Below are 72089 nucleotides of genomic sequence, written 5' to 3'. Positions count from 1 at the left end.
GGTGCTGAGTGTACATTAATGAGGAATAAAATGAACCTTTTTGATTTAAGCAAATGGCTGCAATGAAACATAAAGTGAAAAAATATAAAGGGGGTCTGAATACTTTCCGTGTTTTGTGCTCCAGACTCACATATTGTATGTCATTATACAGGACTACTGTACACTGAAAAAACAAACTTTTTGGTGTAGTAATATTTATTAGATTAACGCTCATAATTTCTACATAATAATATTAACATTTATTGAGAACTAGATTTTCCTAAGTAAAATACACTGAAAAAAAATCCTTTCAATTTATGTAATTTTAATGTGTACATCGGTCCCACATAATCCGATTGTGTAAAACCAACATGATTTTCCTCATTTAATTTTTATGTGTCAGACCAAAACATTTTAATTGTTTTAAGTAGTTTAATATAAATATGTTGACTCAAAGTGCTATTTCTCTTTACTATAACACATTTATTTTGTAATGTTTAAGTAATTTTATTACGTAAGGGGACTAGATTTTCATCTGTAATTCCAACATGCTTTTTTAATGCTTATATTATGGGATTATGTAACTCTAAAGCAATTTCATTATGTCTCTGGCACCAGAATAATCACCCATAATTATCCAAATGTTATTTATTTCTTTTTTAAATACAAAATACATTTGCATTGGCATAAAAAGCAAAGAGTTTTGAACAAATGTTTAGTGATATTGAGGCAAACCACTGATTTCAGATCATCAATTCATTTAAATCACTACACATTAATTCAATAACAGTCAATAACTATTACAACAATCAGCACATGCAGTACATACATAAAGGGGCAATTTCCCAGACAGGTTGTAGATTAATCCATGACTAGGCCCTAGTTATATTAGGATATTTTTTACAAAAAAAGTTCACAAACAAACCTACCTTACAAAAACAACACTGGAGTACATCTTGAGACAAAACAATGGCACTGATATATGTCAAGATATGTCAGTGCAATATGTTTTCAAATTAAGGCAATAAAGCCCCATCTGTGAAACTGACCCAAATGTTTAAAATAGTTACTATCACAGTAGATTTAGAAGTGCTAAAACACAAACACTGCATTCCAAAGAGACATGCAAAACAGTAAGTACTATTATTTTTTAAATGGATTTACAAACTGGAAAATATCAATCCTTCAGAAAGTCAGAGCTACAGCATTTGTATAAACTGTTAATCAAAGATTCAACAAAAACAAAATACAACAACCATTTCCAAAATCAACTCTTGTTAAAGGTATAGCGGAAGATTTTCCCGAATTATTTAAAAGAACCGCCCGAAAAAAATGCACACGAAACTCTCTACCTCCTCCCGAGAGGGAACGCCTGTTAAACGCGTGCACGAGACAGAGAGAGAGAGAGAGAGAGAGAGAGAGCATGCAGGAGCCTAGTTCTTCTATTCGCTCTGTTTACAAGTTGCTGTCGGCATGTGTACCGTGTCTGTGCGGTTCGTGACTCGTGCCAGGGCTAGCATTGCTAATCATAACTTACATCAACTTTACTAGCAGTGATTTTAAATGGATTTCTCCAAATAGCATGACAAAATGTACCTTTCCTGTAGAAATTTCGTGTGGGAAACCCAACCTGTCCTATTAGCTCACGCCAGCGTGTGAAATAGTCTCCCATAAACACTCTGGTCTTGTTTCTTTCTTTATAGTCCTTTCTCTTCTTGTCATACAATTCGTAGACACTTTTTCTCTTGCGACCCTCAGACAATTTGAAAAAAAAAACACAGCGAGAACGCGAGCTTCAATGAATGGTTGAAACCGTAGCACAACACACATACACGTGAAAGTGCGCATGTGCAGAAAGCGAACCGAGAGGCGAGCACGTACGACGGTTATACGTCAACATATAATTAGAATGATTGACATCTGGGATGACCAATAACAGAGGTGATCCACCCGGAAAACGAAAATCTTCCACTATACCTTTAATGTTTTAATAAGAGAAAACACTTAAAACAGATAAACAAAGTCCAAAATGAGCAGCACAGTCTTTCTGATCCTTTCACTGAAAGAAACTGTTCGTTAAAGTTACTCTCAATGCAGTTCCATTAAAATCTTTTGGATTTCCTCAAAAATAAAGCGGAGACCAGGATAGCTCAGGTTTAAGGCATACATCAGCTCAAACAACATGGCACGATGTTGCAACACCTTCATGCCTTCCAGGACTATACAAAGATCCTCTTCATCACAAGAAGCATGTTGTTTGAGAGCACAAATCCCAACATTGGTGTCTTCAAATGACCTCACTGATGCTGACTTCATCCATGCCCTGTACAAAACAGACCAATTTAGTTAAAGAAACAGAAAAAAGTTACTGTTACAATAAAAGTGTCATTGGAAATTAGTACAATGCAATCGAATATAAATGTAAGTATACAGACCCATGTGCATTGCCACATCATGTTACAAATACATGGGTTACAAAGAAAGGCAGCTGCACTGTCCACTGCTCCGGGTGTGTGTGCGCGTTTACTACACGGGAATGAGTTAAATAAAGAGGCCACATTTCGAGTGTGTGCTACCACACCTGACAATCACAGCAAAAGTGAATTATCTCATTTTCTCACTCTCATGTTGTTACAGACCTGTATAAATGTCTTTGTTCTGGTGAACACGAAGGAAGACATTTCTTTTGAGGAATGTTTGCAACCAAACTGTTCATGAGCCCCATTCACTTCCATAGTATTATATTTCCCCACTATGGAAGTGAATGGGGCTTATGATTGGTTTGGGTACAAACATTCCTCAAAATATCTTCCTTAGTGTTCATCAGAACAAAGACATTTATAAAGGTTTGTAACAACATGATAGGGAGTAAGTGATGAGAATTTTTATTTTTGGGTGAACTACCCCTTTAAATCTTCCCAGGTGTTTTAATGACCCGTGTGCCAAAAGATGTTATAACTAAAACATACTACATTTTCTGTACTTCCAACAATGTTTACACATTTTTATGTCTATGAATCTATATTACTTACTTCTGTCATTTGATCATTGATTGTTCCAAGTCTTTTTGCTAGCTGTCCTCCTTTCTGATAGAAGAGTTTCATCAGGTTTTTGGAATGGAGGTCCAGGTGACACACAGGAACATTAGACAGTAGTGATTCTTTTAAATTCAGCATTTATCTGAAAACAGATTAACCAACCATTGTATATTTGAGTACTGCAAGTCAAAGAATAACACATGTATATTAGTTACAAAAATAAGATTTAGCTCCTAACAGCAGTACAACAGTGATAGGAATTACTTACCAATGCTTTTGAGTGTGTGCAAGGATGATGCACATATAAGAGGAAATATTCAGAGGTGAAATCAACACATAACCTCAAATGATGAAGGTCACACATACACAGAGCAATAATGAAATAAGTATTATATCAGTCATACAAAATTTGGACAAAATTAGATCTTAAAACAACAAGGTTCTCTTCTGAAAACGTCAGCTTTAAGGTGTGGCACTTCAAAGCGATTTTTTTCAGTTAATATAACGTTACCAGACGTCACGCGAGACATTTAAAAAAGCTTTTTCTAATTGAATCAAGTGTTGCTCGTGGCATAGCGAAGTCATGAATAACTGACGCGGGTCTGATAATCTGATTAAGCAGACCGTTTGTTTCATACGCAATGTCATTATTAATTTAGTCAATTGATATCATCTGGTAAATTACTTACATGGATAACGTTACTCTGGACAGAATAACTTTTGGTTAGCGTTTTATTTGTCCTGATACATTTCCATAGAACAGCTGAGTAAAAAGTGCCTCAAAAGTCAACTCAAAGCTGACAGTTTTCAACTCGGATAAAACTACCAAACGTGAAATAACGTACAGCTGACATTTTTAAAACGCTGTTTTTCTTTATGAGCCTTACACTTACTGACTGACTGACTGTAACGTTAACTTACTCCACCAACCTCCTCCAAACTAATTTTTACTACAAGTCATTGCAATGGCTACATATTGTAAAAAAAACTGTCTATCTAGTGAAGATGTATCACGTATAAAGTGAACATAAATAAATAATAGAACTTACTTTAATAGCGCGGTGTCCGTCTGAGAGAGTTCTTCTGACTGACTGCTGCTGACTCTTCATTTTGGCGCCCAAAAGAAACAATGTTTATTCTTCTTTTATGGCAGTTAACGTCCTTTTCATTGAGCGTTACTGCCACCTTCTGCTCAGGAGGTGCCATTTTGTGTACAAACTCAATTTTATTGCTTTAAGTATTTAATTCAATCAATTTTAATCAATGTGAGAATAATGTGTTCATTTTACATTCAAACAAAACATTTTCATCCTAATCAATTAAATTATGTTTACACAAGGAATATAAATATTTTGTGTTGCATATACATGTTTATTTTATTTAAATTCAAAGACCCACCAAGTCCATTTTTTCAGTGTAATGATAAATACACAATTAATTCATGTAAAAAATGAACTGTGTGGGAATAGTAAGTCTTATTAGATATTTTCTTGTATTATTTAACTGTTTTATAGTCACTGCACATAGTCCTAAAATAATTAAGTAAATTTTAATCAAAAACTTTAGCAGATTCAAGTAAAAAATCTTAGTTCATTTTACTGAAAAATATTAAATCCATTAAACTAAAAGATCTAAGTAAAATTTACTTACATTTATTTGCACATGTTGTAAGGAATACCCACAATTCTTTGCGCCTGAATATTTTTATTTTTTAAGCTTTGTTACAGAATAAGAACTGATAAGAACTTTAACTACTTAAATATTTGTTAGCAAAATGTCATAAAGGTTTAAGCTCTTATATTATTGATGTTGTTTTGTTGTAAATAGTAATTTTGTGAAGTCACCGTTCAGGTGATCAGTGTTTCTTTACATGAACCCTGTTCAGAACATTGTATTGTAATTCTCTCCACAGTGCTGATAATGCATGTCAGAAACACAGTTTGTGTGCGTTTCTGTTCCGAATCAAGTTTATTCAATGACTGACTTGTTGTCAGTCATGAACTTTGTGTTATAATGCCATTTATAACACTAAAAATAACTAGGTCCATAGGAATATGTTAAAGAAAATAACAAACAGAAAATACGATTTATTTAATATTATTAGGACAGCAATGCTTCAATTTTCAAAAAACCTAATAGACTTTACCTAAACGATTAAAATAAATCTAACTTCTAAATAAATAATTAAGTAACATTTAATTAATTATTTATTATATGTTTTATCGTGCAATTTTAAGTAAATTTTATTTGATTTTAGTAGGTAAGTTTTACTTATAAAAAGCAGTAAATTTTACTTAAAAAAAAGTTTGTGCAAATTGTTACGAGGATTTTTTTAAGTAAATTTTACAAGTTGTTTTTTTCAGTGTATGTTAAAGCTCCAACAAGCACATACAAGTAATCAAAATTACTCCAGTGAGTAAATAAATGTCATATTTAAAAATATAATGTACCCAAAATAGCACCACATTTCGTTGAATATGGGTTACATACTTGACAAATTTGTCACACTTTAACTGAATTACTCTTGTCCTGTGTTACCCCTCTCTTTAAAAAATCTAACATCACTAGACCAGACATCCTTTACTTGTTCTTTTACTTTAACAACTATTTTCTTCCTGTGCAGTTACTTTCAGTAGCACCAACAATGATCCCTGTTACAACTATGAGTCTCTGGATCGTCCCTGGAGAGCAACAACTGAAAGTGGATTGTACGTTTGTGATAATTCTTTCTCATGGAATGGCTGGTACAGATTTTATCATTATGGGATGAACATCCAAATGCCAGAGACCTGTGCCAAAAACATTCAATACAGCTGTAATGCAGGCCTACCTCTGTGGTTGACTGATCCTCATCCTCAGATAGAAGATGGGGTGGTGACCCGTGAGGTCTGTGGGGCAAATTATTGGAGTGGTGATTGTTGTGATGTTAGGTCAAACCCCATCAGAGTAAAAGCCTGTCCAGGAAATTACTATGTGTATGAACTTGTGAATACACAACACTGGGGTTCAGGATACTGCACAGGTGAAACTTTCTCACTTTGTATTATTTTAGATGTTTTCAAACATTCCAGTAATGTCTTTAATTATATCTCTTTAGATGTCAGCACCATAACACAGCCAGTGTCCTCAACAACTCCAGCTATGATTACTGGATCCAGCTTTACCATGAGTAGGTTTCCATAATAAGGTTATTAAAAAGAAGTCTTAAAAATTGCAAATAATTGTAAATATTTGAATTCAACACTTTTAAATATATGGAAGAAATATAATGACAAAAGTTTTTGAATTAAAATAGGCTGTTGAATTGTACTACCTGGAAAAAAATGCATTGTATTAACCGTGCTTGAATTTTAATGCATTGTATTTTTTAGGTTTTACATTTTTAAGGGATGAAATTCAACATGCGTGTATATTTTCTGTATTAAAAATTCAATAGTCCACATTCACCTTTTAGATTTCACTTTAAAATATTCGGTCTGTTTGAAAAAACAACGTAAAATATTCAGCAGGCAGTTTTCAGTACATTTAAATTCGCGTCCAAAAGTTCAAGTCCAAAAATTCAGTCGTACAGATTTCAACATTTAACATCCGGGAGCCGCAGGAAAAGCAGTAGAGTACCGAGTATAATCTTATCTGCTGTTAATCGACCTGACCAGCAGGTGGTGCACATGTTCGCCAAGACTTTGTACTGTACATGTAAGATGATTTATCCACTGCAGCAGTGATGAATGTTGGCTTTTATGTTCAGTTTTAGTAAAACAACTGTAATACACTCATACAGAGAGTGTATTGTTTGGTTATGTTATTGACAGGATACTAAACTCAATGCCATATAAATTAAATAGGGCCTTTCTGCCTGCTATTGGCTTCATTTCTCAAAAGCTAAGTTGATTGTAGATTTTATTGGTGGCAATCTACCATCTTCTTGTGCCTGCGAGAGGCGAACACGGTTTTGTAATTCGTCACCTCAGTTTCTAAACCATACTCAGATTATTAATTTACAAATCGTGCGCGCGGATTAATAAACCATACGCACAATTAAACAATTAGTGCTATCAGATTTGCAATCCGTATTAAAATCATTAAAATCATAAAACCATAAATAATCAATAAACAGTGCACACGCTTTCGCAATGGTTTTGCAAACTGACTCCACTACCGCAGAGGTCCCCAACCACCGGGTCGTGGACAAGTTGCCACCGGTCGCAAGAACATCCTGAAAAAATTTGTATAATAGCTACGTTATAGTTTAATCAGGTGTTTTGTCCTTTAAGAGCCGACTTCAAATAACATATCAATCCACTTCTATACAGGGCCGCGCTCTCTCTTTTTTTTCTGTCTCTCTCTACCAGCGCATCGGCGATCACAATGCTGACATTAGAGTTCAAGCATACAGTACTTCTAAAACACAATCGATCAAAGAATTGCAAAGGTATGACTTTATGAAGAAAATGAAGACGTTCATTTGATATCGCAAATGAAACTAATTGCAGGCTTCTGAAAAACTTAAAAATTACCCTTAAACTCTGAGGGGCGATTTCCCGGACAGGGACCATGTTAATCCAGGACTAGGCCTTAGTTTAATTAGGAAATATAACTAGTTTTAACAAACATGCCTTACTAAAAACATTACCTGTATGCATGTTGAGGCAAAACAAAGGGCCCTGATGTATTTTAAGATATGTCAGTGCAAGTTGTTTTCAGTTTGGACAGCTCTTAAAAATGTTTTAGTCTAGGACTAGTCTAATCCCTGTCCGGGAAACCGCCCCTTAATTAATTATACTTAAACTCTTTTACTGCAGTAATAATATTTTAACAGATAAACTTTTAATGTAGGTTTGAAAGGAACCTAAACAGTCATGTGTCAATCATCAAAAAGCATAAACCCGAGTCCCGTGCCTCCGCGCCCAACCGCAATTCTTCTGGCATATCTCCTCCACTGCACATTGTTTTCCTTCTGTTCTGTTACTTGAACTTGGGGCTCGAGCCAGACCAAGATTCGAGCTGCCTTCGAGAACAGCAAGCCAAGTTCGTTTACCGTTATTTATTAAGACTAAATGGGCAGGCAAACTTGTGAAAAAATGAAAGTAAAGAAACACAATCCGCCAAAATATGGTTTTACACATCTATAGAAAATATATTATAAATAAAGCAATTATTAATGTTCCTAATGCATGGTTGTTTGTTCTTTACTTTGTTACACAAACAGGTTGTAGTTTATAGTTAAAACCCCAAATTTTCTCAATTTACTTATGCCATTTAAAGGCAGGGTCCATGATCTCTGAAAGCCAATGTTGACATTTGAAATCACCTAAACAAACATGCCCCTACCCCAATAGAATCTGGACCCCCTTTTGATAGACCCAGGCAACAATGTCGTTTAGTAGACACGCTACCAGTGTGTTTTGTTAGTCGGCCTGACTCCCTTTTTAAAAGCGTTTTTCAGAAATCATCCTTTAAGATGTATTGCCTTCAGGGGCACCACTAGCAATTTTGGGCCCTATGAAAGAATATGAGATTTGGTCTCCTACCACACCTATTTCGCACTAAACATAAAAGCCAACCTAGCTATTCAAAATCTTTCTCTTTAATTTAATAATACAGACCTATTTAGACAGAGACCTACCATGTCTGTAGCTATAAGATAATTTATTACATGTAAATTTAATAGAGACAGTAATTAAATATTCAGAAAGAATGCAGCACCCCTAAACAAAGATTAAACATAAATAATATGGTGTGTATAACATTAGACAAAGGTCTTAGAAAGAGATGTTTTATATACATTCTAAATCCAAAACATCTTTCAGACATTTTCAATATGTCTATATGAGATCTGTCAGGAAACGTAAAAAAACAAGCAAAAAAAGAAAAAAACAACAACAACGCCTTGTAGATGTAAATGGAGACATCAAATGGATGTGGATATGCCAGTGGATATCTGGCAAAGAAATTAAAATTTACATTGGGTTTTCTGTATAGGTTAAAGTCATATTTTTCCCTGGCTTCACGAAAACCTTTAGTTGCTTTTTTGTCTCAGATTGATTATGGGGAAACTATCTCTACACTATAAATATAACTAAAAAAATAAATAAGAAATTAGGTTTACGGTAGGACATTTACTAAATATCTTCAAGGAACATGATCGTAACTTAATATCCTAATGATTTTTGGCATAAAAGAACATTTTCCAGTGGAGTCACATATGTGCTTTTATTTTATGCTCAATGTTAAAGCTCCAACAAGCACATACATACATAATTATAGTAATCAAAATTACTTTAGTAAGTAAATAAATGTCAAATTTTTTAAGTAATTTAATTGGCAAAATGGAAAGAACATGATAACAAAACAGCACTAAATATGGCAGCACATTAAGAATGAGATATTCTTGTTTCCTGCGTCTTCTTTTTTGATAAATAATTTTTGGCTGATCTATTCCTTTAAATAGATAATCTGCAATAATGTCTGCACTGCTAGTATGCAATGCTGCTGTTTAAGCAATGTTGAAACCATGCAGTATTTTATTTAAGTTCATTAAAATGTTTTTTCAAACCAAAAGTTTTAGTCTATGCCAACTGTAGGTATACTGTTTCTCCTATCATGAAGTGGCTTTCTTTATTGAAATTTTGATTTTTGAATAATTGAAAACTTTATTTTAATCTCAGGTGATCCATGCTCAAACTACAACATACTGGATGACTACCGGAGAAGTACACTCAATTACTGGTTTATGTATGATTTAAAAAATGGACATGATGACACTCGTGTAAAATGGAATGGCTGGTATCGACTCTTTCTCAATGGAACAAGTGCTAAGATGCCCGAATGGTGTGTTAGTTGGATGTCATGTGGAGGTTATAGTTCATTGTGGCTTGGTGGTTCTCATCCTGGATTAGAAGATGGAGTTGTTACTCGTGAAGTCTACGGCTACTTTCCAGACGAGTGCAGTTATTTTACATCAAACCCAATCCAAGTCAAAGCTTGTCCTGGAAATTATTATGTCTACAAACTCACCAGACCAAATCTAGCGATCACAGGCCCTGTATATTGTGCAGGTACATTTATTCTGACTTATAAACATTATGTAAGGAAAAATTGACGAATTGATGAAAATAATGCAAACCCAAGGTGATAATGCAGCAAAATGCGAAGTGGTGTGCTGTTACACTGCGGGTGTTTATTATGTAAGAAATAATTGATGACGGGCCATTTAATTATTAAAAAATAATGCCCACCTTCGCGTTGTGCCGTTACACCGCGGGTGTGCATTATTTTCAAATAACTCAAAGGACCGGAGTCAATTATTCTGCTTACACCACTATTTTTAAGACATTTGACAAGTGTGCAGTTTACAGAAAAATAATCAACACCCATGGAACATTTCTCAGTCAATCAGAATAAAGCATTCAACAGACCCGTGGTATAATTTTGAATAATTCAAAGGACTGGAGTCCATTATTCCGCTTAAACTGTACCACAGACATTGCTCTGGTGGTTATTTCAAGACATTTGACAGGTCAGGTGTGCATTTTACAGAAAAGTAATGCATACCGTGAGTCAGAGTGTATAAGGGTTCATAATGAGTTGTATTGTAGTTATGATTTGTATGACTTATGATGCAAAATTTTACATGCACCCAGCAACACCGGTGGAATGACTGGACTCCGCGTTGTGACCTTACTGAATCAGACACAAAACAGCAGGCTTCAGTTCTTCTCCAAGGGTATTTTTATTATCTGACACACGAAACAGATAAGCAGCCTCTTTAGATGGTATTGCCCTTTTCTTTCTCTTCCAAAAGATAACAGTACAAAAGGGAAGAGGAGGTAGTAGCAGAGGAAGTTAAGTCAACATGTGACTTCACAACTCTTAAAGGGGGAGGGCTCATTTTAATCAGGTAATCATATAAGATAAATAAACAACTTTGTGTGAATTCTTAAATTTAACAGTGTAATTTCTATATCTGTTACACCCCCCCCCCTCGAAACATGATAGAGATTGGCCAAACATCTACACATGTTGTAGGCATAGAAAATGTCCCTGTTACAGTTTGAAACACTCAGAGCATTTGCTTAAACAGAACAATTATGCACAATTACATACAGTAAACAACATCAACATTACCAAAGACAATGCAATGAAAAACACAGACCTAAACATGAATAACAGGAGATCCAGGCTCCATACCAAGTATGGTTTCCAATTGAACCATTGACTCAATTAACCTGCGAACAGGTCTAATTACCCTACCAAACCTTGTAGAAAAGTGATTGGCAGTATCAGGGTGAACCACTTAGTCATGTAAAATATTGGAAACCAGAATAACAACGAATGTGTCATTAAATGCCTCAGAAACAGGTTGATGGGAATAAGATGAGACCCATGAAGCAACAGGATCATCATCACTGTAGTTTATTGTATAGCACACATATACTAATGATAAATAGTGCCTGCCTGGAGGCGGAGGGATTTTCTGGTAGTGGTGTGTTATTCTGTGTTTTGACTGATACAGGTTGTAGCCGGCCCGGCAGTTATTAAAAAAGAGCAAACAGTCTACTTAGTGGCTTCCTTCCTCTCACCTCGATGCACAATATAAATTTATTACAAATCGAAAACACCACATGGTGTCATAAGTGGGTCCATGCACCGATTTTTGTTTGTTTGTTTGTTTTGCCGAAGTTAGGCTAACCGTGAGTTAGCAGGCAGCTGCGCTCGGAAGCGGAAAAGAGATGAAACAATTTAAACTACAGTCCCCACACGTGTTAACAGGCAATATAAGCAAAAACTGGAGAAGATGAGAACAACAAATTCAAATATACAAGATGCAACATGGAAGTGGTGCTGAAGAAAAAGAAGCTAAAGTACAGGTAGCTATTTTACTGCATTTTTATTTTAGCTGGTTTTAGCTGGTTTAAGGTTGCAGTAGCTGGTCTAAGCTGGTCCTCCCAGCCTGGCAAAGCTGGTCAAGCTGGTGGGTCAGCTGGTCTTTTAGCATGAGCAGCTAAGTCCAGCTAGACCAGCTTAAAACGTGACCAAAACACAGCTAGACCAGCTTGCTACACCAGCAATACCAGCTAAACACAAGCTGGGAGACCAGCTAAAACCAGCTCACCACCAGTTTATGCTGGTCTTAGCTTGATTTTTCAATAGGGATTGAGAGAGCGATTGACATCTGCAGAGCAGCGGAGACTGCCAAAGCACAAATGCAATGAGCAATACAACACAAGAAAGAGCAATACATGCAGTGAACAAGACCAAAGACAGCCAACAGTGGATACAAGGAAGAAAACCACAAGTACAAAGTGATAGCAAAAAAATAAAGGGTCAAGTGTGCAGGAAATGTGAAAAGTCACATCAACCAAGGTTTTGCCCAGCATTTGGAGTCTCGTGCTGAAAGTGTGGTAAGCTCAATCACTACACAAAGATATGTGAGTCTACAAAAGCAACACATAAGATGAAAATGCATCATTTGAGCTCAGAAATAGACTCACTTTTCATTAGAACAGTAAACATAGACCAAATAAGCACTAAAAGAGACAATTCCTGGTATGCAGACATAGATGTAGGAAACATGTCTGTTAAGTTTAAGTTATACACAGAAGCAGAAACAAAGGTACTGCAGGCTGTGTACAAAACACTGATGAGAAAAGCCAAGCGTGAAAAACGAATAAACTTGCAACTGAAACCGACAAATACAGTGTTGGTGGCATACTGTGGAGTTAAGCTGAAACCAGAAGGAACAATCTCACTGGAGTGCTCCAATGCTCAAACCAAATCCAACTTTCTGTTTTATGTCAAACCACTCAGACACAGCTATCCTAGGCAAGGATGCATGAGAAGCGTTAGGTCTAATAAAAAGGATGGACATTGCTATGCTCATAGTCAAGTACCCAACTACAAAAGATGACCTGCTAAAGCAACATGCAAGTGTCTTTGAAGGACTTGGTGAGTTCTCAGGAGAACATTTCATCCACATTGATCCTATAGTCACTCCTGTCATACATGGTTGCAGGAAAGTACCACTGGCAGTTATGGATAGACTGATGGACACGCTTGATGACCTGTTAAAAGCTGATGTTATTGAACAAGTGATTGAGCCAACAACATGGGTCAATAGTTTTGTGATCACCGGAAAGAAAGACAAGAAAAAGCTACAGACAGTACAGACCATATACTGTATATTATTATATATATTATTAATGGTTTATGCATTGCCAACAAATCAAGTAAAAAGTATCACTAATAAGTACACTCCAGGAGAAGAAACTCATTATACATGATTCGAAATCAAGTAAATTGTGATGTTACAGTCTCAACAATACACTCGTTTTGCCCTGGACAACGCTAACATATTCCCGTTTATATAACATTTTCAAACACACTATTTTCGCACATTACAGAAATTTAGATCTGGCGGGGGATGTATACTGCTTGTGGACACTATGGTAATTGCTAGAAGCTAGCAGGAAGTCCGCCGTATCTTGGGAAAGTGATAGAGACTCGGAGGTATGTTAGGCTCGTCAGAAAAGACCAGGTCGGTAAGGCCTGTCTTGGTTAGTTTGCCAAAACACTTTTAGTTTGGCAAAACACTATTACTTAGTTAGTTTATGTAGAATTGTAAAATAAAGCAGTTAAATATTTCTCATAACTTTTGAAAAGTATGGTAGCAGTCATTTTAGATATAAAAGTATCCTTATGTGACTAATAGCAGCCTTTGTGGCCATGCTCTTACATCTGAACAGTTGACTTTACATTTCTTATGTATCCCCTCATCATTGTCGCTGGCCTAGTGGGTAGTGCTGTGTGCAGTGGTTAGGGCAGACGTACTGTCAGTAATCTGAGTTCGAATACCGGCGTGTTGTATTTCTGTTTTATTTATGACAAACATGAGCATGGGGCGCAGAGGTGTAAAAAGTACTCAAAAATGTTACTCAAGTGAAAGTACAAGTGCTAAGCGTAAATTTTACTCAATTAAAAGTAAAAGTATCTGTCCATAATCATACTTGAGTAAAAGTAAATAAGTACCACATTAAAATTGTACTTGAGTATTAAAAAGTAAAAGTAACTGGAAGAATGAAAACTAGAGATTCTTGTTTAAGCTTTTAATCTCTAAAAACAAAGTCGATGAACCACATAAAAGGTTTTATCCTATGTTTGTATTTAATTTAATTTAATTATCAAACTATAAGACTACTACATAATTTCAGTATTCAACATGCTACTCAAAGTTGTAAAACCTTGAATTAAACTTAAATTTTAAGCTCTATCAAGCCTCTCACAGGCAGCCAATGCAGGAAGAGGTGTATTAAACCGTGTTCACACTGTCAGTCCAAATCCGATTTTGGTGCATTTCCGATAGGAATCCAATCAAATTTAGAACGTGTGAACGGCCAAAAACCACATGAAATCCTTTTATTTCCTAATCCGTTTCAGGTTACATCCAAAAATCCTTTTCAAATCGCATTTTCGGAAATCCATTTTAGTCTGACCTCCCTGATCACATTTGTGTAGCCTTTCGGTCACGTCATGCTGTCGCGTCATGTTAACACGTCAGACGTTGAGCCAGCGTGAAACAGTGCAGATAATCCCGAAAACGGCAGAACGCTAAAGGACGCAGATATTATATCTAAACAGTTAAGTTACACAATGTGGACAGCGAGTCTGTCAAATTGGATATGCACCAAAATCATATTTGGACTGACAGTGTGAACAAGGTATTAGTCTTGATAGAAAGGCTGCAAATAGCCGGGAACGTGTCACACTTCATGTGTTGTTGGTTTCAAAGAGGCGAAAAAATCTTCATCATTAGATGAACTGCTGGCCAATTCCTTAGTGTGGTCCAAAGGCTCCAGAATACATAACATTTAAATTAATCTGGCCACCAGCACAATTCAATTGTTTTAGTTAAAGCAAGGGAAAATAGAATAGTAATCTCTAAAAAATAAGTACTTTTTCACTGTAAATACAATTCCCGGCTCCACCGGACCAAGTGTCGAGATGTCCTTGAGCAAGACACCTAACCCCATCTGCTCCTGACGAGCTGGATGGCGCCTTGCATGGCTGACACTGCCGTCGGTGTATGAATGAGTGAGTGAATGGGTAAATGTGAGGCAAAGCGCTTTGGATGGTCATAGGTCTGTTAAAAGCCTATATAAATGCAGCCCATTTACTATTTGTTCGTAGCCTTTTATGCACAAGTATTATGCCTAATTTCATTTTTAGCTGAGCTGCTGTTCTGTAACCAAAAACTCAGTTTCCAATCTCAGGGTAAATAAACTCAGAGTTCAAGTTTTAACTCAGAGTTGGATGAAACTCCTTATTAAAACGAGCCCCAGGGCCGGTGTCTGTAACTTAAGAAAACAAACACTGTCTAATTTCCAACAGATATTTTATCAAGACTTATGGCTACCAAATACTTTAATGTTACAAAACAACACGTAAGCATCCAGTAAGCATCCAGTTAGCAACCGGATCCAGTTAGCAACACATAAGCATCCCGCTCCACAACGTCTGTTAGCTTAGCTTAGCATAAAGATAGCGGCTGATAATTTTTTCTTCTGTGTTCGTACATTTTCGTAAGTCCCATCCACTAATCTGCCATAGGTCTGTAGCGTGAGTGAGTCCCACCCATAGCCCCCACTTTGGAAAAATGAGCAATCAGTGTTTTGCTGCATCCGAAACCGCCTACTTCCATACAATATAGTATGCGAAAAGCAGTAGGAAAGCCGAGTAGTATGTCCGAATACATAGTATTCAAAAAACAGTTTGTGAAAAGTACCCAGATGACCTACTACTTCCAGTTAGATTTTGCCGTGTGCATACAATGGACACTTCACTACCCATGATGCCCCGGGGGAGAGGAGTTATCCAAAGAAGCAGATGATGTGTCGTCATATTAGGCTATATTCGCACTAGAATGACATGACGTAATGACGACGTATGTCACGTGATGTAGCAACATGGGGGATGTAGTATGTCCGAATCTTATTCATACTACCTGGATTCATACTATACAGTACCTACTGTTTTAACGGTAAGTACACTGTAAAAAAATATGTGTTAATTTTTTACACATTGTGTGTGTCATGCCATTTAAAGGCGTTATTTCATGTTAAAATAAATGAAAGAGACAACACAAGTTGTGTTAAAAACAGTGATGGGAGTAACACGTTACAAAGTAATTCGGTTACTGTAATTCCACTACTTTTAGCGGTAACGAGCATGAAACGAAGTATTTTTTTTTAAATCAAGTAACGAAGTTACACTGAAATTTAAATGAGTTTGTTACTCGCGTTACTCTATTTTGTGAAAAATGAACACTTGCAGACAAGACATTTCTGATCTAATGTCGCAGGACTGTGGTGGGCGGCACAATGAATAATAACACAGAAGGTGTGTTAGTTTAGGGACAACACATGATTTAAAAAAATACTCTTTACATGCTCATTACCGCTAAAAGTAGTGGAATTATAATAACAGAATTACTTCGTAATGCGTTACTCTCATCACTGTTTTTTACACAACTTGTGTAGTCCCTTTCATTTATTTTACCATGAAATAGCGCGTAAAATGGCATGACACACACAATGTGTAAAAAATGTACACATAATTTTTTACAGTGTAAGTAGGTAATTAATGTATTAACTAACATGATCAAACCATGAGCAATACATTTGTTACAGTATTTAATCATCTTTGTTAATGTTAGTTAATAGAAATAAAGCTGTTGTTTGTTCATGTTAGTTCACGGTGCATTAACTAACGTTAACCAAATTTTAATAAAGTATTAGTAATTGTTGAAATTAACATTAATAAAGATGAATAAATGCTGCATAAGTGCAGTTCATCATTAGTTCATGTTAACTTATGTAGTTAACCAATGTTAACTAATGAACATTATAATAAAGTGTTACCCTTTTTTGTTCTACAAGTAATTTTGTCAGTTTGAGCGCATTCTATATCTACTTAAAAAAAAAGTAAGTTATGCAAATTCAGTAGGCAAAGCATATTTTATACCTGAGAATGTGGGGCTGATTTTGGGTGTGATGTGAGACACACTCCTGTGCACAAGACTTGAATTGCGAACATACCAAAATGTAATTCGCCCGCGACGGTTTAAAACAAGCTTGCATGCTTTCATTTCTTTGTGCGCAGATCTGTTATGGTCTCACAATAACAATTAAGCGCACATGCAGGTATCAGTGATGCGCTCGCTTTTTATTGGCACAGATATGCCATCATAATGCTGTACCTACAGTTTACCTAAACTATACTTTCTAATTTGTTTTGTTAATATGCTGATTATTTAAGTGAAACTAATTTCATGTAGACCTATTCATTTTATTCTGTTTTCTCCATACACAGCGCTGCAGGTGCATTATAAATCCTCATGTTCTGTTATTTTTAATGTTATTTGCGCATGAAACGAAACCCCTGGAAACTTTTATGATATTTTTAGGAGATTAATTGAATTCTGAAACACTGTTACAATCCATAAAAATTTGGCTTAATAATCTGAAATGTCATAGGAAAAGATATCCAAATATTGATTATCAAACTTTAGATGAGTTTAAACATGCTTTTTCGAGTGAGGTCTTTGCAGTTGAGTGCACTGCCAATAGTTTTCTCTATGATAATCATAACTTCTGCCACAAAGTCTTTTTTCTGAATCTCTTTCAGGAAAGTCCTTGGCAGTGGTGTAGTTTTGAATGGAGAAGTGGGTTTACTATTAATTTAATTTTTTTTTTAAATGCCATCCAATAAGGAAGTGGATATTCTGTACTCCGTATAACTGCGTATACCCTACACTACACCACTGGTCCTTGGCACTTGTATTAGTTTTCTGACTCCCAGATCAGACATCTTTCGAGCAGCAAAAGTTGTGAAATCTGTCTGTAATCATTGTTATGTACCATAGCACAGTGGTTTGCAATCCTGTTCCTGGGGACCCACTGCTCTGCATATTTTGTATGTCTCTCTAATGCTGAGTACACACCAACAGAGAATATGGCTGATTTTGCGGCAATTTCCCCCCTTCTGACCATCCTTGCTATGTCCCAATTATCTTGATGGTTCTACAGATTATCTAATCAGATTTTCCCTTGGTGTGAGGTGTGTTAAGAGTGTCCGAACCTGATCGGAAGAATGTCGGAGCCGCCCGATCGCGAATTGTAAATATTTAACATGTTTAATATTTACAATCAGAAATCCTGATGTGTGGGGGGAAAACCCGAGGACAATCACACGCATGCCATATCACGTGAAATGAACAATAATGAACAATATCAATATCCAATCAGAAAGCGAGATGATGGAAGATGAAACGGCGCAGCACAAACTGAAGTTGCTGCAAAGTGAACTTGTACAGACAATGTTCCCCCCGTCTCCATAACTTCACCCAAACCATTTTCTTTTCATCCCTTGGATTTTCTGTGAAAATCATTCCAAACACTATCATTGAAATTTCTTCCTGCATATTGTCCACCATGCTTATTCTGAAGTCTCATGAGATTTTGCGAGTTTTCCTGTGTTTACAGTCAAGACTGTGTGGCGTGCTGTCTTTGACACATCATGGCACACCATAGCCTGGGTGCCAGCCCATCTTAGCCCCGCCCACAAGATTTTGTAAACGGGAAGATGGGTCTGGGGTTTCTGCGTTGAGGAGCTACTATTTTAGGACAAATGCTGGTCGAACCAATCAAATTGTCAGGGCGGGCTTTATACGATGATGGACAGATAATCAACAGTAACGTAATGAACCACGTCACCAAAGAGCGCGTGTGTTGAATGGCTGCCGCTGTAGAGTTCAGATGTGTGGATTCTGACATTGAGTCTGTACTAAAAGATATCGACAGAGCATTGATTTTAAAAGAGGAACAGAGAAACGCGAGCAGGGCATTTGTTGATGTCCTATTCGGCAAAAGTTGGTCGCAACTGAAATGGCTAACGTTATCACGGCGATGCAACTCAGCGTGCACGACGAGATGGATATAATTAGCGGTCGTTGCCAGCTTCTTTTCGGAAGCCCGGAATCGTGGTTGCTGAATAAGTCAAGGGACATGCTAGGCTCCAATATTTTCAAGCAAACGTAATGGGTATCGTCGTGGATGAAGTTCACCTAACGTACAAATGGTAAGAGATAGTCTTACTCTATGACTTAGTAAATACTTCATGTTGTGATATAAACGAAATGTTGTAAACATAATAGGTGTTGATGTACATTCGCTAACTCGGTATAATCCAGTGGGGAACCTTCAGGGCCTTCTACGCCTTCAGAGAAGGCCTAAACAAATTAATAAAAATATTTTTTATAATTGTAATAATACTAATAAATAATAAAGTATTCAATAAAAATATGTTTTTACATTTTTAAATTTCTATTTAATTTAATTTAATACAATACATGTAATATATTTTCTCTCATCTATGTTCTAACGTTAAGCTTACTGTCAGGTTCATATCCAATCAGAATCGTCTGTCTCTATTAAGGCCCGGTAAGCTGGCTCATTCATTGGTTAGGACTTCAAGAATCCCAAGGAAGGCCAAGCTATGTGTTTTGGTGTGGAGAGTGACGGGCAAATCGACCAATCACGCTTTGATTTCAAGTGGGCGGGTAAAAAACAAAACATTGTAAGCCTTCATGAAGTCCTAATCATGCAACAAACTGGATGCGAGCTGCCGTAAAACACCAAAGAAGAAGAAGTCCTAATCATAGACCGTCTAATGGCCCGAATCTCTGCGGTGAGAGTGGTTGAGGTAAATGGCGGAAAACGTGATTGATGATGTGGTTAGCTTAATAGGGCTGAGGTAAAAACTAAATTACTTAAGCGGGTACTAGTGAAGAGCACAGCCGAGAGAAGCGCGTGCAGCTGCGCTGCGCACATCAGACGTGAACACGAGAAAAATAATGGGTTTAATTATACTTTCACTTCCTGACAGTTTCACTTAAGGATAGTAATGACTGACAGGTGACGCCGAATTACATACAATATAATTACCTAACTAAATCTCAGAGAATGCAAAAACATTCACCGGGGCTCGGGCTAGGGATTTTGCGAGCCCGCAAAATATAACAGTTATAAGCCACAAGGAGGTGCACTGAGAACGCAGGGTGCTATATTTCCCCTTATGAAAAAAGATTAACAAGCTATCCTACAGCTAAATATATATTTACAAAAAATAAATTAAAGAACACAATTTAGGCTTGTTAAATGCAAATTTACAGAGCAGCAGAGTCTGTATGTGTGTTTATCAGTTAAAGTATTTTTAAACTTTAAAACTGCATTTAAAGGCAAACGATGCCTATTCTGTAATTTAACTTTGCGTGCTCAGAATTTGTACACGTTCACTGTATGATTTATCGAAATACGAATAGCCTAGTATTATATTCTGAATTTTTAAATTTATGAAAAACAAACTACTCTCAATTTATTTTGGTGTTTTTCCCCCATGCTCACTTGTCTCCGTTTTCCTGTTTTTAAGAATTAAGGCGGTGTAGTAAGTAGAACCAATCCATTAAAATTGTGACTTTCATTTATTGCGCCATGCGTAATTGCGCATGGAGAGGCATTTTCACTTCATTGCATATTTTGAAGGCCCAGCTGAAGTACTCACGGTTCGCCACTGGTATAAACACAATGTTAGTGTCATTGTAGCGAAATAACTACCAGTTCGGTCAGGCTGCAAAGACGTAATTTCAACATACGTTACACACTCGGTTGCTCTGATTGGTCGTAGATCTATCCAATTGAGTGCAGAGGCATTTTTCGGTTGAGACACGCCTCATAATTATAGCTCAATGGAGCGGTATCAGACTCAAATTCTGACTAGAATTGAGTATGGCAACGTCAGGCTAGGCACACCACACACAATAGGTGCAAAACGGTTAAATCAAGCATTTTTTATCCTATGTTTGTGGTCTATCACATTTTGAAAATCTTATAAGGTGTAAAAAATCTTTTGGTGTGTACCCAGCATAACCTGACACACTTTGTATAGTTCACGGAGCTCTCACCTATAATGAGCTAATGATTAGTGTTAGATAAGGAATACATAAAAAATGTGCAGAGCAGTGGGTCCCCAAGAATAGGATTGAAAAGGCAAGGCAAGGCAAGGCAAGGCAAGTTTATTTGTATAGCACATTTCATACACAGAGGTCATTCAAAGTGCTTTACATAGAAATGAGAAAACAATATATAAAAAGAGAAAAAAGAAAATGTAAAAATAATAGATACACAATAAAATCACAATAAAAACAAAGATACATGAAAATTTAGAATAACAATTAAAGAAAATAAATGTGATTTTAATAAAAACACTTTAAAATGTTAAAAAGAATAAAACAGAAGTAAAAGTGACTTGAGTTAAAAGTGCAGTCAGTGTGAAGCAGCACAGTGCTCATTCAGTAAATGCACAGTTAAACAGATGTGTTTTTAATCTAGATTTAAAAGTGTTTACTGTTGAAGCACATCTGATCTCTTCTGGAAGCTGATTCCAGCAAGAGGTGGCATAATAACTAAATGCTGACGCACCTTGTTTTGAGTGAACCCTTGGTATTTCTAACTGACCTGATCCTAATGATCTGAGTAATCTGTTAGGTTTATATTCATTTAGCATATCTGTCATGTATTTGGGTCCTAAGCCATGAAGTGATTTATAAACGAGTAACAATACTTTAAAATCTATTCTAAATGTAACAGGAAGCCAGTGTAAGGACCTGAGGACTGGAGTAATGTGCTCAGATTTTTTGGTTCTGGTCAGAATTCTGGCAGCAGTGTTTTGTATGAGCTGTAGCTGTCTAATGGTCTTTTTGGGGATCCCCGTAAGGATTTGGGAGGTCTATAAATAATTGTAAACAGAATGCGTGGTGTACCTTTTAAAGCAATACACAAATATTCAAAAGACTGGTAATCACCAAGTAACACTTGCTTGCATTGAAAGGCATCTTTGAATAAAGCAGCTATTCCTCCACCCCTTCTAATAGCTCTACTGACACTTATAAAGGTAAAGTTGGGTGGGGCTGATTCATTGAGGACTGTAGCACTGCAGCTGTCATCTAACCAAGTTTCATTTAGAAACATAAAGTAAATGCCATAGCATAACATAAGGTCTTGCTAAGGTCTTGGGGCAGTTGTTGCCTTTACCAATCATGAGATGTTTGTATACTTGTGTTCAGAGGTAGGTAAGCCTCTTTATAACCTATCAAAATGCACTCAACCCCCTGATTCTCATTTTTACAGGAAAGAGGCAGAACTACTGTAGTAAAATCAGCTGCTGCCTTGCCTTGATGTACTGCTTTTTTGTAGTGTGTTCAATCATGTGTGCCATGACATTTCAGTTTATTAGACATAACTTTTGACTTTTTATTTATATCAATGTTTGGTTAAAATTTCACATCAATTGCTGCACTGAGACTGTGTTTGATTATGAGTTTAATTAATGCTGACGTGTTCAATACTTATTTCCCCCAATTGACTCTTTTTTTATGTCTATATTATAGTTCCATTCAGCACTCCAAGTGTTGACCCCTGTGAACACTACACCAGTCTGGATGAACCCTGGAGAGCTACTAATTATTCTGTACATAACTATAACAATTACAACTATGACAAATGTGTTCGTAATGTTAATGGCTGGTACAGACTTTTCCTCAATGGTCAGAATGCTCAGATGTCAGAATCATGTGTCGCTCAGGATATGTGTGGCACTTATTTCCCACTGTGGCTCAATGGAGCTCATCCAAAGCTGGAAGATGGAGTGGTCAGACAACATGTTTGTATGTCTGGATGGGACGGCTGCTGTGGTTGGAAATTTCATCCCATACAAGTAAAAGCCTGTCCAGGAAATTACTATGTTTATGAATTTGTCAGACCAATATTCTGTTCTGCTTACTGTGCAGGTAGAAAATTTACTCATCTGCATGTAACTATTTAGCTTTTTTATAATATGACATTAATACAAACATGATCCTGATCACAGAAGTCCCAGGCAACACCACACTGCCTCCAGCAATACAGACGACAGCAGAGACTCTGCCCGGAAAAACAATTACTCCACCGATCACAATCACTGGTAAAGTAACCTACTTCCTCTATAATTTATATAATTTAGTGTTTAAGAAAAATGTTCAAGATTTTTTGCTTACCCCATTGGCAGATTATTATTTTTTTTGCTCGTTTTATTCACAAACTGAACTAATTGTTTATATTTTTGGTCTAAAAACGCCTTATTTTTTGGGTCGTTTGCTCATCAAGAAAAAGCATCTTAATTTAAATATAATGTGTAATAAGAATATATATCTATAATATTGTATAATTGTGGTTTTTAAAATCAGACATGTGAGTTCCAGTGTGACCAGTGGGTGTCAGTGTTTGCTTCAATTTGATGCCGGCTCTGAGGTATCTGAGGTATCTTTTGACCGATGGTCAAAAATTTGATTTTATTTGTTTGGGGTTGATCAAACCAGCAGTCTTTGGTCTCATGAATCTATTATTTGTTTCTTTTATTCATATTTAGTATTTTTGTTGCTATTTTTTTGGCGAATGTAAGTCAATTTCCATTACTATATATGAAACTGATTTTCAATTTAATCTTAACATTTCTGGACTTTGTACTTGTCAGTACTACATAAAACAGAATAATTATTTGTTATTATATTATTATAGTTATTATATGTTATTATATTATTATAGTTTTTTAATAAATCAAAGAGATCTTTCTGTGTACTACTTATAAATATCAGTGGGAAAATAAATTATCAACTGTCCCAGAGAGCCAGTATCCTTACCTGAAGTTCCAAACAGAGTTTTTGCATCCTTTTAAGGTGAGGAGAGACGTGTAAACATATGCTGAAAATTATTGTTTTCATGGCTTTATTCGCCAAGTGTTATCCACACAATGTTGTTGCGGTACTCCCTTGGAAGTTTACATTTAAGAGCTCTGATCTTCGAAGGGCATAGGGATAATCACTTCCGATTGGGATTCACAGACTGATTCACAAGCTGGGGAACTTATTGAGATACATGAAAAGTTTATAAAAACAGCGTGTGTGTGTGTGTTTGTGTGTGTTTGTGTGTGTGTGTGTGTGTGTGTGTGTGTGTGTGTGTGTGTGTGTGTGTGTGTGTGTGTGTGTGTGTGTGTGTGTGACCATGCGCTCTGTAAGCAGCTTTTCCAGTCAGACATACACTACAGTATATAGCCAAGTTTTGGGACACCCCTCCAAATCATTGAATTCCGGTGTTCCAGTCACTTTTATGGTGTTTTCATGTGCCTTTTACAAACATTTGTGAAATAATAGGTTGTTCTCAAAAGCTCAGTGAATTCAAGCGTGGTACAGTGATAGGTTGCGATAAGAAGTTTTGTGAAATTTCCTCACTACTAAATATTCCATGTTCAACTGTAATATTATAATAGTAATATTATGACAAAATGAAAGCAATTGGAATCAACAGCAACTCAGCCACGAAGTGGTAAGCCGTTCTCGAATATTAACTCATACATTAATTTATTGCCACTTGAATGAGTAAATACATTTATTATATTGACCATTCACACACATGTTCTCTAAGCTTTATTTGTACACACAATATTAATATTCATCTGAATTTCCCTCTTTGAGAATTTGAATCATGGTCGAAACAGTAAGGGAAGTATATGTGTTTCATTCGAGGCTTCATTTCCCATCACTAATTTACAGAGGTCAAATCCTGCTTTATAGTCCTTTCTGATACAGGTCATGTTGAACACATGGATATGAACAATATGATAATTCCCACAAAATGTGATTGAGCAGAAATCTCAAAGTTTCTCAACCAGGACCAACCCTGCATTCCAGTTCGTTTTTTTATGACCTGCTCTCGTTCACTCAGATGTACGTCATTGCTTACGCTGTATGAGTGCCCACTACTGCTGAAACACTTGAAGTAAGTTCAAATGGATCGCCCTAAGCCCTTGATCACATGGAAAGTGGAGACCGCCCCCTCCATGTGCAAAGTGCGAGTTGCTGAAGTGACATCACAATCGTGATGCATTGTGGGATATGGAGCTGCCTGAAGTGTACATATGAAGTAGACTCGCTCCCTCAGTCAAAATCGAGGAAGCGAGGGTCTGTCCATACAAACTTCCCTCGTCCACTTGACAAAGTGGAATGCACTTTAAAATGGCAACAGGGATTCCCCCGAGGGGAAGTGTTTAGGGAAGTTCATGAGTGCGTGTCTAAAACTGGAGTGGAACGCACCCCAAGTGTATGTATGGAGTCATAAGCCATGCTTACTCATCCATTACAGATCTGACTTGCTCAACTCTACCCACATTTAAACGTGGGAGTATAACCCACTGTTGCCCCCTCATTCTGAGTGGTAAAATTACAACAAAAACAATGTGACAGCTTTGTGACTGTTACAACTGACTGTTTTGTAAAGTTTGGGGTGCGCCTTACCGTATGGGTGATCAAAGTAGAAGTGTGGAAATAAATAAAATATAGTTGCTATTGGTTACTTGGAGGAAGATGTGGCTAAATGGTTAGAAAATTGGACTTATAATCTTTTCCTAATGCAGATGTCATGAGAAATTGAGACCTTTTTGAAATCAGGTCCCTTAAGGACTTTGACCGGTAGCTGATCAAAAGTTATCTTTATATCTTGCATCCATGCAAGAAAATAACATGAACTCCAAAGCAGACAAGGCATAAACACCATCATTGGAAAACACCACAAACATCTTGTGTCGAGACACGGAAGTTTATTTGGCACGTGCATTATGGGATTAAATAAGTGCACTCGATAATGATCACTACAGTTTCAGACATAACTACAAAGGACTGTCCCCTCAAATATTGCACTATTTAGGGGTATAGTGAAATTTTGATCCCATTTTATACACAGAATAGCTAATGACAAACAAGAGGGAGGTGCGTGATGTAGGGTAAGAAACAATGGTAGCCATAGTGACAAGGTGAAACAAGACATGACAAGGCAAAAAACAAACTCAGCACTGGTGTGTCTGAGTTTGGGACTTTTAACCATAACTCTCAATGTCATTTACCTCTAAACCCAAACACATAACATTAAAGACTTTTGTTTTGTAAAGATTTTATGTTTGGGACCCAATGTATATTAAATCAGGGGACACAAAATTTGTCATGTGTCTATGTGTTAACACCACAATCTATTTTATCTGTTTTCTTCTTAGCTGAGAGAGATCCCTGTTCTAAGCTCAACTGTACTGAAGATGAATGGTGTGGAGAGATGTACGGTGTTTATTGCTGTTTCTGCAAAGACTACCAAATCAGATCTGATCCTGACTCTTTTGGTTTAAAATCATTCCTTTACAATTTCTAAAATAATTATCAGTCATGTGACCTTATACGTCATCTGCTCTTTTTCCAGTTGACTGCCTCCATCTTGAGTACCCACTGAGTACTGGCTAGTTTGCTACGATTTACAGCATATTTTCACCCACATATCTTACTTTCTTGTTTTTAGTTTGGATATTCTATGCATTATATTCTTATAGCCATAAATATGATGCATTTACATATCATGTCATAAAAAATGAGCATGTAAAATTCGTGTCTTAGGGCTCAGTCACACCAAAAGCGCTTTAAACGCTTGCAAACGCAAGGCGCGACGCACTGCCTTTTTTAAAAAAGAGCAGTGCAGCGCGGCTTTTCATATTGCTAAGCAACCACCGAGTCAGCTGTCTTGTCAATCAAATATTGAAGCGTGAGCGCTCTTTTGCTGTTAACTGTCATATTAGCAGAAACTTTAAAAATAGGGCGCTTGCTCTGACCTTGTTTGAGGATAAGAGGAGCACAAACACGCAGGAGAGAGTGAGCGAGTGGAGTCCGGTTCTTCAAAGCAACTGTAAACTTCCCTCGCCACAACGTAAGGCCCGCCTCTCCCCTCATTCGATTGGACAATGGAAGACGCGAATGACGTCAGGCGCTCCTCCGCTCTCAGCGCTCCTTCAAAAACGCGTGCGCGGCAGGCGGCAGAAAACCGCAAGGCGCTCGACGCGCATAAACAGCGCGCAAACGCGCCCTGCCCATAGAATATCATTCAAAAAAGGCGCCTGCAACTGCCATAAACGCTTTTGGTGTGACTGAGCCCTTAGTCATCTCCACTGTTATTTGTATAATCAAAAACAGCTAACATGAAGCAAAAACTATAAATATATGATGAACATAACAATACAAACTTACTTTCTGAGTGCAACTCCAACATCTGGTGCAACTCTGCGACGCAATTTCATGTTTACACAGTCGGGTATTTTTGCACCTCGATTGTGCTCCTTATCACCTTTTCCAAAACACTCTCAACACAAAGTCATCTGCAGTCAATGCTCCACAATGGAGGTTATCTAGTTTGTGGAGACGTTTCTCAACGGCTCTGTGAGAGGCTAGTCGGCCCGCTATGCGCACATCTGTGCAGAAGTTTATTTTACTGACGTAAGTTGAATATTTGTAATCGTTTTATGATTGGTTACTATCCCCATCAAAACTTTGCTGGATAGGCAATCGATGGCTTCATTTTGGCTTCATCCAGTCAAAAGCGAAGGTGAGCAAAATGACCATTAGGCTTGTTCGGCTTCATGCGGCACCGAAAGAAATGACAGACGAATGACGTTAAAGTAACACCAGAGTGATCGAGAAATCATACGAAGAATTCTAGTTTCAACTCGCTCTCGCTGTACTTTGACGTCATCCGCCTATCATTTCTTTCAGCGCCGCATTAAGTCAAAGGCATCTCTCGCTTACCACATCGCGCGCATGTAAACAAATGAGGATCTTGCGGGATTTTTCCCTATTTTTTGTTGTTTTGGATTCAAATGTGGGATGCATTTTGAAGAGTGGACCCTTACGTTGCAATCTATGCTGAAGTTTTTTGGATTTGTCAGAAATTATCAGAACCATATGGCAAAATATGTGAGTACCGACATTCATATTAATATGCTGTCCGTCTGCATTTCATTTAATCCTTTTCACTTCAGTTAATTGATGGCAAAAACAAGCTCAGAACATGAATCTTGAGTGTTTTAGCTTTCAAAAAATGCTAAATTTATGATTGTTGATGTAATATTTGATGTAAAACAAAGTAGGCCTACAGAAACACATAGACTGATGTATCGATCTTGCCGAATCAGGTACTCAAGATGGCGGCAGACAAGTTTGAGAAGTGAGTGACGTCATCTGATATTCATGTACAGTATACTGATGATCAGTTTTTACGTCTCAGATTTCTTTGAAACCTGTGAGAGCAGTACAGGATCTATATCTATATCTCGCTGTCAGCTCTTTGAAGCTGGTTTTTCAGCTGATGGCCTGCATCTCAATGATCCCAGCTGCAGAGGAGTCATCCAGAATGGCCGAGTGGAGTTTAGTTTTGATAACAATGGACACACCTGTGGTACAAATCTTATGGTAAGATTCAATATCTACATACTGTTCAAATACACTTAAATTATAACTTAATAACTTTCATAAATGAAATAAAGCCTTTTCACAATTTTTTCAGTCTAAATTTTTTTTTTATAATTTTCTGACTAAAACTATGTTTGTGATGCACAGGCCAATGGCACTCATATCATCTATGAGAACTTTATTTTGGGAGCACCAGGATTATCTGAAGGTCTCATCAGCAGAGAGAGGATTCTGCAGATATCTTTCAGCTGTGTTTACCCCCAAACCCAAACACTTTCTATGATAGAAATCAACCCACTGGAGAGGTCAGACTTTATTTCTACTGGCTACATATATAAAAGACAATCAATACAAAAGAATAATACACAACTATATTGAATTATATCTTATTTTCTCAGCGTTGTGCACAAGCACCTTCCTGCTGGTGAAGGGATGTATCAGGTCCGAATGATCCCATATGAGGATGTTGGGTTCTCTCAGCCCTTCAATGGTAGTGTGAATGCAAAACTCAACCAGAAGATTTTTGTTGAGGTTCGTGTTGATGGGGTTGACAGTCGACAGTTAGTCACAGTGATTGACACATGTTGGGCTACACCTGTGAATGATCCAGATTACAGTCTGCGCTGGGATCTCATCACTGGAGAGTAAGAGACAAACATTTCTTTGTGTTTGCTGTAACGTGTTTAAAGACATTTAAAGGGTTAAATAAATAATCCTCCTTATCATCAGGTGTCCAAATCCACATGATAACACAGTAAAGCTTCTTCAGAATGGTGTCACAACATCCAGCCGTTTCTCCTTCAGGATGTTCGTCTTCAACTCAAACTCCACTAAAGTTTACCTGCACTGTGCTGTTCATCTTTGTCTTCTGGCAAACAATTCCTGCTCAGCTGTGAGTTTACAAAATAATTTACACAAAATTAGGGTTGGGTACCAAGCTTGGTACTTTTAAGAGCACCAGCCGAATTATGTTGGTACTAATGCGTACTGATTCACATTAAATTAATCGGTACCAAATTTTAATACCTGAGAATGCATCTGGGCCCCGTGTGAGAGTAAGCCACGAAAGGCAAGTAAAAAAAGAGAGAGACAGACCCTGTGAAGTTATGTCACCTCTGCAACTTGTTCAAACACAACACACAGGGCAATGTAGCTGCATCATCACAAATGTTAATCATTTTCACACGCTTTTATGCTTTGTTGTTATATTTAGGCACAAGAAGACACGAAGACACGTAACAGCTACTGGACTTTTATGAGCTACTAATTCGCTATTTAAAGAGTTTCATGTGTGCGTTGACACACATCCCCAGAAAGCCGCATCTCAAGGCTTCAGAAAGCACGTGCAAATGCCAACTAAGCTCATGCTTTCTTGCCCTTGAACTGACATATTTACACAAAATTATCAAAAATATTGTGACTATCATTGTAAACACAGGCTGTTACGCTACCTCTTAAGTGAATATAAGCAGTTGAGAAATAAAACATGTGTAACAGTATATTGGATCCATGCACTCTTAAAGTGGCAGGGTAATATAACACCGCATACAGCAAAAATATATTTTCAAATATAATTTTACAAATATTTAAAAATATACAAAAAAATGGACAAAAATATATTTTCCAAAGAAATATGATTAGACATATAATGTATAAAAATGAATTTAACATGTAATAAACATGTATTAACATTATTTTTTGGCCATTTTTGTACATTTTGAAAAATGTTTGAAATTATATTTAAAATATATTTTTTTGCTGTATGAGCCACTTAAAGATGTATTTAGCATATATTTTAAACATATTTTTGTCCAGAGAAATTTATTTTTTGTGGTATGGAGTTGTTTTTAATGTTATTTTTTTGGTATTTTTAAGTGGTATTTTTTACACAAATTCTTTTCCAAAATACAGTTGCTTTTGAAGAAAAATTGGGTTATATAATAAACTAATAGATTATACACCAATAAATACTAATACCAATGAGTTTAAATAATTTTAATACTCTTTAATATGTGCTCTCACTGTATGGAAATCTTCAATATTTTAATTATCTGACATTTTCAATCTTTTAGGACTGTGTCTCTGGATATCACCAGAGGGTCGGCAGGTCTCTGGACTTTTATGACAGTTCTTCTATATCAATGGGTCCTTTTGTCTGGTCTGATGGAAATGCCGGTAACCATTTGCTTTAATATCCTTAACGCTACGTTTACAGATATATGAGGACTGTTTTATTTTAAAGTCTTATTAATTTGTGTGTTGTAATTTAATAATGCACTGAATCCTATTCACAGAGAATTGGGCTCCAGAATTAGTGCGAGTGTCCGGAGCTCCAGGTCTGACTGGTTGTTTGATGATACTGCTGGTTTCACTCCTGAGTGCCTGCATCATCTTCTAGGATGTCTCCACAATGCTCAATTTCTAATTTTAAAAGTTTCTATAGCTTAACATTTGATTTGTCATATCTGTTATCTCTGATTTTGTTTTCTTTTACACTAGCACAGTGTGATGAAATAAGATTTAATTTGATTGTGAATTTTCATATTTTTCCAAGTTTTTCTGTTAAAAACATGAATAAAGTTTAAATCAAGCATCAGAATGAGGATTTGAAGTTGATTTGACTGACTTTGAAAATGCCTGGATGTTGTTTGCCAGAAGAGCTGGTTTGCGTATTTTAGAAACTACTGATCTGCTCACACACATCCATCTCTGTGTTGACAGAAAAAATATTGCGAGAGCAGCAGTTTACCATCAGTAACTACTGAAAACACGGTTTGGTGACAGGCATACTGTTTTTAGAAAGATGAAGAGTATAAGTCATTGCCTATTAATTTATTCATTAGTGAGAACTCTTAGAAAATTCAAAAGGAAGCTGAGTGATTTGATTATCTGTAAAACCGTAAAACAAATCCTGGTTGCCTTAAATTAAATGTGGATTTACAAGTAATTTTAATGTTTTTTTTTTTTTTTAAATCTTGACTAGTGCTGAGTTGAATAAAGTAAACTTGAAAATAGCTTAACTTATGTCAGCTTTATTTTTAAAATGTTTACACTGCCCCCTGGTGGCAACATGTATCAGTCTCATCTGATTTGAGGATAAGATGAACAGAGCACTTCTTAAAAAACTTCTTAAAAAAGAGACTTCTTATAACAACAAAGTGTTCTCATATTTTTATGATTTAAAGGTGCAGTGTGTAATTTTTAGAAGGGTCTCTTGACAGAAATGCAAAATAATATACAAAACTATATTATCAGGGGTGTATAAAGACCTTTCATAATGAACTTTTATGTGTTTATTACTTTAGAATGAGATGTTTTTATCTACATACACCGAGGGTCCTTTTACAATGAAGACGCCATTTTGTGCCGCCATGTTTCTACAGAACCTCTTAACGGGCAAACTTTTTTATTAAGTTGTCTCCAACAATGACATGTTTTTCCTATGTCGGCTACCGTAGCTTTTCTATGCGTTTCAAAAGCAAGGGGTGAGCTGTGAACTGTGTTGTTGGTTGCAATTTGCAGCCTCACCCCTAGATGCCGCTAAAATGTACACACTGCACCTTTAAATGAAGGGTGAGGCTTCATAAGATCAGGTGTGCCAGTGATCCACCCAATCAAAAATGTCAGAATATATTAAGGGTTTTGTAACACTTTAATGTTCTATTAATTCATAACTAATTAATGTCACATAAAAGGAGTGCCAATGTAAACTCAAAGGATCAAAAGCTTTAATTGTACTGAACATTTACATTTATGAGTATTTTGGACCTCTTTGTGTTTACAAAATGGACATAATGTCTTTTTAAAGATAAAGTAGTAGCCTTGATTTTTTTGTTTTAAAGTTACTGATGTTTGAAGTTTGGTGTGTTATGTAAATAAAAAATAAATTCTTTGCTTGACAGGTATAATCATTCTTCTGAATGCACAAAATTTGCATATAATGCTATTGTGAGTCCTGTTGACTTAGAGAGTAAAGTGCATCGACCCTAATTAGGTTAAAGTGCTTGTAAGTGTAATACAGACTTTTTATTTCAATTATATTACAAAATAAATGATTTGAATAATATTAGCAATTTACCAGTCTGCTCAATAACTGCTTGCTTAATCTAATCTAAAGGGGGTCACACACCGGACACGCAGCTTAGCTTAGCGCCATTCTAAAAAAATCGAACACATTGTTTTCTATGAGTGTACGCACACCGGCGCTTACAAAGAAAGGTCAGATCACTGGCGGAGGTCATATGACACCAACGAGGACATATTTATGAAGTCAATTTAATACTTTTTCAAGTTTCGACTTGTAATAAGTTGACATAACTTAATAACAAACGTTATTTTTAACTTAATTTGTTAAGTTAAAGAAACATAAAAAATATATGTTGATTTGACATCATTTTAATAAAACGCTAATTGTTCACATGTCATTAACATATAAATGTGCTATTCTTGTGGCATTTACACAGCAGGTATAACTAGCAGATGTCCTTAACACGCCATGTTTGCGTAACTCTAAGCAGTGAAGTGGTTTGTGTAATCTAATCTAGAAAATGATCCCAATGATATTGTTCATTATATTTTTATTGTTATAGTTGTGGTGTGAACTGAGTTGTGTTACTGAACTATTCTCTTTAATATAAAATAATTTTTAAAACTTTAGTTTTTATAGTTACCGTTATTAACGGTATATTAATGGCCCTTTCTGTAAAACTTGGCTTTTGAGTATTTATCTATACTTTATTTTAACTTTCGACTTGTAATAAGTTGACATAATAAAAAAAATGTTGATTTTTTTTACAGTGCAAGGCTTAACGGTACATTTACACAGGTGTAAGCGTTAAAGGAATAGTCTACTCATTTTCAATATTAAAATATGTTATTACCTTAACTAAGAATTGTTGATACATCCCTCTATCATCTGTGTGCGTGCACGTAAGCGCTGGAGTGCGCTGCGACGCTTCGATAGCATTTAGCTTAGCCCCATTCATTCAATGGTACCATTTAGAGATAAAGTTAGGAAAAACGTAGATGTGTTTGGTCACTTCTATTTAAGACAAGTAGTTATACGAGCAAGTTTGGTGGTACAAAATAAAACGTAGCACTTTTCTAAGCGGATTTAAAAGAGGAACTATATTTTATGGCGTAATAGCACTTTTGGGAGTACTTTGACTCGCCTGAAAAGTCCGCTCCCCTTCTCACTCTCATAATGGTAGAGGGAGGGTGTTACTGCGCCGAGTCGAAGTACTCCCAAAAGTGCTATTACGCCATAAAATATAGTTCCTCTTTTAAAACCGCTTAGAAAAGCGCTATGTTTTATTTTGTACCACCAAACTTGCTCGTATAACTACTCGTCTTAAATAGGAAAAACGTTGATGTGTTTGCTCACTTCTAACTTTATCTCTAAATGGTACCATTGAATGAATGGGGCTAAGCTAATTGCTATCGAAGCGTCGCAGCGCGCTCCAGCCCTTACGTGCACGCACACAGATGATAGAGGGATGCATCAACAATTCTTAGTTAAGGTAATAACATATTTTAAAATTGAAAACGAGTAGACTATTCCTTTAACGCCTGACAGTAGGCGTGTCTGAAGCGTAGCCAACAGCCAATCACAGTGGCCGCAACACATGCTCCTCTGTTCTCCGGTCTTGTGTAAACGTAACTGGCTGGCTCTGCACTAGGTTATTTGGATAAGGCGATCTGATTGGCTGACGTACACGATGATGCTTGAAAGTTAAGAAATGTTCGACTTCTGCTGCGAACAACGGTAGTGACGCGACGCCGAAAGATCCAATTCAGTTCGGCAACACATTATGTGACCCATTCACAGTAAACAGGCTTGTTCGACTTCATATTCATATGACATTAAAATGTTTGTGGTACTTCGGCATCATCTGCCTGTCAGTTCTTGCAGCACCGCATGAAGTCGCACAAGCCTATTGAGAAGCATTAACACCCAATGTGAATGGACCGTAAGAGTTCAATTATTATTTACATGAATTACTGTATAATAAATAAAGATATTTTGCTTAAAGGTAAGGTACTGGAATTCAAGTTTATTAGACTCATGTTCATTTAAATGTAGAAACAAATGGATAACACAAAAGTAAGTAAATGGGTCTGCATTTTTTAGTCAAATCATGTAAGAATAGCTGCAGTGGTCATTTAAGTGTGACTTCTGTACTAGTTTCATTTGCGTGAGAAATGTCTTGATATTTGCCTTTCACTTCAGAATGGTTTGAAAAATGTCGCGTCTCTGGTTAAATGTTGTTTAATTAAGGATGAGATGAACAGAGGGTTGTGAGCAGTGACTTCTCAGAACATTGAAATGTTTTCATATTTTTATGATTTAATGAAGGGTGAGGCCTCATAAGTACACATGCGGCAGTGGTCCAGCCAATCAAAGATGTCAGTATATATATCAACAGGTTTTGTAACTCTTTAATTATCTATAATTGATACACAAATACTTAACAATGAACGTCATAGAAAAGAAGGAGTGCCACCTTACACTGTAAACTCAAATGATCAAAAGCATTAATTGTACTCAAAATAACATTAACTGATGAACTTTTTTGCATTTATAAAATGGAAAAGTGTATGTGTTTTTTAAGATTTATAAAGTGATAAGTATTTGATATTTAGATGATATTTCATTTGTTGTTAATGTTACTGATGTGTTAAAGTTTGGAGCATGTAGATGGAAAAAATAATAACTCTGCTTGACAGGTAATAATTATACGTCAGAATACACATCATTTGCATAGATTACTAATAAGGTCTTTAACAGGAAACATGTTAAAAATGCATCAATTAGTTAAAAATGCTGCTGATTGTAAAGGGTGTTTCACACGATACATCTCCGGACGGTCATCACTTTTCTCATAATAGTGAAAGCGTTTTGTGCAGTCTGGGCTGTGTTGGTGTTTAAACGGATGTTGCCATGGTTGCATAAATTTTTTTTGACAGTCCCTAATTATTTTATTTTATTTATTATTATTTTTTATTAACTTACTGGTTGTTTATATTTTTTAACAAATCAACAAATTATACAAGTTATTCTCAATATTTCAAGTGAAGAGCAATTAAAGCATGTTTAATATTATAGATAATCAAAATCTGAAAATTCTAAATTAAAGTTCGAGTTTATTATGTTTTATACAACAGTTCTGATTGGCTGAGAGCCTTTACCAGTCGTGCGATATTCCACTAGTTACATTGCGGGAACTGCTCCTTTTGATTGTTTTAAAATTCATAAGAAGATTTGTTTAACCAACGTTATGTAGCTGTACGGCCAAATATATTTGTGACTGGAAAAGCTGCTACGGTCACACACTCACGCGTTCACCTGCACAAAGGCTGTTTTTGAGCACTTTGTGTATTTATTCCTTTGTACAGACATTTAAAATGAGAGGATAAGTACAACCAGCCTGATCTTCATACATATTTTACGAATTGGCTAATTAGTACAACGCTAATCATGCAAAAACGTATGATTAACATAAAAAAGCAATAACGAAACCCCACCTCTAACACCAACGTCACAGAGGTCAAGGCAATCCTTACAAAAATTAACCATGTTTTTTTTTTGTGGTAAAACTGTAGTAACCATGTTTTTTGGTGTATTGATTACTATGAGCAAAACCATGGTTTTGTGGACAGTGCGGCATTTTAATTCCTGTTTAACGTCCTAATAGGGCCCTTATTGACACCAACTATTAATACAGACTATAAAGGCTAATCCAGTTTGTTTTAACACGTATCCTAATTGATACTGTACATGGGCAAGTCCGTTATGGATGTGACATTTGCAGTCAAAACATGTAATATAATTTCTCACAGAATGCATTTATTACCAATATATTTGTTACGTGCTGTGTTGTTTTTGCTTGTTTTCTCTGTTTTGTTCTCAGTCCTCCTTCTCGCTCTTTCTCCCCGCTGTGTCTTACAAGAATCCATGCCATTGGTCAACTCTCATGCAAATCCATCAAATGACAATGTGATGTCACTCCACGGTCCACCAATCATCACCCAGTTCCACCCATAGATATGTATAAAGGCTAGATGTGTTACGACGGAGTCTTTAACATCATCACCTGGCGGCCATCTTACCACAGAGCACTCGCTCACTTGTAGCATTGAGTTTAATGGTGCAGGTACTTTTAAATGACCATAACTTTCTAAATTTTCTACTAATTTTCAGAAGGTTTGGTTTCTTGCAAACGTTATTAACGTGGCTAAAATTCTTTGACGTTTATAACAAACCAAACTGTTTGAAAATTGGTAGAAAATTAAGCAAGTTTTGGTCATTTAAAAGTACATGCATCATACGAGTGAGCGAGTGCCCTGTGGTAAGATGGCTGCCAAATGCGGACGTTTCACTCAATTGGCCAGCAGCGTGGGGAGACATCTAGCCTTTATACATATCTATGGTTTCATCTATTTAAACCCCATCATCATTCATTCACGCTAGCTTCAGCTGCATTCACTTTGTTTTGCTATTTGTTCAACCATTAAATGTATTACTTTGTTTTTGTTCCCTTTTTTGTATGTTACTCATTTTGCTTACCTTTCCCGTCAGTTAAAGGCACTTGCTTGTTTATTTGTGACTTGTGAGTTTGTTCTAGGGAAAAGTGGATAGGTAAGTTCGTCACGTGACATACGTTGCGCAACACATAGGGAATCCTTGTTTGTATTAGATATATCATGTTAGGGGTGAGTACCCCCCTTTATCACTTTTTTGTTTGGGTGAAGATTTATAAAACTGAAGATTTATATACATGACCCTTTTTTCTAGCGCAGGTGAGCGGATTTAACGTTAGTAAGTGCTGTTTTGTTTATTTCTTTATTTTGGCACTGTTTTATTCCCCCCCCCCTTCTTTTTTTCTGTAAATATTGTAAAGATACATCGTTTTTCCTTTTCACTAACTACACTGTCACTTGTATATAAATAAAAATCACAGTATTTGCACTTTATTTGTTGTCGACGTCTTTGACTGCCTTCACACACCAACTAAAACATTATATCAACTGTTATACCCCTCGTAACAATATAGTCATAACAATATTGAACTATCTGCATATATTTTTGAAAAATATCAGTCTATACACTCTCAGAAAAAAAGGTACAAAAGTTTTCACTGGGACTGTGCCTTTAAAAACTTTTGTATGTTCCTCTGATGTAGCCTACTAATGTGTACCTTTGAATATCGATACTTTATATCTCTTTTATCAGAAACTCTTTTGACGCGTGTTCAGCAGGCACGTATTTTGACATGATGCGTGATGCACATAGGCTCACATGACACGCCAAACACGTATTTTAAATTCACGCCCCTCGGAAGAGAAGTCGCCAGCCGCCACTGCAGGGAATTATTCTTGGATTGATTACTAATCTCAGGAAATGTGTCAAGGTCTTTGAAACTCTTTTAATCTCTTTCTACAACACCACAATTTTAAAAGAAACAATTATGATTCCGAAAGTAAGGCAGGGCCTGCATGTGACAATTTACAAATTCACCCCATTAATAATGATTGACGTGTAAATTGCGCCTTGACGTAATGCAGCTGCTCTGCTTCTCTGAAAGCACTTTAATTATGTTCTAAGAAAGCACATCTCTTCCTTTATTCTACAATGTATGAAAACAGATTAAACCTGTTTATCGATTAAACCTGTTTAGCTGAACAGTTAATAAACCTTTATTTTTAAGAGAAGATGTCATACAGCTACAATTTAGACACTGCGCTTCTTTGAAAGACCAGGGCTGCGTTCTCCGAAACTACCTTAACGCTACGTCGTTCTTAAGTTGTACCTTAAGCTGTACCTTTTCGCTAATACGTGTTTTCCGAAACGTTCTTAGTTACGTATCTCTTCTGTAAGTCGTTCGTTCGGAAGGTTGGTCTGGAGCGCTCTTAGCTATACCTTATCCCACATGACTCCACTAGGGGCCATCACTTTCATAAAAGCTTACATTGCAGTCTATATAACTAAATATTTGTAAAAAAAAAAATATTTTTATATTTAAAGAATAAAACATTCACATAATTAGACATCATTACATTGATGGTTGTTAGATTTTTGATTATGTTCTCCAAAGGGACATCAACTGCGAACTATTAAATGCTACAGGCTTAAGAAACTATTCAAAAAATATATTTTGTGTGATGGAGTTGGTGAAACTGGCAGCTATACAGCGAATCCTACTATTTCGTTTGTGCATTTCATATCCGTTAAATCTTAGTCTACCAGCAAGTATTTAAGATGCATAAATAAATCGGGTAAAAAAAAAACAAAAAAAAAACTAATAGGATTGTTAATGTTAATTCGACTTTGCATCAAAGTTTTTTAATGTTTTATAACTTTGAGGCAACTGCATGCCATATTCTTTATAAACATTCAAAACAAACTGCGCACTTACTATACTTAGTAAGGTCAACACAATTTCCACATTAAAACTAATCAAAGCTAAAATTAATCATAATATATATTTATTTTTTATATAATATATGTATTTTATGTTATATTTGAGGTAGACAAACAGGCTCCAGAAATGCGTCCATTAAGCTTTATCCGCATTGTAACGACGCTGCTTGCGCATCCAGTGTCCAAGCACAATAAACGCGTGAACTAATGAACAACAGCAGTTTGTTTTTATATATTTTAAGTGTTATGCACAACCAATTACTTGCACGACCCACTTTATTTCCCTGTGCAACGTACTTATTGGGAACCCCTAATATAAATTATCCTTTCAAGTGAAGGCATAGCGGATGAATTGGAGCAGTTTAAACATGTTTGGAAATAAAGTTGTGGGTTTTGCACGGGTTTGATATAAAATATACTGTAGAAGGGTGAATTTAGTTGTTTGCAATTTGAAATATTTTTAACAGATATTCCTAATAAATTTAACTTTAACTATTTCTAAAATGTTTCTTTAATAAAGAACACCGCTATCTCATAACGCAGCGAAACCTATTACATAAAGTGAATAATTGATTGTCGAGCAATCGATATCAACCTATTTAGAACCTCCACCATGGACAGCACCCGCTAAGGTCGAACTTAAGAAGGTTTACCTTAAGCAACATCCTAGGTATAGTTCGGAGAACACACGTAGGAAAGGTATACCTGTAGTTAAGGTGTACCTTTTGAGTCTTCGTAGCGCGCTAAGAGAGAACGTTATCGGAGAACGCACTCCAAAACAGATTCAAAAATTATGTCATATTGCAGTGGAGTGTTGTTTTATTAATTTCTTTTATTTTACTTATGAAGTAAATATTTTTCTTAGGTGTAAATCAAACTATTTGAAATTTTAAAACTGTGATCTGAGACTAGCAGGTGACACTACACCATATGCTTCATGTAGCACTTGCCATAGATGTTACTGGCTTGTTGGGTATTTCTCACAAACCTTATGGTCTATAGCTGATCCAAAATGGTTGGATGGTCATTTAAAAGGTCCTAATACAAATATGTACCATTTTCGTAAAGATATTAACCTTTGTACCAAAATGCACCTTTTAGGTACAAAACTGTACTCTTTGGAAAGGAACCCCAGTGACATTTTTTGTATAATTTTTTTATATTGTGGGGTTAAATACATAGCACTCCTTTTCAAAGAGCTGTGACCCACCGTCTGCATTTATTTGCCTACTACAAGCTTTTTTGTCTTTTTCTTTGCAATTCTTCTCATTATGCCTCAATCTTTTTCAGTGGCGGTCAATGACTTTGTTTTCAAGGGAGTGTAATGCAAAGCTTGTAAAAACATGTATTTAGCCCATCATGTCAAAATATGTGTCTGGTGCGTCATGAACCTATGTGCATCATGTGGTATGTCAAAATATGTGCAGGGGTTCATGAAAAAAGAAACTCTCCAAACCCCCAACTCCTATTATTATAATTTGATTGCAACATTTCCTGTTTTTTAACACCTTTTAAAACCCAGACTCGGTGTTTTCCATAGCATCAGCTAGTAATTCTGTGGCTGTCACAGTTATTTTTGTTTCAATGCAACTGCACTTTTCTTGGAAACTCAACGATGCACTTGCAATGAACTTAGTTAAAAATGGCAATCAGTGTCTGTTGCAACAGTTCTATTCAGGTGACAGAAGACACAATAATATTCAACTTTAAGATATGAAAACACTCAGTATATGAAACCATATGATAATAAAACAAATACAGAATATTAATGCAATATGAATCTCCCAAATTCTCTCACAGTTTGTCTTCAAAGACTGCAGTGCATTCCTTTGTATGAATTTCAAGTGCCTTCATTCCTCAAGACAATTACTGAGTTTCTATTGAATGCATTCTGAAGCATTTTGAGCTAATATACAACTTAAAGTAAGTCATGATGTCAGTCCATTGCATACTGTGACGAATCAAAAACAAATGCAGAGACAATGCTCTTATGAACTAATTAACCTTTTAATTGTGTTTGATATTATGAATAGGCTACTCAAGCACAATACATTGTCTATAATCTATAGCTACAAGCGCAATGTTCACATAAATGAGAAAACATATCCTTCTCTTCGACCTACAAGAAAAAGGATTCATTCAGGGCTGTCAAGAGATGGTTAATTGAGATGGTGTGTTTTTTATTTATATTGTAATATTACTGTTATGATTGATCACCCATTGGCCAGATGATAAGATGAATTATAAATGGTCATATTTTAAGATATCTCTTCAAAGTGGGCCTGTGTCTCACTGTGTCTCATGGTGTATCTGGATCTTATGGTCACAAAGTTGTCAGTCTTGTCTGGGCAGTGTTTACCTAAAATGATTAAGTCTGGCCACAACATAAGTGCTTGTAACTCAAAACCTGTTATTTTAGTCACGTTTAGTCACGTAAGTCACAACATGCTATGTCAGGAGACACAAATTTCTGGTGAAAATGCCCATGCTTCATTCACCATCAGATGTGTGATCTTATCCTGAGAAACGTATTTTGCTTTGCATGATAATAGAATCTTGAATATTGAACAAAGACAAAATATACATTTAAATTCAATGAAATTGAAGTCACAAAATTCATATCATACAGTACCTGAAAAATGAAAAGCATAGCAGTATAGTACAATAGTTCTGATGCCAGATGCGTTTCTGAATCTTTTTCCAATGCAAATTACTCTATTTCCAAATATGAGGCAAATAGGTATAATATAAACACCAAGGCATGATTTGTAAAAAGTAAATCAGTGTTTTACGATGACCTGAAAAAAAAACTTGACTAGGATTGACCATGATCTATAACACCAATCTCTTACCATTCTACACACCCTCTTTTATTTTTTATCCAATTGATTCGACTCTGTCCAATAGTTATAAACTATTGCACCATATCTAATGAAATAAGTATAAAAACTCAAGGACTATGATATATTATACATATTTAGGCCTATTATCCAAAGGTTTTTTACATTCAGTGACTTGAGCCCTGCAATAAGGGGGATAAGAATTTAAGGTCTCAGGTCCTGTGAATGCACATTAAACTTGTGTTTGCTTTTTATACTATGGGTCAGTTCAATGCTTTATTCTGATTGGTTTAGAAATGTTTCACAGGTGTTGATTATTTTTCTGTAAAACACACACCTAACCAGTCAAATGTCAATCACCAATCACCAGAGCAATGTTTGTGGTAACTGTGGTATAAGCAAAATAAATGATTCCGGTGCTTTCAATAATTTAAAAATAATGCACACCCACGCTTCGCACCATGACGCATTTCCACCTTGGGTGTGCATTATTTTTGAATAATTCAATTGACCAGAGTAATGTGACGTCAGTTGTTTATAAACAAGGGTAAAGATAAAAATATAAGGTAACCTGCCATTTTTGTTTCAATCAGAGATGCGAAAGAAAGGCAAAAGTTATGGATTGCAGCTGATAAAATTAAAAACTTATTAATAAAAAGATAAAAAAGGAAAAAATACATTGCTGTTTACTGCATACTTTATAAACAAACAAACAAACAAAAAAGACATACATAATTTCTTGTAGAGGTTAAGAAAAGTTGAACATTGTTCTCGTAATATATAGCATATCCATTTCTGTACTATATATTCCAGATATTTTGGACAGTTCATTGTAATGTATTGCATATCACTTATTTTGTACTTTAAATCATCTGATTTTCAAAAAGGCTGCACATACATATTTATTTATTGGAATATTAAGTTTCTATTTAAGGAGTCAGCATAACTGTTAAAAACAAAAAAGCTAATACAATACATCATATAACTTTTTTAAAAAATCTGTAGGTGTGTTTAGGTGTGTTTGTAGTGGGTGGGAACAGGCATCTCAGTCATCCTTAATAATATATCGACTTAATTATAAATTGGAAAGCTGAATCTATTTCAAGTATTTAAATATATAGTTCAAAGTCTATAAAGATGTTTGCTCCGCCCATGTAGTAATTAAAGTACAGATGAGCCTGTGAAACCTGCAGTTCAGCATCTCTCATCCTGATTTAACTAGTGAAGAGAAAATCACCCCGCGGTAGCGTTTCAGCATAGGTAAGTTTATTCCTCATAACTAAGCACACTGGCATCTAAATGACTTTTTCTGTCATCAGCTTTAATTAAAAATATATTAGGTGGATTTAAATTATTGGTATTTTATTTTTATTTAGAATAAATGTGTGTTTTTCCTATATAAGATGGGTAAATGGAAAAATTTGACTCATATTCTCATTGTTTCATTATTCATATACTGCGTGTGCCTGTGTTTGTGTGTGTAGGTGCAGTCTTGCACAATGAGAGTTTTAATCTCATTGTATGTATCTATGCTACTTGTTGGTGAGTATTTTACACATTATTAAATCTGTCACGTGCATTGTTCTGTTTTTAGCTGTGGCTTATTGTAAAAAAAGTTTATTAAGATCCTAAATTAAATGGATGTTGAAATTTTAATACTTGTCTCCCAGCACTTGGTACAAATTTACAAAAAAAAAAAAAAAACAGGTAAATACATGCTTCTGTGTTGTTTAAAATATGTGACATTCACAAACTGTACAGTGAAAAAAGTCCCCTTGATAAATGACAAGACAATAATCTTATTTAAATGAGCTTAGCAAGTGTAAGTAAAAATGTATACAGCAATATACAAAATCCCCTTAACAAATAAATGAACAAGACATGAAGTGATATCATAATCCACAGCCCCTGAATTATTTTACAGACATTTCATGTTCAGTTTTCTGTATTACTTCTTTTAGGCAGAAGCATCAACACTGGCAGCCTGTTTTATCCATTTGGAAATGGAGACGCAAAGAATCCACACACGGATGATGGAAGCTCACCATTGATTCAACTCCTGCAACCATTTAAGTTTTTTGCAAACACATACGACAAAATCTATGTGAGTTTACTAAATAAGAGACTCAATTTTGGATTATTAGGGCCAGATTTACTAACAGCTTGCGCCAACGCAAACCATAATTTTTGTGTTAAGTAAAGACTGTGGGGGTTTACTAAAAACACAATTAGCACTGAAAAGGTGTGGTCTAGATATTTTTTAGTTATTTTTGTGACTGACCCTCTTGCATTTCTATGTCACTTTCAGATGCAAAATGTATGGGAGGAGAGTATTTAAATAATCCACACAACACAATTTACTAATGTTTGTGCGTGTGTTATTACGGGTAATTGAGCCATTATTTAACAACGAAAAAGCATGTCTTAAACCATTTTGCAATAGAAATGGTTGCAATTGTTGCTGATAGGAAAAGGCATCACAGAGATCAGAGAGCACGTGATACAAGGGAAAGGAATTTTTTGACATAACATTTTTTTGGAATGCCAGAGGAACATATTATTTAAAAATATCATTTGCCAAGCCATGTTTATTTATTTGCTGGAGGAAATATAAGAGGAGTCACTAGGAGAAGTCATTCCGATTCTTTGCAGCATACTTTGGCTTTCGTTCGCTAGGATTTCACACCTTGCATTTTGTGTTAGTAGATCACCTGCATCTATTTATTGCTTCCCTGAACTAAAGGGTGACCATACGTGCCAAATGTCCAGAACAACCGCATACTTCATTGAGGTTCTCACATTTCAGTTAAAAACATATACGATCATTCTAGTTTTATTCTTACATTGAAATGTAGCGTTTGCTTTTCTAAAAAAATAAAATTCGATAATGTATGCGGTTGACAAATACGACTTCGGGAAGATGCGCCCGAAATCCTGGCCAGGAAAAATGGCACGTGGTCACCCTACTGAACTGATTTGCACAGCAATAGTAGATTGCATTGGTCATTATGGAAATGAGCTGTTGCACCTGTGTTATTTAATTTGTGCCTTTTTAGCAAATAACCTGGAGATATTAGCACTCCCATTGGCACTTTTATGGAATTGTGCTCTCCGGTAATTGGCCCGTTTAGTTTATCTGGCCCTTAGTGTCTGTAACTGAGGGTTGCCTTTTAACGTATTACAAATCTATTTACCTGTAAATGTCCAAAACTCCTAATAACTATTATAACTAGAAAATGAAAAAAAGATGACCCTGTTTTACCCGTGGCTGTATTTTGCATATTTTACAAGGGTCCTGACTCACATAAATCCACATCTGTTTAAGGTCAACAACAATGGACACTTGACTTTTGATGAACCATGGACCAGCTGGTCTCCGTACAGCTTCCCGGCTTACAGTGACAAAGATATCATCGCTCCATTCTGGACTGATATTGATAACCGTAGGACTGGTGTGATCTCATATCAGCAGTACACCTCGGGTGATGTCCTGACGCAAGCTACACAAGACATAAACCAATACTTCCCTGATCTAAGCTTCTCTGCTTCATGGGTCTTTGTTGCAACTTGGGACAGAGTGGCATACTACCGATTTTCAGGAACTGTAAGAAATCAAACTCAGCTCCCCGCTCTCCAATGAATCTTTTAGAAGATGCTAAACTGAATACATTTTAGTATTGTCCTGCTTTAAAGCTTTTATATTCTTAATATTATCTTTTTCTTTCCAATCCTTTATGTGTTTTCATATATATTTACAGGAAACATCTTTCCAAGCTGTTTTGATTTCAAATGGTCATCTGTCATTTGTTTTAATGAACTACGGTATAATTGCTCCACCACTACACTGTGTACAGGTATGCACAACATGACAAATTAATAAAAGATTTATTTGTAACTACATGTAACTGACTAAGATGTTTTAACATTAGGCAGGTTATGACACCTTCGACTCAAGCCACCATTTCTCAATAACGGATTCAATTCAGAATGAAGTCACAAACTTAACATACAGCAGCAATGTCAATGTTACAGGCAGATGGGCCTTCAGAACAGATTATGGACCACCGAGTTGTCAGTTCAATGGTAATTTAATTTGCAATGAAACTATTATTGACTTACCTAAAATTGTACCATGGTTGTAAAACTAAAGTGCTGCCTTTTAGTAAATAATTTAGGGGTTAATATCCATAATACATAAATCTTTGTTCCAGGTTTACAAGTGCAGATGGGAGATTCTTTCTGGAGTGATGCCACCTGTCAGGAGAGATGCACCTGTACCAGCAGAGGCCTCCAGTGCAGCCTGGAACCCTGCACTTATTCCCAAGCATGTCGTGCAGCAACTTTCCAATACTCTTGTCAGTACATTCCAAGACAAACCTGCACCATCATAGGAGATCCTCACTACTACACCTTTGACAATCAGATTTTTCACTTTCAAGGAACTTGCACTTATGTTCTTTCTGAGGTTAGATTTTTTCAAACAAAAGTGTCTATGTATTTATATTGTATACTAATTTGTAATTCATTAATGATTCTGATGTTGTATCATTGTTTAGGCTTGTGGAAATAATTTGCAATATTATCGTATTGAGGGCAAAAATGATCATCGAGGTAGTACACGTGTGTCATGGACACGGATGGTCAGAGTGTTTGTGTATGATCAAGAAATTGAACTCATTAAAGATCACTATTATGAGGCAAAGGTCAGTATTACAGTATATTGTCACTGTATTGCTGTTACTGTTTAAATTGTAATATCTTTTCATGACCCTAAAATCTCTTATGTCAAAATTGTCCAGGTTAATGGGACCTTAAGAGCAACGCCATTCACACTGAACAATGGCTCCATCCAGGTCTATCAGTCAGGTTTCACCTTGGTCATCAGCACAGACTTTGGTTTAGTTGTTACATATGATGCATACAGCTGGGTCGACATATCAGTGCCTTACGAATATCAGAATGCAACATGTGGTCTGTGTGGAAACTTTAACCTGCATCCTGAAGATGATTTCCGTTCTCCTTCCGGAGAGATACTGAGCTCAGATGTGGACTTTGCCAACTCTTGGAAAGTAGACAGAGACCCAGACCCTGAATGTCATAATGTCAGGTGTGCAGGTCTGGCTTGTGCTAATTGCAATACAGATGACATGAATGTCTACAGTGATGCAAACCACTGCGGGATCCTAGGAGATGTTTTTGGTCCTTTTGCTGCCTGCCACTCTGTGCTTGCACCGCAGACGTATGTAGAGAACTGTGTCTACGATCTTTGCTTGGGAGGAGGGTACCAACCCATTCTGTGTCAGGCTCTCAATGTGTATGCTGCTCAATGCCAACAACATGGGTTACAACTAGGCCAGTGGAGACAACAGGGATTTTGTGGTAAGAACATTTTATTTGCTTGCAAAGAATTACTTAAAATGTGAAAGCTGAAATATCTGATATTGTTGCATGTTCTTACTGAGCCCTTCATTTTCCAGAGATTCAATGCCCTGAGCACAGTCATTTTGAGTCCCAAGGAACAAGCTGCCCTGCCACCTGCAGTGATCCCTCTGCTCCAATTAACTGTCCATTGCCCAACCAGGAGAGCTGTGTTTGTGATGATGGGTACATTCTCAGTGCTGGAACATGTGTACCCGAAGCAGCCTGTGGATGCACATTTGAGGGATTCTATTATGCTGAGGGACAGTCAGTACTGTTGGATGAGGACTGTGGCAGGGAATGTGTTTGCAGCAGCATGACAATGATCTGCTCTCAGCATCAGTGTGGTCCAGCAGAGGTGTGTGAAGTTCATAATGGTGTGAGAGGCTGCAGACCCACCAGCTATGCTACTTGTTCAGTTGAAGGCCTAGGTTCATATCACACCTTTGATGGACAAACCTTCAGATATCCTGGAGCTTGTGGACTGACTCTTGCAAGGGTGATGGGGCCAACACAACTACCATATTTTGCTGTGACAGTGGAAAAAGTCCCTAGAGTTCCTCAAGATTTTGCTAGGTTTCTGAAGTTTGAGGCAGATGGAACTCATGTCTCCATAGATTTGGGTGAAGGCAGCAATGTGCAGGTTAGCCAGAATGTTTCTTTTTTCTAATTTCTATTTTCCTGTATTAAAAGCAACTTAACTAGCATTAAAATCATTTATATGCTAGATCATTTAACTTTTGTTATTTATTCTGAGATACAGGAGGATGGACAGATCCTTGGTTTGCCCATCAGTGTTGGTTCCAGTCAGATACGCATCTATCACAGCAGTGTAAGAGGTTTTGTTCTTGAAACAAACTTTGGGGTGACCATTAGAGCTGACTGGCCAAACATTGTCAGAATCACAGCACCAAGCACTTACAGTGGTACACTCGGAGGTCTATGTGGGAACTTCAATGGAAACATTAACGATGAGTTTTACAGCCGAGATGGTGTTTTACTGAATGACACCCAGACATTTGCAGACAGCTGGCGTGATGGGTCCCTATCAACCCACTGTGAGGACACAACTGAAATTTGGGAACCAGGACAATATCAGATCAACAGTCAGTTCAGTGAGCACTGCAGTATTATGACCATGCCTGATGGACCATTTGCTGAGTGCAGCAGAACACTAGACCCTGCACAACGCATACAAGATTGCATTCAGATGTTGGAGCAGACAAGTGGTGCCAGGGAGGCTCTCTGTGAGTCCCTGCAGGGATACACACTGCTCTGCCAACAGAATGGCATCACAGTTGGAGAGTGGAGAAACCTTACCTACTGTGGTTAGTGTCTTGTAACTAGTGAGATTTGGACACTTAAAATACAATTATATAATTTAAATATAGTTAAATGTATTCCTTTTCATTGAGCTGCAAAGTGCTGATCATGTTGCTCCAATTTTCTATTTGTAATTATGCTTTGATATTCCAGATCCCAAATGTCCACTGAATACCCATTATGAATTGTGTGGCACATCCTGTCCGGCATCCTGCCCTAGTCTTTCATTTCCCTTCCAGTGCACCATGCAGTGCCAGGAGGGATGCCAGTGTAATGATGGACTTGTTCTGAATGGAGATCAGTGTGTGCCTCCAACAGGTTGTGGTTGCCACTATGCTGGGTGTTATCGGCAGTCTGGAGAGCAGTTCTGGCAGGGTGAGGAGTGTCAGTCTCTGTGCGTTTGTAATGGGATTACTGGAAATGTCCAATGCACACCATCATCTTGCAGTGAACAAGAAGTCTGCCGTGTGGTGGATGGAGAGTACGGCTGTCATCCCAATCCACATGCTAGCTGTTCTGCTTCAGGAGACCCCCATTATAAGTCTTTTGATGGAACCTACTTTGATTTTCAGGGCACATGCAGATATGTGCTGGCCACAGTATGTAATGACACTCGCAGTCTTCCACACTTCCAGGTGGATGCAAGAAATGAGGCTTGGCAGGGACTCCCAGTTTCATTGACCGTTGAGGTTTTTGTCAATGTTTCTGAGCATCTTGTACACATGTCACAGGACATGAATGGTTATTCTTCTGTTCAGGTGAGCAAGTCTTGTTCAATGTTATTTGCTTGAGTACCAAAGTAAGACATTTTTGTTCAACTGGTATAAACAAACTGTTGGATTCATTTTCAATTAGGTTGATGGAGAGATCCGGAACCTTCCCATCCTACTTGACTCTGGCCGGGTATCTGTCTACTCCACTGGATCACAAATAGTTGTTTCAACCGACTTTGGTTTCAGTGTGACTTACGGCTTCTGGGCAGTAAACGTCATTGTACCTGCAGACTACAGAGGAGTTACCTGTGGACTCTGTGGTAACTATAATGGTCATACAGAAGATGACTTCATGACTCCTTCAGGTTCTTTGGCACCATCAGCAGGTCAGTTTGGGGCAGAATGGAAGGTTGAGGATGAAGTGCAATGCAGTGATGGACCTGTAAATGGTCCATTGTGCCAAGATCAAACTATTGCTCAAAGTCTGTGTGAGATCATCAGGGACAATCAGGGCCCATTTAGCTTCTGCCATGCTGTTGTAGATCCACAAGCATACTTTAATGACTGTTTATTTGACGTGTGCCTCTCTGGAAACAGTAATGATGTCTTGTGCCACTCTTTGGAATCCTATATGAGGGCTTGTCAATCTGCCAATGCTGTGGTCTTCCCCTGGAGAGAAAGTGCATCCTGTGGTAAGTGACTGAAAGTGGGAAAATACCAGTTTAATAAATCCATAATTTATTTCAAAATGTGTAGCTCGTTTAAGGGATTTCTCTCGCTTTCAGTTTACTACTAAGAAATAATTTGATGGTATAGTACTTTGCTATCTTTATATTTTGCTCATCTTTGGGATAAATATATTTTATTTGTTTCATTGACAGTCATGCCGTGTCAGTTAGAGAACAGTCACTATGAGTTGTGTGGCACAGACTGTGGTCATATGTGTGCCAGCAGCGTTGATGGTAGTTGTGAACACACATGCTCAGAGGGTTGTTTCTGTAATGATGGATTTGTGAGGAGCTCAGGACTCTGTGTACCTGTAGAGCAATGTGGCTGCTTGAATGATGGATTCTACTATCATGTGAGTGTTTAAACTATGTTTTTATTTTAATGTAAGCTTCAGTGTATTAAATCTAAATACAGTCCATCATATGGAGAAGTAGTGAAAGTACGGACAGTATGTCAAGTGTCAAATATTGTGCAATGATGATAATACAATAGTACTTTGACATATGGAGTACTGGGTAGGTGATTTCTGTATTCACTACATGTTGGGCTTCTTTAAAGAGTAACTAAACCCTAAACCAACTTTTTTTAGTTAATGATCTGTAAGAATGGGGCTTTTTTATTGCTGTTTATTGATTTGAGTAACTTTTTTTTGACATTTGGGTATAAAGTGTTTCAATGCTACAATATATGGTGTAAAAACGTTTAGGTGCTGCCCTCTTCAGGTTGAACGGTGGCTACTGCAGTTGAGTTTCCTATTAAATGTTGCGGTTCCACGTGCCGTACGACCCTACGTAAGCAATTTGAAGCTCACCACATCCTTGTTAAGGGCTCGTTATAGTCGTGCGTAGGTCCTACGGCGTAGCCGCGACGGCGTAGGTTCCGCGTTGGTTTTCATTTATACTTTTGCGTCGTCCTCCGCGTCGACATGCAAACACTGGTAAGCAGTATCCACGTGTGTAACCACAGTAGCAGCGCGACCGTCAGAGAAGAAGCTTGGCAAGTTAACCCACAAACGAAGAAGAAACAGCAACTTCTTGTGTATGATTTGAGAAGACCAGCAATGATGGAAGGAAATAAACAGTGACTTTTGTTTCAGTTTGAGGTTAATCACTCCTCAACTTGGCTCATTTTTTTTCACCGTCGCAAACGGAAATACTTATGATGCAGTTTTTTTACCTGACTGGAGCAGTTCTGGTGGACCAATCACAGCGTTTGGGGTCCGCGTAGATCTGATGCGCTGTTAAAATTTTTGCGAAATGCACATCAAGCTACACAGAGCTGCGCACAGGCTACAGATAGCCTACGGCGTAGAACTTACGCACGACTATAAATTTCCCTTTACGGTCTGCCCACACCCTTAGTACAAGCTCAGTTCATCCCCTCTATTTCCATTGGGGTCTGCCCACTCTTCTTGTATTTTTCAAATATTGCCAGTGGGTCGGGCTCTGAACAGGGGTTTAGTTATGCTTTAAAGAACAAAATTGGTGACATCATGGCACTTAATGTTAAACCCATTTTTTTTTTCAAAATTAAAATGTAATACTTATTATGTTTTTAATAGATTGGTGAACAGTTCTTAAGTTCAGAATGTTCTCAACGCTGTGAGTGTTTTGGACCAAATGATCTGCGTTGTTCTGCATCCTCTTGCCCACCGACTATGGAGTGTACAGTCAGAAATGGACATCGTGGTTGTTATGGTGATACATTTTCTTTTATTTCTAAATGAATTCATTACATATTGTAAAAAATACATAACAGTAAACAAACAGGACAGTCTTTTTTAATCATCAACAAATACAAGAATACGTAATAAAACCTTTTGTGTTTTTGATACAATCCATTTAAGGATTATGACAGAAGCCGCACAGATATTAAGGGCGAAAATATTTACAATAGTACTCTCTGTTTAAATTGGTGTTTACGTCAGTGTCAAAACCTTAGTTTAACCTTTATTTAATGTTTGTTAATTTTTTTTTTAGATATTCAAAACATTACTCATACTACTGTTGTGCCAAAGACAACTTCAATAAGAGAAACCACTGAGACTGGTATGTGGTGTATCCTCTGTTGGGCTTCAGTCTGGGGAACTATATAACTGAATTGACAAACTGTTTACGTCAGTTTCAAAACCTTTTAAGTTTTTTTTATTAGTTCTTTATTTTATGTTTGATTATTTCTTTTAGATGGTTGGAGCTTTACTTATACGACTGTTGTACCAGAGACGACTTCAATAAGAGAAACCACTGAAACTGGTATGTGCTCTAACCTCTGTTGGGTTACAGTCTGGAGCAGAGGTCTTCAACGTTTTTGCTTTACAGTATTAACAATTCTGAACAGCTTTAAACAGCCGTTTAAGTTCAGAAATAAGATGAGAACACAGATCATATTGATTCTAAAATTAAATTCTGAAAAAAAGACAAAGTGCCTGTATGATTTATGTATTTTTATGATGCAAAGGTGATTTTTTTCTGTCGCTACCACTGCTTCCTAAACGGGTGCAAGTTGAGTTTTTGTCTAGAAGCAAAAATTGCACTGCACGTGGGACCTTTAATAAGCATATGCATACTTAAATGAAACATTTGTTGTAATGTTTTGTACGTTTTACATCTTTTACAAAAAAAAATGCTTGTGATTACATTTTTTTTGGCAGACCCCCGAAGTTGACCCCCGGTTTAAGACCCATGGTCTGAAGGACTATATTACTAAATTGACAAATGGTGTTTACGTCAGTGTCAAAACTTTTCAAGTTCTTTCTTTATTAGTTCTTTATTTAAGGTTTGATTATTTCTTTTAGATGGTTGGAGTTTTACTGATACAACTATTGAACCAGAGACGACTTCAAGAAGTGAAACCACTTACACTGGTATGTGCTGTATACTCTGTTGGGTTACTGTCTGGAAGACTAGTATTAAATTGACAAATGGTGTTTATGTCAGTGTCAAAAACTTTGTCAAGTTCTTTCTTTATTAGTTATTTATTTAATGTTTGTTCACTTCTTTTAGATGGTTGGAGATTTACTGATACGACTGTTGTACCAGACACGACTTCAATAAGAGAAACCACTAACACTGGTATGTGCTGTATCCTCTGTTGGGTAAACGTCTGGAGGACTATATTACTAAATTGACAAATGGTGTTTACGTCAGTGTCAAAACTTTTCAAGTTCTTTCTTTATTAGTTCTTTATTTAAGGTTTGATTATTTCTTTTAGATGGTTGGAGTTTTACTGATACAACTATTGAACCAGAGACGACTTCAAGAAGTGAAACCACTTACACTGGTATGTGCTGTATACTCTGTTGGGTTACTGTCTGGAAGACTAGTATTAAATTGACAAATGGTGTTTATGTCAGTGTCAAAAACTTTGTCAAGTTCTTTCTTTATTAGTTATTTATTTAATGTTTGTTCACTTCTTTTAGATGGTTGGAGCTTTACTGATACGACTGTTGTACCAGACACGACTTCAATAAGAGAAACCACTGAACCTGGTATGTGCTGTATCCTCTGTTGGGTTACAGTCTGGAGGACTGAATTACTAAATTGACAAATGGTGTTTACGTTAGTGTCAAAACTTTTCAAGTTCTTTATTAGTTCTTTATTTAATGTTTGTTCATTTATTTTAGATGGTTGGAACTTTACTGATACGACTGTTGTTCCAGAGACGACTTCAATAGGAGAAACCACTGACAATATAACTGGTATGTGCTGTTTCATAATCAGGTAACAGTCTGGAGGACTGTTTTACTGAATTGCTTGAGTATAAAATTGAACATAACTGTGTGAAATTTGTGGTTGCAAAACATTTCAGAGCACAATTGATGATTTGTGTTTGATTCTAGAAATAGTGTGCATTTTAACATTATTGTTAATGTAGTACATACTGAAGATGGCCTTATTCTATTTATTTCAGTCCCATTTTATCCATTTGGATCTGGAGACACAGATAATGAACGCTCTGATGATGGAAGTTCTGCAGTCATCTACCTTCTGCAACCGTTTATATTTTTTGGACACACATACAACCAAATTTATGTAAGTAAACATTTATATGAAATTCATTCTTTACGAATCGGTTCAGATCTGAAAGATTATGAAATGACTTTTTAAAGATTCTGTCCATTATAATAAATCCATGTTTCTCAGGTCAACAACAATGGACACTTGACTTTTGATGGATCATGGTACAGCTACTCTCCATACAGCTTCCCAGGTCATGGTGGCAAAGATATCATCGCTCCATTCTGGACTGATATTGATAATCGTGGGAATGGTGTGATCTCATATCAGCAGTACACCTCTGGTGATGTCCTGACGCAAGCTACACAAGACATAAACCAATACTTCCCTGATCTGAGCTTCTCTGCTTCATGGGTCTTTGTTGCAACTTGGGACAGAGTGGCATATTATTCATATTCAGGAACTGTAAGAAACCCGGTTTAATTTTGTCCAATAAAATATTTAAATAGCAAAACAATGACTAACTTTTCAATATTGAAAAACTGCTTATATACTTACAGGAAACATCATTCCAAGTGGTTTTGATTTCAAATGGCCATCTCTCATTTGTTTTAATGAACTATGGTAGAATTGCTTCATCACAGCGATATGTACAGGTATGAACATTATGAAAATTTAATAAAAGAAAATCTAATCTAATTGTATTATCTGTAAGTAAATGACTAAGTAGGCATGTGGATCTTTTTCTAAAAATTAGGCCGGTTATGAAAACATGGACTCCAGCTATTATTTCTCAGTTACTGGATCACTTCAGACTGACTTTACAGGCTTAACATACAGCACCAATGTCAATGTTACAGGCAGATGGGCCTTCAGAACAGATTATGGACCACGTGGCTGTCAGTTCAATGGTAATTTTATTTTCCCAGTTTTCCCAGTGCATATTCGATATTAACAGTTGACATGCAGATTGTTGACATGGTGAAGCTACCATGTCAGGAGTTTTGGATGCTGAACAACAAAGCAGAATGAACCAGCTTGGATTAACATTTAAACTCATGTGGATCTAAGCTGGTTCTCTTCTAGTCCTTGAAAAATGATATTTGGTGTTTATATACATAATACAGTAAGTCTTTGTTTCAGGTTTATCAGTGCAATTGGGAGATTCTTTCTGGAGTGATGCCACCTGTCAGGAGAGATGCACCTGTACCAGAAGTGGCCTCCAGTGCAGCATGGAACCCTGCACTTATTCCCAAGCATGTCGTGCAGCAGCTTTCCAATACTCTTGTCAGTACATTCCAAGACAAACCTGTACCATCATAGGAGATCCTCACTACTACACCTTTGACAATCAGATTTTTCACTTTCAAGGAACTTGCACCTACGTTCTCTCTGAGGTTAGCTTTGTGAAACAAAGTTTTTTATGAAATTATATTTTATAAGAGGGTGTGATTTAATTTGTAATTCATGAATGATTCTGATGTTGTATCATTGTTTAGGCTTGTGGAAATGATTTGCAATATTATCGCATTGAGGGCAAAAATGATCATCGAGGTAGTACACGTGTGTCATGGACTCGGATGGTCAGAGTGTTTGTGTATGATCAAGAAATTGAACTGATTAAAGATAACTATTATGAGGCAAAGGTCAGTATTACAGTATATTGTCACTGTATTGCTGTTACTGTTTAAATTGTATTATCTTTTCATGACCCTAAAATATCTTGTGTCAAAATTGTCCAGGTTAATGGGACCTTAAGAGCAACGCCATTCACACTGAACAATGGCTCCATCCAGGTCTATCAGTCAGGTTTCACCTTGGTCATCAGCACAGACTTTGGTTTGGTTGTTACATATGATTCATACAGCTGGGTCGACATATCAGTGCCTTACGAATATCAGAATGCAACATGTGGTCTGTGTGGAAACTTTAACCTGCATCCTGAAGATGATTTCCGTTCTCCTTCTGGAGAGATACTGAGCTCAGATGTGGACTTTGCCAACTCTTGGAAAGTAGACAGAGACCCAGACCCTGAATGTCATAATGTCAGGTGTGCAGGTCTGGCTTGTGCTAATTGTAATACAAATGACATGAGTGTTTACAGTGATGCAAACCACTGCGGGATCCTAGGAGATGTTTTTGGTCCTTTTGCTGCCTGCCACTCTGTGTTTTCACCACAGACATACATAGAAAACTGTGTCTACGATCTTTGCCTAGGAGGAGGATACCAACCGATTCTGTGTCAGGCTCTCAATGTGTATGCTGCTCAATGCCAACAACAGGGGGTACAACTAGGCCACTGGAGACAACAGGGATTTTGTGGTAAGACAATTTGCATTTAACTTAAATCACTGTGATACTGTAGGAGAAAGATCAGAGATTGTTGCTTTTTCTTACTTACTGTAAACCCTCCCATTCCAGAGATGAATTGCCCTATTGAGCACAGCCATTTTGAGGCACAAGGAACAAGCTGCCCTGCCACCTGCAGTGATCCCTCTGCTCCGATTAACTGCCCCTTGCCGGGCCAGGAGAGCTGTATTTGTGATGATGGGTACATTCTCAGTGCTGGTACATGTGTACCTGAAGCAGCCTGTGGATGCACCTTTGAGGGATTCTATTACGCTGAGGGACAGTCAGTAGTGTTGGATGAGGACTGTGGCAGGGAATGTGTTTGCAGCAACAGGACAATGATCTGCAATCAGCACCAGTGTGGTCCAGCAGAGGTGTGCAAAGTTCATAACGGTGTTAGAGGCTGCAGACCCACCAGCTATGCTACTTGTTCAGTTGAAGGCCTAGGTTCATATCATACCTTTGATGGACAAACCTTCAAATATCCTGGAGCTTGTGGAATGATCCTTGCAAGAGTGATGGGGCCAACACAACTACCATATTTTGCTGTGACAGTGGAGAAAGTGCCTAGAGTTCCTCAAGATTTTGCTAGGTTCCTTAAGTTTGAGGCAGAAGGAACTCTGGTCTCCATAGAAATGGGAGAGGAAAGCAATGTTCAGGTTAGCCAGAATGTTTTTCTCATTCCTGTATTCCTTCATTAAAAACAACTTAACTAGCATTAAAATTATTCATATACTAGATCATTCAACATTTGTTCTCGATTCTCATACACAGATAGACGGACAGATGGTTAGTCTGCCCATCAGTGTTGGTTCCAGTCAGATACGCATCTATCACAGCAGTGTGAGAGGATTTGTTCTTGAAACAAACTTTGGGGTGACCATTAGAGCTGACTGGCCACACATTGTCCGAATCACAGCACCAAACACTTACAGTGGTACACTTGGAGGTCTATGTGGAAACTTCAATGAAAACATTAACGATGAGTTTTACAGCCCAGATGGTGTCCTACAGAACAACACCCAGATATTTGCAGACAGTTGGCGTGATGGGTCCCTTTCAGCCCACTGTGAGGACACAGATGACCACTGGGAAAAAGGATACTATCAGAACATGAGTCAGTTCAGTGAGCACTGCAGCATCATGACCATACCTGATGGACCATTTGCTGAGTGCAGCAGAACACTAGACCCTTCACAGCGCATACAAGATTGTATTCAAATGTTGGAGCAGACAAGCGGTGCCAGGGAGGCTCTATGTGAGGCCCTGCGGGGATACACACTGCACTGCCAACAGAATGGCATCACAGTTGGAGAGTGGAGAAACCTTACCTCTTGTGGTTAGTATCTTGCAACTTATGAGATTTGGACACTTAAATGAATACTGAATATTCTTTATTTAATTCCTTTTTATTGAGCTGCAAATTGCTGATCATTTTTCTCCATTCTCCTTTTTGTAATTATGCTTTGTTATTCCAGAATCCACATGTCCACTAAATACCCATTATGAATTGTGTGGCACATCCTGTCCTGCATCCTGCCCTAGTCTCTCATTTCCCTTCCAGTGCACTCTGCAGTGCCAGGAGGGATGCCAGTGTAATGATGGACTTGTTCTGAATGGAGATCAGTGTGTGCCTCCAACAGGTTGTGGTTGCCACTATGCTGGACGTTATCGGCAGCCTGGAGAGCAGTTCTGGCATGGTGAAGAGTGTCAGTCTCTGTGCGTTTGTAATGGAATTACTGGAAATGTCCAATGCACACCATCATCTTGCAGTGAACAAGAAGTCTGCAGTGTGGTGGAGGGAGAGTACGGCTGCCATGCTAGGTCACATGCTAGCTGTTCTGCTTCAGGAGACCCCCATTATAAGTCTTTTGATGGAACCTACTTTGATTTTCAAGGCACGTGCACATATGTGCTGGCCACAGTATGTAATGACACTCGTGGGCTTCCGGTCTTCCAGGTGGATGCAAGAAATGAGGCTTGGCAGGGACTCACAGTGTCAATGACCGTTGAGGTTTTTGTCAATGTTTCTGAGCATCTGGTACACATGTCACAGGACATGAATGGTTATTCTTCTGTTCAGGTAAGTAAGTCTCATTTATTGTAATACCAAAGAAAAGACAATATTATCCAACTATTATGAGCAAACTGTTGGATTCACTTTCAATCAGGTTGATGGAGAGATCCGGAACCTTCCCATCCTACTTGACTCTGGCCGGGTATCTGTCTACTCCACTGGATCACAAATAGTTGTTTCAACTGACTTTGGTTTCAGTGTGACTTATGGCTTCTGGGCAGTAAACGTCATTGTACCTGCAGACTACAGAGGAGTTACCTGTGGACTCTGTGGTAACTATAATGGTCATACAGAAGATGATTTCATGACTCCTTCAGGTTCTTTGGCACCATCAGCAGATCAGTTTGGAGCAGAATGGAGGGTTGAGGATGAAGTGCAATGCAGTGATGGACCTGTAGATGGTCCATTGTGCCAAGATCAAACCATTGCTCAAAGTCTGTGTGAGATCATCAAGGACAATCAGGGCCCATTTAGCTTCTGCCATGCCGTTGTAGATCCACAAGCATACTTTAATGACTGTTCATTTGACGTGTGCCTCTCTGGAAACAGTAATGATGTCTTGTGCCACTCTTTGGAATCCTATATGAGGGCTTGTCAATCTGCCAATGCTGTTGTCTTCCCCTGGAGAGAAAGTGCATCCTGTGGTAAGTGACTGGAATTGGGCAGATATAAGGAAAACCACCAGTTAGTCTCAATTTTATATTTAATTTCTGTCATTTAATTTTTATCTTAAATTATGTGTTACTATGCAAGCATTTTGTTTGTTTCATTGACAGTCATGCAGTGTCAGTTAGAGAACAGTCACTATGAATTGTGTGGCACAGACTGTGGTCATACGTGTGCCAGCAGCGTTGATGCTAGTTGTGAACACACATGTTCAGAGGGTTGTTTCTGTAATGATGGATTTGTGAGGAGCGCAGGACTCTGTGTACCTGTAGAGCAATGCGGCTGCTTGTATGACGGATTCTACTATGATGTGAGTGATGAAAAAGATGGTTGTACAATTGTGCTTGATACCTAATGATTACTGTATTTAAAAACTTTAGTTAAAACAAAATATTGTGTCTAGTTTAATGGACTAATGACATAATTGTTTTTTCATAGTGAATACATTTTTCATCCATTTTGGACAAAGTTAATCATTGATGTTTTTCATAGATGGGTGAAGAGTTCTGGAATTCAGAATGTTCTCAACGTTGTGAGTGTTTTGGCCCAAATGATCTGCGTTGTTCTGCATCCTCTTGCCCATTGACTATGGAGTGTACAGTAAGAAATGGACATCGTGGCTGCTATGGTGAAATGTCCACATGTTCCGTGTGGGGTGACCCTCACTACATCACCTTTGATGGGGCTGTCGCCCACTTTCAGGTATTAACTGATTGACATAAATCTACCAATAGTGCAAAGATCACAACTTTCTACATCCTAGCTACCCGATGACCTAATACTATTAAAAGTGCCAAAGACAAAAAAGAAAAACATTTAATTGTGTAATTTCTTACCAGGGAACATGTTCATATGAAATTGCCCAGACCTGTGGTACTGTTACTGATGAAGATCTGGAGTTCCGTGTGGTGGCCACCAACAGACACCGTGGAAACATGGCAGTGTCATTTGTGTCTGTAGTGCATGTTTGGGTGTCTCACCATGGACAAAAGACGCAAATAACTATTGAACAGACCAAACAAGTCAAAGTGAGTTACATCTTAAATTGTTGATACAAATACATATGTCCTAATTTTCTTTCTTTTGTCTCAATTGTCTAACTTCCCTTCCAGGTTAATGGGAATTACTCTGACTCAGCTTCTCAAGCCCATAATCTGGTAGCGGTATATGAAGAGCAGGGATTTGTGGTTGTGAATGCATTCAACAAACTTCTGGTCCATTTTGATGGCCATAGCACCCTTCTAGTCAGATTAAGCCAAAGTTACCATGGATCCGTATGTGGAATGTGTGGCAATTACAATGGAGACCCAGCAGATGATATCGCATCACCCAACGGAGACCTTGCACCTAATGATAATGACTTTGGCAACAGCTGGATATCAGACACCAGTACACCAGGGTAAGAAGTGTGGGACTTACTGTTGGGTCTTGACCCAGAAATAGGGTCCAGATCTAATATCATGTGGATAACAGTGAAACAACAATGATAAATACAAATTAGCTAGATGCCACCATGGCAGGATTGCAAGACATTCCTGCATCCTTGTTTCTTTCTGTGAATTGTTGACTGTAAAGATCATAAAACCAATGCAGTTGGTGCAATGCAAGGGACAATGTGAAGCCAACAGTCAATCAATCTTAAGATTTTAATACTTCAATATAAGGACTTTTGTGTTGTTAATATATTTTTTTACCAATTGTGCATCATCACTTAGTTTCTGGCTTTGAAACAGAGTTGGTTAAAAACATAGCTTTGGCTTGTACTAAGCTAGCATAGCAATTGCTGGACTTACCTTTGCTTATCTTGGTTGCTGTGTCCTTTTCAGATGTGGTGCCAGTGATCGGGCCGCTAATCCGAATGATTGTCCATTTAAAAAGGAGTATTCTGATCTCTGCGCTATTATAACCAACAAAACTGGACCATTCCAGCAATGCCATCTTTATGTTGACCCTGCACCGTACTACTACTCCTGTGTTTATGACCTGTGTCTCTACACACCAGAGAATGGCATGTTGCGTTCATCTGTTCAGGGTTATGAGGCGGCTTGTGTCATCTTGGGCATACAGATCCCAGAGTGGCGCTCTAGTCCATGCTGCAGTAAGTCAACAATGCTCAACATTACATTGTAGTACTAGACTGCTGCCAGATAGGACATTATATTAGAGGTCAAAATGATGATTCTGCTAGTCAATGCAGGATTAAAGGTTTACTCAGTAGGTTTTATGTTGTGCTGGCTAATTTTGGAGTCTTCTTGGACTAATACTTATATCTATGAATGAGGATACTGCATCATGCAAAACCATTAATGTGTTGAGTAAATGCATTATATATTTAATTCATCATGTGGTTCTCCTCTAAGATGTGGGAGACTGTTGTTCTGAGCTCAATTGTACTGAAGATGAATGGTGTGGAGAGAAGAATGGTGTTTACGGCTGTTTCTGCAATGAGGACCATCCCAGATCTGACTCTTTTGGTTCGAATCATGTCTCCACATGAATATAACATTTTCAGTCATGTTTTCTCTTTTTCCCCTAATGTTAACAATCTGTTTCTTTTTTCTGTCAGGTACATCTCAAACCTGTGAAAGCAGTACGGGATCTATATCTATATCCCGCTGTCAGCTCTTTGAAGCTGGTTTTTCAGCTCATGACCTGCACCTTAATGATCCCAGATGCAGAGGAATCATCCAGAATGGCCGAGTGGAGTTTAGTTTTGATAACAATGAACACATCTGTGGTACAAATCTTGTGGTAAGACTCAGTATCCACATACACTTATGTCTCAGAGCACAATTGGCTTGAAAAATGACCATAAATGAATAAATTCCTGACTCATTTGTTTTAGTTTTAGCAATTTTCAGTGCTGCTTCAGTTACTATTAACAATATAAAGAAATTCTAATTAATCTAAAATATTGTAATATTTTGTTTGTTGTCTGTGGCCAATGGCACTCATTACATCTATGAGAACTTTATTCTGGGGACATCAGATTCAGCTAAAGGGCTCATTACCAGAGAGAGAAAACTGAAGCTATCTTTCAGCTGCATTTACGCTTTAAGCCAAACACTTTCCATGAATATGGAAATCAATCCACTGGAGAGGTTATTTTTAGTGTTGTGATTCCATCTCAGCTAATTCATTATGCAGATTGATGGTATTTAGTAAATATGTGGTAATATTCTATAAAACCTTCAACAACAACTTTCTGTCTGTTACTCAACAGCATTGTTCACAGGACCCTTCCTGCTGGTGAAGGGAGGTATCAGGTTCGAATGATCCCATATCAGGATGTTGGGTTCTCTCAGCCCTTCAATGGTAATGTGAATGTAGAACTCAACCAGCAGATTTTTGTTGAGGTTCGTGTTGATGGGGTTGACAGTCGACAGTTTGCCACAGTGATTGACCGATGTTGGGCTACACCTGTGAATGATCCAGATTACAGTCAGGGCTGGGATCTCATCACTGGAGAGTAAGAGACAAACATTTCTTTGAAAATACAAAGCAATATCGTTAAAGCTATTATTAATATAATGTATTAGTATATTTACAGTCAATAATGAAAGTATATAATAGTATAGTACATAGTAATAATAAGAGTTGTCTCATAATGTACTCACTTTAACCCCTAAACTGGCGCAGACATTTTTGAGTGTGTGTGTGGGGGGGGTGACAAGGTGATGTACACCTTCAAATTAATATAAATCTGGCCTTTTTATGGTCTTGAATCCTATTCTTGGTCTTGTTTTAAAAAACACAGTTTAATGTTTTTCATGGAAGTGTCTGGAGGTGAAAATATTAATTATTGTAATGACTGAAAATAATGCAATGAAGTATATATTTTGAACATAATATAATAATTATAATATAAAAAAATAGTTTTGTGTTACACTTGTAGTGGTTTTACCAACAACAGCCACTAGGTGTCAATGGTTTGCTGCATACTCTTGTCACAAATTAATAAATTACTGTCACTGCATTATTATTACTGCTTAAAGGGTTTAAAATATGAAAACTACATTCTTTCAGACTGACTACAGACCTTTCCAATGATAAATAATATGTCATGATAGATTAAAATTTACATGAAAATATTAAAGTCCCGCTCATGAACAGCGGCAGTTATTAACTCTTTCCCTGCCATTGATCAGTTAACTTGTCAATTAAGAGAAAACGCTTCCCTGCCAAGTTTTTCCGGCAATCCGTATTTCAACATTTATCCACCAGGCAGCACTTTTACCCACATTTTAGTTATAAAACCCGGAAGCATCCACTTAGGCCAAACAATAAGAACTCTGTGCATGTTTTTTTAGCCCACTTTCATCCTACTTGACTTCAAAATTTACAGCATCCAAATCATTTTATGCAAAAACCAATTTACAGCTTTTTCACATTTTGCACATTATTTTAAAGCTTTTTCAAAAAATGCAAATCATACCACTAAATTAGGTCAACTTATGATGATATACAGCACAAAGCACCTAACAATTCAATATGTTTTCAAATAATCTCAGGTGTCCTAATACAAATGACGTGACAGTGGAGCTTCTTCAGAATGGTGTCTCGACATCCAGCCGTTTCTCCTTCGGCATGTTTACCTTTACTGCCAACACCACTAAGATTTACCTGCACTGTGGTGTTCATCTTTGTCTTCTGGCCAGCAGTAACTGCTCAGCGGTGAGTTTACAAACTCTCGTATAACTCTTAAAGAGTTTTCAATATTAAAAAATGAATAGTAGGGAGAACTCCAGTAGTTTTGCAACGTGGTGCTGGGGATGGATGGGGCTTAGGAAAATCCTATGGTGTGCTGACTGATTATGTAGCCAGGATAGAAAAAAAAGGCTACTCGTGAGTGTGCAACTCACTCAGGGCATAAACTACACTTATACGGCAGAGTCTGTCAGCAGTCATGGGCGGGGCCTAAGCAATGTGACATCATATTGCTCAAATAAGAAACAACTTGATCTATGAGACTGTCAAGGTTTTATGGGGATTTTATAAAAGAGTGGGTACATTTTTTTCATTACAGGGTAATTATAAATGTGCCTGCAACTGAGTCTGGGTTTGTAATATAATTAATAAAATAATTAAGTTCATTGCATCCAGAATGAAGTACGTGATTTAAATGGCGAAACCTTGGAGAAGTGAAGAAAATATATTTTTTTTAAGATTGCATGCCTCAGTATGAATGGGCATGACCCCACCTCGGATACTAAGCCAAAACAAATATATAAATTACATTTTAAAAGCCCCACTTACTACAGTTAAATAAAAGGCACATGGATCGGTACTGTGTGGGTCTTTGCGCATGGGCACTGGGTAGGTCTTTGCTGGCCTTTAGATCTATTACCATGAGGAACATATGTAACTGTTATGACATTGAATGGCTCTTGTATTTTCTCAATTTTAAATTCTTATAATCCACCCTAAGCATTGTTATCCTGGATGCCGTCAGAGGGAAGGCAGGTCTCTGGACTTCCATGACAGTGCTTCCATATCCATGGGTCCTCTGGTCTTGTCTGAAAAGATCTCAGGTATACAATTACTTGAAATGCGTTAAATAAAAAAAATTGTGTGCGTTTTGCAACTTTACCATGTGGTGTCCTTCATTCACAGACACATTGGTCTCAATAAAAGGAAGAAAGTCTGGAGCTCGAGGTCTGTGTGGAAGCTTGATAATACTGCTGGTTTCACTTCTGACCGCCTGCAGCATCTTCTAACAGATTTCGTGAGAACAAAAACAAACATTTAATTTAAGTTTTAAATATTATTTGTTTTATCATATTAATATATTAATATAAATAATATATATGTTATTTTATTCTGTTTAACCAACAAAATTGATCATACACAGTAAACTTATTATCAATTAACTACCTTTACCTTTATAATGATTTTATGTGATATAATCATGGGTTTTACTCCATGGTGATATTTTGCTAACTTGCTTTGATGTAAAAGATTGATTTCTTGACTTAAAATACGGTATTGTATAAAACAGTAAATAAACAGTGCACTAATACAGACTTTTTAATGCCTTTTTAGCAAAACATTTTTTTAGCAAAACAAAGTTTATGACTGATCATAGACTGTTTAAACTTTGATTTGTAAGGTGTGGGAACCTGATAAACTTGCCGAAATGCAGGTTCCTTAGGCAAGATATGACATGAATACAGTAGATAAGGTGTTTTTGTGTAGGATGAGGGTGTTTCTTTATATGTTGATAAAATGCCTAAGATCTATAATTATTTGCATAGTTTGTGTCCACAGGGTAAACCTCAATTCAGTTGTGTAAGGAGTGTTTGTTTCATAATTACAGCAGTTAGAAAATATTATCTGCAAACAAATAGAAATGAATGCTGGGTGACTCCGTCAAACATGACTAGAAACCAAAAACAAACTCCTGACAAACATTGCAATAGCAATGAACCATCACTAAACATTTAATATCAATAAACAAATACAATCACACTTACTGTATAAACACACCACAGGCAGACAGATGGACCATATGTTTTTCCTTCCCCTCCTATTTTCTTTTTAATCGATATGTTTGTGCACAGATGTGGACAGGAACAACCCTTCATTTATAATACATACATTACATGGAAAAGTCTTAAGTCCATATGAGATGTGTTAGCTGAGAGCTGTCAATCATTCTAGGCTGGGGCAGTCTCCTACAAAATTCATGAACTCATTATTGGATCAAAATTCCAACCAATTAAAACAGAAATCCCACCCACGCTCTTGCACAATTGGTTGCATAAATAATATGGTGCTAACATATTGAAAATGTATAATTTAAGTGATTATTATATCTTTGTGTACATAAGATAAAGCAACACTGTATATTTAAACTTCATTTTATTGTAACTCGTAACTGGTAAAAAGTTCAAACTCAAGTTCATTACTAAAAAAAAAAAAAATTGCTTAAAAGCAATTGACAGTGCATTCACGGTATCCGTTCATCATCGGCCTGTGTGACTTGAACCAGAGAGACTACCAACTCAGCAACAAATTCACATGGACAATGCATTCAGATTCATTGTTTTAACAACTATAATCTTAATACTGGATACTGTGAGGGTTTATTAAAAAAAAGTCAAGATATAAGGGAGATTGTTGTAGCTTAACAAAAACCAAAGATATTTTTCTCTCATCCTTCAGAAGAGCTTTAATTAGAATTCAATCTGAAATGTCTGAAATGAGACAAAAGGTAAAATAACAGAGACAAAAGTCAACCTGACAAAGTGATTGATCACCTGGAAGTCTACCTGAAACAGAAATTCGAGTTTTTAATGACTTTGTGAATTTCAGATGGTCCCTCAGTATGTCTGTGAACTGTCACATGTCCCGTGATGCTGAACGGGTTCAGGACAGACATTCAGTCTGTGTCTCATCTCTGTCTCAACACCATCAGCTTTCTGCATCAACACATTCACAGATCAAAGAGTTACACTCATGATGATTCCTTTCTTAATGTAGAGTTTTGAGTTAGCAATGCAAAGGTCAGGGGTTTGATTTCCAGAAGACACACGGATGAAATGTATAGCTTTAATGCACTGTCAGTCAATTTTAAGTGTTTGCCAGAGGCATAAATGTAAAATGTAGGAATCAGTGTGCTTTGAAAATTATTGACTTGACAATGGCGTGTGAAAATGTTTTTACTGCACTGTCATGCTCAAAGTGGTCCCAAGCTGTCACCGGGGAAGTACCCTTTAAAAAGATTGTATGTACAATTTAGGTACCATTGTATGTGTATATTCAGAACCAATACCTCTTCTAAAGATTAAATATATAAGTGCAAAGATAGCTGTCCCAGTGGGCCATTTTTTGACTATTTTTTTCTGACAGTGCATGGGAAGAAAGTTTTTTTTTTTGTAGTAAGGAACACTGAAAAAAAATGATTCATTGAATTTAATCTTTTTTTTAAGGTAAGTGGTTGCAATCAATTTATTTAAGCTACATTTAAACAAAAAATGTATATTTTATTTTACTTTACTAATCTTTTTTGTTTAAATGTAGCTTAAATAAATTGATTGCAACCACACTCTTAGAACAAATGTGTTAAAAACAACACATTAGAGTCGATTGTGGACGACACACTAAATGCGTTGTCCCAGAATTCACCCATCACTGTGTTATTATTGAAACAACACATTTTGTGTTACTTTTAACACAACTTGTGTTATATTTTAACACAAAATTAACACATCCTTTCCAAGAGTGCACTTACCTTAAAAAAAAGTTGATTAAATTCAATTAATCATTTTTTTCAGTGAAGTAAATGATTCAAGAAAGAAAGAAAGAAAGAAAGAAAGAAAATACATTTTCAATGTCTTTTCCCCGTCTTGGTCAATATTTTTCATGCATGTTCAACACATTATATGAAATAATTTAGTTTGACACGAGAGGGCGCTATGACTTTAGAAATATTTGGCTCAGTCCTTAGCTGTCGGCTGATGAACATTCTGTCATTTTAGTCGACTCTTAAAAAGTTTTTATAAATATTGAAAGTAATGAAAGAACAAAGTTCAGTTTCTACATTGGTAATTTACATATTTTAGTTATACAAAGCAAGACTATTAAAAATACAAAGATGATGTTAGAGAAGCTGTAAATCAAGTAAAATGATTTGCACAGGAAATATAGTAGAGAAAAACAGGTGCATACATGAAACCAGGGCTGGTTGTCACAGTTTTTACTTTCACAATTATTATTTTACAGTCAGAATTATATTCTGTGGCTTTATTTTTTATTTTCAATTTGTGTCATTGTAGTATTTATGCACAAGAATCTTCTTATTTTAGATTTATATTCTTGTGTTTGTGTTATGGTCATGTGATAATTTCTCCCCAAATCTTTAAGCTTTTTCAAAATTATTTGAACATTATTTCTGACAGCGAGTATATGAAACTAACATAGAAAATTACTGCAGAAAACGTGTGATTGTGCAATGAGACATTTCATTTAAAATCTTCAATTCAGCCCTTGTGACAACTAGCCCCAGGCTGTCCGTGTTATTTTTGTTATTTAAAAAAAACAAAAAAATATCACTTTCAGAAAACACTTTTTTTCTCCTTGGTGTTATTATTGTCCCACAGACTGGACAATGTTGGAAAACATTGCAGCATGAATTTCCATAGCTAATATACACACATTCTCCTATTGAGTGCCACAGGAGGTTGGAGACAACAGCATGCTTCAGTGCATTTAAATTGATAAACCCTGTGTGTGTGTGACACTGATGAATGAAACTGTGTAAAAGGAAAAAACGCTTAATGCATCGCTCTACTCTACAATCTCTCCCAGTCTGTTCTCTTCAAAATTATACCTCCATACCCAATACAAGCGAGAGATTACAGTTTTACTGTACACATCCAGCACAGTCAGTCATCATGTTTTCAAAATGATTGTGAATGTTTGTGAATTTCTTTTCAATGGGTTTGTTATTGTGAGAAAAAATTGTGAAGGGGATACAAATAAATGTGTTGTTATCATTCACTGTACCTCCTTTCACTTGAAAATGTTGTTTTTAAAATGTTGTCCTTGCATCCGTTTTAATATCCAATATCCTTGTACAGGGAGTAAAACATGATTATTTTGTGCAGAGAGCAAATTGCTGCATGTCTTGACATTTTTCCATCACCTCAGGAGACCAATGGGGCAAAACCGAAATGCGGACCAAATCTGGCACTGTACATGGATACAATGTGTCAATCATGTGTATACTGTATGTGTGTGAGAGAAACAGGCTGTAATGTTTTAGTGGAAGATTTTGCTTTATTAAATATATAAACACATTTAATGTATAAATGCATGAATTTTAGTTAAGAAACCGTTGTAGCAAATGGCTCGGAGTCAGATTGAGGCCATTTGGCGTCTGGATCGTAAACAGCCCTAAAATTGTCACTTTAGATAACCCTGTGTCCTGATAACACAATCACCCAGATATCTACCACCTATCAAGGCTGTAAAGTGGGCGACAATTAAAACAAATGCAGTCTTCAAAGGAATTCCACCATTCTGCCATTGCCAGAGACACAGCTGGGGGCACAGACTATACGTCTGTGATGAAACCACATTCAAAGATCACAATGAGCTGTTTAAATGTATATATATGTTATATCCCTTTACTGCATGATCATGTATGTGTGATGTAACTGTGTGTTAACACTTTAGTTAGATTTTATTCACTGTAGCATGGTTCATATCTTAGGTATGAAATTATTATTCAACGTGATCTTAAACCCATGTCTTGTCTAGTATCAAATTAATCTACTCTTTATTTCCCAATCATTTCTATGTATCATATTACCATAAGCCGCATCAATGTCATTTAATATCGATTTGAAGAGTTATGGGAACAAACTTGTATCATTATGCAATTACGCAAATGTGTTGTCTGAAAGAACAAAGGCTTGTTTCCCCGCGCAATCGAACACTTCACACATTGGCCGTACACCCAAAATGGGCTGGGCGTGTGAAAGGTCAAAACGGCCTATCGCCCAAGCCATCATGGCTCATTTGGCTCAATTGCTCAGTTCGCTCAATAGCTCAATTCGAACGATTCGCTCAGTATCTCAGTCAGTGGCTTAGTTCACTCATGAGCGCCCAGTCGCCCGGTTACCCAGGTAACCCGTCAGCGCAGTTTGGAAACTCGCTGAGACTCAACCAGAGTCCCTCGGATTCATCATCTTTTCTCTGAGCCCTGTCTTTCTTCGGGACAGTCTTCCTGGCTTGCACTTTGCGCTAGAGTTCGGAAAACCACGCGGACCAATCCGCCCTACGAAACAACTTAACGGACTACATCTTACGAACACATCTGGACTCTCTCTCTCTCTCCTTGCTCGCACCGCGTGCAGCAGAAACTTCGCAACGAAAACACAAAGAGCCAAATGCAAGTATAAACTTGTTTTACTCGCTGATGTTTAAGCTTTACCCCTTATAAAATTAAGGCGCTACTTAGAGATTTTCCGATGGTTTGTGCAGATGTTAAGCAATAGTGCTTTGCCAATCTTTTACTCTCTCTCTCTAGCTTTTTCAATCTTTACTTTCTCATCTATGTTTTATGTTATTGTATGTGTGTATGTTTAGTTAGTCGTTATGTGTACTTCATTTTATAGTTAATAAACCGGTTTGCATTTTCACAATTGAATTGTTTCTGTGTTCAATGCTCATGAAAGTAAAGTCACTAATTCTGCCTTTTGATCCAGCTACACGCTGCGAGTAGCACTGTATATCAGTGAGAAGGTTAATTTTAAAGGCCATGAAATTGACATTTCTTAGACGTTAATATACGATTATGGATATATGTCTTCGGTGGACGAACATATTAATTAATTGTTATTATTAATTCTGCTACGCCAGGTAAAGCCTGATAAACTTGTATAATTAATTACAGTTAATTATACATAATATTCCCTTTGAGCTAAAATCTAAGATTCCCTTGGGAATCCCCGTAGTGCTTCGGTCGGAGGTTCATAGTGTTTCAAATAACGTTATTTCCCTCCTCCCGCAAATTCGCTACATATAATGGTGGAGAACGCGCGGGCAGATTTAAACATTATTTTCTGAGCAAACCAGTTACAAATCAAATGTGTTTTTGCATTGTGTGAATGAAAAAGAACTATCAGCTATAACTGATTTCGTTCTTTATTTGTATGAATGAAAATGTATTTTCCTGTATCATTTTCAGGACGTAACAGACTCGCGCCCCTGTTATGTATAGTTAACTGCAGTCTTTAAGGTAACCGTATTAAAAACTCTTTGATACGCTGCATTACCGTCTGATTCCGCCTCATAAAGAGTAGAATTCCTTTATTTAGAGCGAAGCGGTGGTCGAGTGAGTACTCCCATCTGATAAGGCCTTTTTGTTAAATCTCCAGGAAATGATTTACAATTAGAGAAGCTGTCTATTGTATTTTTTTCATTTTATTCACGTACGTGGATTTTTAAAATTGTAAGCACCGAGGGTAAGACTTTTCAATTTTAACTGTTAAAGGAGATGAAAACTTGATCAAGTATTTATAATCACAACGTATGATAAAGCACGTTGGACTCTGGTTTATTGCGTGTCCCGGTAACATTAAGCCCAAAAGAGGCACCGGCTGAACACGAGCGAATTACATCCGTCGTCTTAGCAACACAGCGGCCGCCGATGTAATTACTGTATAGAAGCGAATCTTTGTCAGTTTAAAGCGTACTACCTAGTTCTAACACTAGATGTCAGTCTTGAGTGTCTAACACTTCTTCTTCTCCATTACTCTACGTCTGACTTCCGCTTTCTTTCTTTGTTGGGCGAAATATCGCCATCTAGTGGGAAAAGCTCGTTCGGTCCTCTCATAAACTCTTTTGGGAGTGTATGACAGGAATCAAACTTGGATTTTTGACCTTACTTCAATAACTAGGTTATTCTACTACTTTGTAGTTTTATTTTCCTACATATTGAATGTTATGGTCTTAAATTATAAATAATAATTAATATTGCTGTGGCTTATTAATTTATTATTTCTTTATTTAATTTTTATTTTATTTTGATTTATATTTATTTTATTTTTATTTTATTTCATTTTTTTTTGCTGGTCTCTCTCACTCCTTACTCTCCTGTTCTCTTTTCTATTGTAGAGATTGTATTTTAATTAAGTTTAAATTTAAATTCAATGCAGCTTGATTTATTTTAAATTTTAATTGAATCAATTCTTTACTGTGAATAGAATTCAGCCCCATAAGTCCCATTCTCAGTGAATTCATTTATGTTTTAACTGGTGCAATAGGATAAGCCCCTGTGCATCTCTTGAAAGCTAACACTTGATAGATGAATCAGAGGCTTCGCCAGCGGTGAGTTCTACAAGAGACCGGTCCCGCTGAACTGACTCGAGTGTGTACAGTCGGGGTGCTGCGGTAGCTCCCTCCTTAGCACCTTAGGCAGCAAGACACAGTGCAACCTCTGCCACCGGGCACTCCAATCGCTAACCTTGCCAGCTGACACACAAAAGCCCTAGCGGCAGTGCCAGTTGGTGGGTGACACCTTTGAGTGCGGCCCGGCGGTGTGAAGGGTGTGACTGTTGAGCGGTCGAGGTGGGGAGGGCAGAAGGCCCGGCACTCTTGGCTGCGTGCTCAGGGAAGCGCCTTGTCTCTGTGTTCCACCCTGGGTTTCCTTAA

General features: G+C 37.0%; 2 protein-coding genes and 1 long non-coding RNA gene across 3 annotated transcripts; 2 read left to right on the top strand and 1 right to left on the bottom strand.

Annotated features, from left to right (window-relative positions):
* Positions 1 to 1964: 1964 nt before the first annotated feature.
* Positions 1965 to 4029, bottom strand: LOC129420332 (uncharacterized). The gene is made up of 3 exons (XR_008636819.2): positions 3286 to 4029; positions 3012 to 3159; positions 1965 to 2302 (listed from the first exon to the last, which is right to left on the bottom strand). It is a non-coding gene; the product is annotated as an uncharacterized lncRNA (long non-coding RNA).
* An 8851-nt stretch (positions 4030 to 12880) lies between these two features.
* On the top strand, positions 12881 to 30933 carry LOC129420654 (pancreatic secretory granule membrane major glycoprotein GP2-like). The gene is made up of 9 exons (XM_073866513.1): positions 12881 to 13196; positions 22519 to 22778; positions 26208 to 26265; positions 28253 to 28437; positions 28585 to 28742; positions 28836 to 29081; positions 29167 to 29329; positions 30510 to 30612; positions 30732 to 30933. The coding sequence occupies exons 1-9, from the start codon at positions 12881 to 12883 to the stop codon at positions 30833 to 30835; spliced, it is 1593 nt and encodes a 530-aa protein (XP_073722614.1). The 3' UTR covers positions 30836 to 30933.
* Positions 30934 to 42840: 11907 nt separating this feature from the next.
* On the top strand, positions 42841 to 64652 carry LOC129420322 (alpha-tectorin). Its single transcript, XM_073867206.1, has 44 exons — positions 42841 to 42957; positions 43182 to 43239; positions 43659 to 43801; positions 45023 to 45301; positions 45456 to 45551; positions 45627 to 45780; positions 45909 to 46162; positions 46254 to 46400; positions 46497 to 47076; positions 47175 to 47758; positions 47879 to 48443; positions 48592 to 49196; positions 49294 to 49843; positions 50033 to 50232; positions 51442 to 51577; positions 51860 to 51928; positions 52064 to 52132; positions 52675 to 52743; positions 52883 to 52951; positions 53299 to 53367; positions 53503 to 53577; positions 53790 to 53911; positions 54023 to 54301; positions 54397 to 54492; positions 54594 to 54747; positions 54980 to 55233; positions 55336 to 55482; positions 55579 to 56158; positions 56258 to 56844; positions 56960 to 57524; positions 57664 to 58268; positions 58357 to 58906; positions 59039 to 59238; positions 59421 to 59630; positions 59768 to 59956; positions 60041 to 60327; positions 60755 to 61026; positions 61289 to 61402; positions 61495 to 61680; positions 61870 to 62029; positions 62152 to 62397; positions 63440 to 63602; positions 64357 to 64459; positions 64542 to 64652. Exons 2-44 carry the CDS (start codon positions 43197 to 43199, stop codon positions 64643 to 64645), a joined length of 10929 nt encoding a protein of 3642 aa, XP_073723307.1. The 5' UTR covers positions 42841 to 42957; positions 43182 to 43196; the 3' UTR covers positions 64646 to 64652.
* Positions 64653 to 72089: the final 7437 nt, after the last annotated feature.

Source organism: Misgurnus anguillicaudatus, chromosome 4, assembly GCF_027580225.2.
Source record: "Misgurnus anguillicaudatus chromosome 4, ASM2758022v2, whole genome shotgun sequence".
Taxonomy (NCBI): Eukaryota; Metazoa; Chordata; class Actinopteri; order Cypriniformes; family Cobitidae; genus Misgurnus; species Misgurnus anguillicaudatus.
This window is presented reverse-complemented; position numbering and strand designations above follow the sequence as displayed.

What these genes read in the sequence shown, in the direction of transcription:
- LOC129420654 (XM_073866513.1), top strand. Translation starts at nt 12,881, where the DNA reads ATGGACATTGCTATGCTCATAGTCAAGTACCCAACTACAAAAGATGAC. An exon ending in CAAAGCTGGAAGATGGAGTG is followed by an intron (nt 22,779 to 26,207) that starts GTCAGACAACAT and finishes TTTTCTTCTTAG; the next exon opens with CTGAGAGAGATCCCTGTTCT. An exon ending in GATGAATGGTGTGGAGAGAT is followed by an intron (nt 26,266 to 28,252) that starts GTACGGTGTTTA and finishes TTTACGTCTCAG; the next exon opens with ATTTCTTTGAAACCTGTGAG.
- LOC129420322 (XM_073867206.1), top strand. Translation starts at nt 43,197, where the DNA reads ATGAGAGTTTTAATCTCATTGTATGTATCTATGCTACTTGTTG. An exon ending in GAGAAACCTTACCTACTGTG is followed by an intron (nt 48,444 to 48,591) that starts GTTAGTGTCTTG and finishes TTGATATTCCAG; the next exon opens with ATCCCAAATGTCCACTGAAT. An exon ending in AACCACTGACAATATAACTG is followed by an intron (nt 53,578 to 53,789) that starts GTATGTGCTGTT and finishes TATTTATTTCAG; the next exon opens with TCCCATTTTATCCATTTGGA.